Source organism: Pelecanus crispus, chromosome Z, assembly GCF_030463565.1.
Source record: "Pelecanus crispus isolate bPelCri1 chromosome Z, bPelCri1.pri, whole genome shotgun sequence".
Classification (NCBI taxonomy): domain Eukaryota; kingdom Metazoa; phylum Chordata; class Aves; order Pelecaniformes; family Pelecanidae; genus Pelecanus; species Pelecanus crispus.
This window is the reverse complement of record NC_134676.1, coordinates 76,098,099-76,170,187: the sequence shown is the minus strand read 5'-3', so window position 1 is coordinate 76,170,187 and position 72,089 is coordinate 76,098,099. Positions and strand designations below refer to the sequence as shown.

At 44.0% G+C, this 72,089-nt stretch overlaps 1 protein-coding gene across 2 annotated transcripts; it reads right to left on the bottom strand.

Annotated features, from left to right (window-relative positions):
- Positions 1-12,197: 12,197 nt before the first annotated feature.
- On the bottom strand, positions 12,198-29,739 carry HSDL2 (hydroxysteroid dehydrogenase like 2). Of its 2 annotated transcripts, none has more exons than XM_075726368.1 (11): positions 29,709-29,739; positions 24,008-24,171; positions 23,492-23,590; positions 23,251-23,365; positions 20,696-20,799; positions 19,154-19,252; positions 15,167-15,361; positions 14,638-14,709; positions 13,623-13,820; positions 12,947-13,075; positions 12,198-12,503 (listed from the first exon to the last, which is right to left on the bottom strand). In XM_075726368.1, exons 1-11 carry the CDS (start codon positions 29,723-29,725, stop codon positions 12,391-12,393), a joined length of 1,305 nt encoding a protein of 434 aa, XP_075582483.1. In that variant the 5' UTR covers positions 29,726-29,739; the 3' UTR covers positions 12,198-12,390. The 2 variants fall into 2 exon arrangements, with proteins under 2 accessions (XP_075582483.1, XP_075582484.1); XM_075726369.1 differs by having other exon boundaries at positions 13,623-13,791; positions 14,657-14,709.
- Positions 29,740-72,089: the final 42,350 nt, after the last annotated feature.

Here is a 72,089-nt window from a genome sequence, read left to right as displayed (position 1 = left end):
TTTTTTAAAAATTTAAAGAATGAGCTTCTTTCAGTATTGAAAATTACTTCTGCTTTAGGTGAATAACATAAATGTCTTACAGGCAAAAAAAGACTAACCTGGAAAATAAAAAACAGAGTCAGAGAAAGCCTTGATGAACTGCATACAAGGAGTATTGTACAGCTTCCCCGGAGCAGGCATCTGCAAGAAAGGGTTGAGACAGAAAAGGACAGGACTGGAGTTCTCCATTTCCTCTTTAACTTGGGAACAGCTCCCTGTTTGTTTTGGGAAGACCTGTAATGATAGTAGAGACACCTGGGGTTTTGCTGGAACAGGATGTATCTGTGGCAAGAGCAGGCGAATGTCAGCTGTTGCATGACAGAAATACATGGGTAAAGCAGAGCAATTTGAACAAAAGCCTGAATAATGAGTATGGTAAAAATGTATAATAACAGCTCAACAAGAAACCCACTTGAAAGAAAGCAGGGAACTTGGCAGTGTAAGTGTGCGCTAATTATAGGATGGAGATTTGGCTGACATTAGTAAGAACGTACAGTGTGTAATTTCTGTATATAGGATAAGGACAATGAGCTGTTTTCTATGTCTAAGAAACCATAACACTTTGGTCTCCAGCCTGTGGCCTCAAGTTATTCCCTAATGTACTTTGCAACACAGAGAGTGGTTTTAAAACATAACTGGGTCTCTGGCTCTTCACCCCCTTGCATTGCTAGCTGTGAGTTCCTGAGTTCAGAAAAGGGGTAGCTTTCTACAAGCAATGTACAAAGGCTGTAGCAGACCCACAGCGCATCCATTTCTGTTCCCTTCTTAACGCTGGACTGTGAGGGCAAACCTGCTTTTTTACAAGATGCATTACAGAGCTCACAGTGCAACCACAAAAACGTGGAGAATGGGGCAGAGCTTTGCAATGACAGCTGGACTGGTGCAGCGGCTGATTTTCGGTTCTGCCACAGAAATCCTGGGGCCATTTCCAGCCTTCGGTGCAGTTGCCCATCTGTAACAGACTGACAACAGTGTCTTGTATGTCATGTCTTTGGGGGCTCTCCTTTTCTTCAAAGAAAAGAAAATTACAGCAGCCAAGGTGGTAAACATGAAGATGGGGCATTATTTACTTAGGATATGTTCAGCTGTCACCATCGCAGGACCATTTATTCCTCTGACAAAGAAAATAACCAAGTGAAGCAGCTGGCCTTGTTTCCTCCCAGCTTTGGGTAAGGCAACTGCATTATTCTTTTATTCCCTCTATTTTTGGCCTGGTAAACTTAGAGATTTGAGAGACTTGAGTTTCAGTGAATAGATGTGACCTCAGGCACTCTGCTCCTACAGTAAAGTCTGGATCACAAAATTCCCCTCTTTAATTGTTCAGCAGAAATAGTAAGCTCTTAGCTTATAAAGAAATAGCTGACAACATCCTTCTAGCCAAAATATTTTTTATGGAGTATGAATTATATTTCTAGGAAAAAAATCCAGAACTCTGTACACTGGCTTTATGCTATTTATTCTCCCAATACTGTACCTCACAGGTACTCACACACACTCACACACCATTAGGACAAAGATTACAGCTGAAGATAATTATATGGTAGTTATCCCCCAACCTGCTAAAACTTTAACCATTGATAAAAAGGTGTGTTCTGAGAGTTGATGCTTGTGCCATGTGGTTCCTATCAATGGCAGAAAGTAAGAACAGGGAAACAAGCGTAAAATTACAGTTTGCATTTAAGAAATTTAACACAACCCACTTTTTCTTTCTTGCATAGAGACTGAGCTTAATCATAGAGCTTGAGCTTAACCATGCGATGGAGAGATGATGCGTGCACTTCCCTGCCTCCTTGGTTGTGAAGTTCCAGTGTGCGGGCCTCTGAGTCCAATCTTGTGATCACAACTTAATTGTATAAACCCTCTTTTAGGCCTGAACAGCAAATGCCAGACACGTCAGCTGCTGCACATACACATGCACAAGTGCCTTTGCCTTTGCAATGCCAAGGGCCTTCCGTGCGCGCTTCTGCGGCTGGCCTTTCACTTGCAGCTCTGCAGCCTTCCACCTGAGCTACTGTGTCAGTCTTTTTCTCTTTTCCTTCCTATGCTATTGCCTTTGTGCTGTTATTCTCATGGCCTTCCACCTGCAAATCTTGGTATTGTAATAGGTTCTCATGGAAAGCAATTGCCAACAGCCTGAGAATCCCCCCTGTCTTCCCCCTGTGTTTCATACCTGTTTTGTAACTTTAGTTTACATTAGGGGAAAAACAAGAGTTAGCAGATAGAAAAGTAGATAATAGTCATGTAAATATCCTGTAAGCATTACCAGCCATAAACATGCACAAAGTAGAGTGATGGGCATGTGCCACCTCTGACTGATTAAATGTGATCCTGTCAGCACTGGCACCATCATATCCAGGAACAACCAAGAGGGAGCTTGGCTGGGTCCTAATGCCGAGCACAGAGTTAACAGAGGAAAAAGCCAGACAAGAACAGTTATAATCATATTCCTCATCCTCACTGCTTGCTGACACTGGAAAGGACACTTTTCTGGGGCCCTCATTGCTTCAGTTCTTGGTTGGCCACTGGGCAGTTTCCCCCTTCCTTCTCTTCCCATTCTTTTTCCCCTGTGGTAAGTTCAAGTTGATGTGTGGACCCCACGGATAAAACTCTGTGCAGGTAAACCTGCCATGATGCCATCCCTATACAGTGGGCAACTTCCCTTCCCCTTCCTTCGGTGCCAGCCCACGGTGGGAGTGGTGGGAAGCAGAGCTACAGAGGAACAGCTGCGCCCCAGTAAAAAATACTGACTCCAACTCTTATTGCTTGAGTTAGTTATATTTAGTTAGTTATTGCTTAACTTTGCTATATAAAGCAACATCTTATTTGACGATAGAATGCTACACGGAACTAAGATTAAGCAACAGTCCATTATAAGGACTGAGATTCAGTGGTTTTAATTTTTGTGAAAGTTTTAAGCATTCAGGCTAATGTTCTTCCAAACCAAGCCTCTCCCTGACGACAAAGCATTACACTTTCAGTGATTATTTTGGTGGGACAAATAAGTATGACAAGTCCTGGTGCTCTGTCACCAAGAAGTACACCCTCACTCCTGCTCTGGAGCAGGGACTTTGTACCAGAGGTGAGGGAAAGGAGGCGAGAGGCTGCAAGGCACAGACGCAGAGTTTGCTGTTGCCGCCAACCCGCGTATCCCATCCTACCCCGCTTTTGAACCCTGCTTACGAGTAGAGAAAGGTATTGCACGTTCAGTAATTGCTAAGTTGCCCGCTAGCAGGTCTTGCCCGTTAGCAAGGCTGCCGCACGCCTGGCAGCACCACAGCGTTTTGCAGCGCCCGGGTCCCCCGCAGGGACGCGGCCCGAGCAGCCGCAGCCTGCTGTGCTGACTGCTCCCTCTGCCGGCACCGGCAGCGGGGCCGGCCCCGGCTCCACTCAAAACGGGGAGAAACACACCAGCGGAGGAGCTGAAACTACACTCAGGAGGTGGGGGAGAAGACATCGAAACAGAGCCCTTGGGCACATGAGGCATGGGCTTGCATTTCCTTCGCAGTATGATGAGCATGCGGAGAGTGTCTGTGTTTTACGTAGGTCTTGGAGCTGTTTTCTTAGTTTATTAATTGAAGCTGTTACCTAAAGAACCTGTAGCTTTTTCTCCAGTTATCCGTGGTAACACAACAGTCACAGTTTGTTTCGCTAATTCATTTTTCATGGGCCTCAAAAGCTGTGAAGTGAGCAACAGATTAAAAAGCAACACACTTATGCCCTCATGCAAAAAATCTTCTGCAGAATGCAAATATCCACAGTAATTCCTCCACTACAGCACCTGTTGCAGGTCTTGTCCTAACAGTGCACAGCAGACTGGCATGTTTTTCAGCCATGTCTGTTTCCCGCAGAAACTCCAGGAATAGCATAATATGAACACAGTACAAGGATCAAATATCCCTAATATTCAGTATCACCAGGTCCCACAGTACCCATCCCACGGCACAGCCACCACACCCCACTTACCCTAAGGACTCTGAGGGAATGCAGTGGGATACCTACCCACACGTTCATGATGCTGTCTCTGGGACACACCCTCATCCCAGGTCAAGTAGCATAGTATAAATACATTTAATTGAAAATCAGAGGTCCAAGTTTTCTGGTTTTCCCTTTTCTTGCTAATGAATTGCTTGTCCTGTTGGGTGTGAATCCATAACTGTTTATACCAATGAAAGTGCTGAATGTGGTAGTTCCTGCCTTTCTCTCCCTGGCACGAGCAATTATTCATACAACTGCATCCACGGTCAGGCGCAGCCCTGATCTGGCTGCCAGCAGCAATCAGTATCCCCCAGAGCAGCATGGCGAGTTCATCTTAATGATCTTAATTCATCTATTCTCTTCCATCACGCAAGCAACACTGCTGATGTACCAGAGAGAGAAGAAACACAGTGGCCAGCTGGAGACAGGTTGTGCTGTTCTGGATCAATCTCCAACAAAAGCATTTTTCTTCTAAAGACAACACCTTTCTCCAGGATTACAAAGGCATCACTGTCCATCACCAAATGACATTCACAGCTACCAACCATTTTGTGCAAGACCAGTATTACTGACTACACAAGAAACACAAACACCATAGACAGAGGCAGGGAAGCAAATAAGCACATTCTGCCTTCAGGTACCAGGACACAGTTAATATTGAAGTGGATGCTGCATACCCTTCCCCTCCAGCCCCACAATCCTGAAAAACAAAATGCTTTGGCAGAAAAGTTGCACAGAAGGGAAAACTGCAAAGGCATGGGGTTGATGATGAAATAGGTGTGAAATTAAACAACCTTGCTCCTGATACCCAAGTTCTGTGATCTGCTTCAGTTCTTGTAGTGTTACAGGACAGTGTTTGGAAATGTACTTTGAATACGTATGTTCACTTGAAAAACATTTTCTAGTATCTGTAGGTTTCAAAAGAAGTTTCACATTTTAAGGTGGCTCCCTAAAGAAACAAAATTTATGTGACTATATTTTGCACACAGGCACATACATTGTGTTTTCCAATAGCTTGAGATCATCAGCCTTTTTTAATAACATCTGATAGAGATGGTCAGTTCTTACAAGCTTCGTGAAATCAGTATGGGAGAGAAAAATGCTGTTTGGGTCCCAGTTAGAGGAAAAGTTAGTGCTGAGTTCAACTCCTACTGTACATTGGAAACATGTCATGCATCCCCTGATCCTGGGATCAGAACTCACATCTCATTAGACATCAGGTAATTCAAAGACAAGATAACATTATAAGAAATAAATTTCTATTAGGTCTTCATCTCACAGTAACAGAGGACACTTTACTATCAGAGGAAAAAGTGAAAATGAAAAAAATTATCCCTGAAACATCAGAAATTGGGGACATATTTTTTCTTTTAATCATTATAGCAAGTTGTTAAGAAAAACACGTTCGATGTTGGGCATTACAGTCAGACTGAGTTGTGTCGTCTCTAAAAATTACAATTTTTATTGATACTTATACTGCATCAAAGAAAAATGAGGACTGGTATTTTAAAACAGCACTGTAGTTATGTATGAAAGGCCAGTGTTCTGCTAGTAAGGCTTTCCCCTGACAGTTCAAAAATTAACCGTGGCAGCATCTTTTCCAGACTCACTGCTAGCACCATGTCACATTTAACACTTAATTTCCCTGATGTGAAAGCCATGGTTTGCTTTAGCTTACCTAAAAAGAAGAAACAAGATCATCAGAAAATGAAAAGGAACTGGATGCAGGCTGTACACGGGAAACAGTAATATCACTAGGCTGCTTTAGAAATTCCTCTTTGGTATATACTTCATATTTTTACCAACATTCTAAAAATGCTAAATCACACTCTACTATTAAATCTCATAGCCTTCAAATGTCCCAGTCTAACAAAGTATTTCCATATATTTGTACCTATGTATCTGTATATATCTCACAATATTGAAGCACTTTCCTGTAAAGAAGGAAGCTGATTAATTGAAACAGAGTTTGCTTTTCCAGTCCATTTTTAAAGGCCTTTTTTGAGGACTTCATTATCGTGACTAACTTACTTAATTGATAACTTCTTTCTTCATGATTCATCTATTCTCTTCTGACTCCATTTTGAAGTGTTGCTAAAGAAGCTTCAGAACTGTTTAGAATAGCGATAAATACAGAAGTGACACCCATAAAGCAGTGCAGCCATTTAACCTTATGAAAGTTGTCACATTGCCCAATGTCCAACAAAAACCAGTAAAAACCTTTTCTGGAGACAGAAAAAACTCAGTAAGAGGGCCATATTGCATCAGATGTTTTATGCTGTTACTTAATGAAATTATTAGATTATGACTGATTTTAACTGAGACAAGACTGTATAACTCGGGTCTCTCAGGGGAGAAGAAACAAACCAGGTTACTTTCGTACCAAGTTCTCCGCCCTCCTTATTTCCCATAAAGTCTTAAAGTTTGAGACAAATTCAGGAATCGCTTCTAGTAGCAGTGTACCTGGAAATGTTCTTAGCCATTGTTGTTTGGTAACCTAATTACTACTTAATATTCCAATCAAATACTAGTGTGTTTAAGGGGAATACTTTAAATATAATGATTCTTCTGCTGAATATTTTCTTCTTAGTATGTTGAAATAACAGCACTGTTCATTAGGGTGCACATTTGTTAACAGCAAACAAATGGAGGAAGATACCATACAGGCCATGGGACAGGAATATCAGTGATCCACACCCCTGGCATGCTGGGTGATCTTGGACAAGTGGTTTTTCTCTGCTTGCCTCACTTTCCATCTGAAAAATTGGATTATTCTACCTATTTCTATATTGAGATACATTCATTGAAAATTGTGCTTAAGACCTGAGTGACGGTAACATGCCAAATGCCACTCAAATACACAGGAGGCTGGAAGGGCAGAAGCAAGTTTGTTGGGCTTGCCTGCTGGAGGAGACACGGTGTTTTCAGAGCCGATCGCTGGCCTGAAAGATCTTCTCGCTGCCTTGAGGACGCTCGGGGCCCAGCTGACATCGCTCACCAGGACCATTCTTGCTACCTCCTCCTGAACGGCTGCGTTTCCCCATCACCTCCCGTGGGCAAACCCCGCTCAGCCACGGCTGAAGGCTGGCGAACGAGAAAGTTAGTGATAGGACGTTAGCGATAGGAAGAGAGGAAATGGGCTCAAGCTGCGCCAGGGGAGGTTTAGGTTGGAAATTAGGAAAAATTTCTTTACGGAAAGGGTGGTCAAGCGTTGGAACAGGCTGCCCAGAGAGGTGGTGGAGTCCCCATCCCTGGAAGTGTTCAAAAAACGGGTAGATGTGGCACTTCGGGACATGGTTTAGTCCAGTCTACCCTTGATTGGCTTAGAGTAGACTTGGTAGTGTGGGTTAATGGTTGGACTGGATGATCTTAAAGGTCTTTTCCAACCTAAACGATTCCATGAAAGAGTCGGCAGAGCCGGGCGCTAGCAGAGACAGCGCTCCGCAATGGCAGGCGCAATGGAGCGGTGGCAGCCAGGGAGGCGTTGCTGCAACGCCACGGCAGCGGCTGCAGCCATTCAAAGGCCAATGGGCAAAACCCCTGACCCCGCAAAGCTCAAGAGGTAGCGCTGGAAAGGGAAGGGCGTACCACGCTCTCCTGAGAGTGGCTGTGGGGGCCGGGGGCTCGCTCTGCTCCGGGCCGAATGCTGCACCGCCGGAGGGAAGGGCAGTTTGGGGGGAGCCTGCCCCACCACAGGACCACGGGGTGCTCAGCCCATGGCAAACCTGTGCTCCCCTGCTGCTCGCCTCCCGGAGCCAGGGGCTGGAGCTGCGGGGCTAACGCGTGCGCACCAGCAAAACCGCGGAAGGCCAGCGTGCCAGCCTTGCAGCTCCTGCGGCGCCTTTTCAAAAGCTCTCTGCTTCTCACGCCAAAAAACCTCCCGGGAGGTAAACTGACCCTCCCGGCGTAGAAAAAGCCGCACTGCTCCGTTTGCCCTAGTAAATACTAGAGAGAAAAAACCACTTGAGGGGAGGAAGCCTAGGGGCTTCTCCTGCAGGTCCTCCTGTGCACGGCTGAAACCAGCAGCTCTCTACGCAGGCACAGCGGCTCGCTTACACGGAGCTCGCCGCAGGCGTGAGGCTTACGATCCCGGCACGGGGCTGCCGCAGCCGAGCCCCGCGTTCCTCCTCACTGGGGCCGAGCGGCCGCAGAGAGGCCGCGGGAGAGTCGTGCCTCGGGAAGGTCTTCTCAGCAAAGCGGCTTTGCCGCCATCCGTGCAGGACGCCAGCCTTGGGAAAGCAAGCGGCACGAAAGACACCCCAGTTGCGAAGCGTTCGGACAGCCCGCGGCCCCTTCGGCTGGGTCACGCGTCCATCCTGCGGGAGCCCGCGGCCCTGTGACAGTGGGAGCTGCGGGGACGGCAGAACAACAACCGGCATTACGTCAACACGCGAGCACCGGCGCGTCTGCGCGCGGCTGAACTGGATTTCCCTCTAAGTCAGCAGAACCGCCCGTCCCAGCTCCTGCGGTGGGTGCAGACCCACCGGGTGCTCTCCCCCTCCGGCCTCAGCTCCCTGTGAAACCCGAATCCCTCTCGGGATGCTGCGCGGGGTCCCTGCGCGACAGCCGGAGGGGGAGAGGCGAGCCCGGGGCGGCGGACCGGCCAGCCGCGGCACCAGCGGGCAGCGGCGAGGGCAGGAGGGCAGAGCCTCCCCGGGCAGCAGCGGGAGCGGGAGACGCTGCGGGGAGCGCCGCCGGGGTTTGGGGGCCAGGGCCGACCGCGCGGTCACCGGGCAAGAAGAGGGGGACGAGGGGAGGAGGCGAAGGGGGGCGGGCACGGCCGGGCGAGCAGAGGACGGGCGATCCGGCCGCAGGCGCCTGGGTGGGCCGAGGAGGCCGAAGGCGAGACGGAGCCAAAGGCTCCAGTGACCTGAGCGGGAGCAGGAGGCGCGTTCCCTTCAAAGCCGAATTTCGCGCACCCTGCAGAGAACGGAAGGATGCCAGAAACCACTCGACTCCGCTCTTTTCCTGCCGTGCCGGTCCTGGTTCCTCCCAGGCTGGCTCGCATCCCCCGACCCGGCCACCCCGCTCTCCCCGCAGCCCCCCTCAGGCAGCCGGGCCGCCTCCTCCCCAGCCATACCCGCCTGCGCACGGCGCCGCCTCAGCCTGCTGTGCATCCCACTGGGAGAGCAGCAGTGTATGCATCAGTCCGTGAGTATTAACGTGAAGCGTGTTCCCCATGCTCTTAGCTGTGGGATCTGGCATCGTTGTCCCTTCTGATTGCACAGCAAAGCTTCCCAAAGGTTGTCTCTAGCAGTCTCCATTCAGTAGAATCTACCTCATATGCAGGCCAGAATAAGCCACAGCTACTAGTTGCTTTCTCCAGATCTAACACACAAAGCAGTCCTGAGGCATTATTTGCCTTTTTTCCCCTGCTGCAGGGGTTTCTGCTTTGCAGAGAGGCAGAGCATACACCCTTATTTATTGTATTGCAGCAGCCAGTAGTACGTGTGCATTATTGTGTGTCAGTTCAGACATTCGGTCTCCTCCAGAGGACTCTGGTTTCCCGTGCTGGCTCTTCTTTCCCTCCTATTCCATGCTCAGCCTTTGCCTCCGTGTCCCAGTGCATGGCAGTGCTCCTTCTCTTCTTCAGCCGGCAGGACGGTGTGGACTGACGCTGCCCTGGCATCAGCAGGCCAGCGGCCAGGGACAGAGCAGCTACCAACCCAGACACCAGGATGGGGTGGGAAGCAGACACTGCCTGGTGGAGGACTGAAACCTTTCAGCAGGGCCCCGTGGCTGGCAGCACTGGCAGCAGGGGCAAGGGAAGGCAGGCAGGGCTGCACAGTGGGCACACAGATGTGGCAGGGAGCCCCAGGCCGACAGCTGTGCCGGTGGCTCCGCCGAGCACAGCTCGCTCCCTGGCAGGGATGGGCAGAGCCCAGTGTGGGTGCTGGACCGGGAACAGGCACACAGCCCCCCAGGGACGGCCCTTACCTGCGCTGCCATGCTGCCCAATGTGGGGTAAGCCACCCCCTCCCTCCCTCCTACCCTCCCTCCCTCCACGCCCCCAGCCCCTTGTGCCTGGTGAGAAAGGAATCTATCTTCATTTTTTCCAAGATTGGTGAGACTGCAGGGCACAGAGGTGACTTTGACGTTTTCTATCTTATTATCTGAATTCAACTGTGATGGAAGCAATAAAGATGCAACCTTCACAATCCAGGTCATAAGCAATTTTAGACAAGTGCATGCTTTAAAAACTTAGAATCACAGAATCATACAATCGTTTAGGTTGGAAAAGACCTTTAAGATCATCCAGTCCAACCATTAACCTAACACTACCAAGTCCACACTAACCAATTAAGGGTAGACTAGACTAAACCATGCCCCAAAGTGCCGCATCTACCTGTTTGTTGAACGCTTCCAGGGATGGTGACTCCACCACCTCTCTGGGCAGCCTGTTCCAATGCTTGACTACCCTTTCTGTGAAGAAATTTTTCCTAATATCCAATCTAAACCTCCCCTGGCGCAGCTTGAGCCCATTTCCTCTCATCCCATCGCTAGCTACTTGGGAGAAGAGACCAACACCCACCTCACTACAACCTCCTTTCAGGTAGTTGCAGAGAGCGATAAGGTCTCCCCTCAGCCTCCTCTTCTCCAGACTAAACAACCTCAGTTCCCTCAGCCGCTCCTCATAAGGCCTGTGCTCCAGAGCCTTCACCAGCCTTGTTGCCCTTTTCTGAAAACACTCCAGCACCTCAATGTCTTTCTTGTATTGAGGGGCCCAAAACAGGACACAGTATTCCAGGTGCGGCCTCACCAGCGCCGAGTACAGGGGGACAATCACCTCCCTGCTCCTGCTGGCCACACTGTTCCCGATACAAGCCAGGATGCTGTTGGCCTTCTTGGCCACCTGGGCACACTGCTGGCTCATGTTCAGCCGGCTGTCAACCAACACCCCCAGGTCTTTTTCGGCCAGGCAGCTTTCCAGCCACTCTTCCCCAAGCCTGTAGCGTTGCATGGGGTTGTTGTGACCCAAGAGCAGGACCCGGCACTTGGCCTTGTTAAACCTCATACAGTTGGCCTCAGCCCATCGGTCCAGCCTGTCCAGGTCCCTCTGCAGGGCCATCCTCCCCTCCAGCAGATCGACACGCCCACCCAGTTTGGTGTCATCTGCAAACTTACTGAGGGTGCACTCAATCCCCTCATCTAGATCATTGATAAACATATTAAACAAGGCTGGCTCCAAAACTGAGCCCTGGGGAACACCGGTCATGACCGGCCGCCAACTGGACTTAACTCCATTCACCACTAGTCTCTGGGCTCGGCCACCCAACCAGTTTTTCACCCAGCGAAGACTACACCCGTCCAAGCCATGAGCTGCCAGCTTCCTAAGGAGAATGCTATGGGAGACTGTGTCAAAGGCTTTGCTAAAGTCCAGGTAAATGACGTCCACATTGTAAATGACGTCCAACTTGTAAACTATTGGACTGCTAAGTGAATTAAGAAATAAATCCTAAGTCTTGCAAGCTTTTCAGCTTGCTTAGGAGAGTAAAATGCTCCAAATTCTGGGCAGTTCTTTTCGGGACACTGAATAAACAGTTTAAGAGGTTGGTCTACCTGGCTTTGCAGATGCTGTCACAGAAAGTTGCAGACCACATGCGCACATGTCCACTTACAGAGTGGGGGCATGCATGCTTTTACTAGTGAGCTTCAACCTTTTCCAGCCAAAGGGAAGGAAGGGGAAGTGGCTGGCTGCAGTGATGTAGGTTAATCCTCACAATGCTACATGAAGGTGATGTGAAAGACAGCACCTTGTCTGTAGCAGTTGCGGGCAGGGTAATGTGCATGTGTGTGCATATATACCTTTGCACAAAAAGAAAACTTGTGTACCACTTGGCATGCCTGTGTGGCCTAACTCAGTGCAATAGAGAGGTATAGGAACTAGTGTAGGTCATAAACTCAGGAAAGGGGGAAGGAAAAAAGAAAAAAGAAAAAAAGAGATGTTCATTTATGAGGGGTAACTAGGACCTTCCTGAACTGACCATATTGCTTCCACTTCTAAGCCAGCTCAGGAATCTCTGCATGGCACTTCTATCACAGATCTGCAGGGTGCATTTGCTCCCCCCACCTTTTTTATGGGACATATGTGCAAGCAACTATGTGGGAAAAAACTCACTTCAGGTGTCCTGCATTGACCCAGAGGAGCAGTAGAAAAGAAAACACCTGCAAGCTAATACCTGATTCTTGAGAAGGAATTAGTTTAATTGCAGACAAACACCTTCTTGTCTGAATCAGAGTTATTTCTCCTCTAAAAAAATCTCACATTTTATCCATAGTTATTATATTGCATCAGAAAAAAATGAGGACTACCATTTTAAAACAGCATTGCAGTTATATATGAAAGGCCACTGTTCTGCTAGTAAGGCTTTCCCCTCACAGTTTAGAGTTAAGCTGTGTCAGCATCTTCTCCAGCTTTATTGCTAGCGCCATGTTACCTTTAATCCTTAATTTCCCTGACATGAAGGCCATGGTTGGCTTCAGTTTACCTAAAAAGAAGAAACAGAACCATCAGAAAATGAAAAGGAACAGGAGACAGCCTGTGCAGAGGAAAATGTAATGCCACTACAGAGAGACCTAGCAGCTGTATTGCTACCAAGTTCTGCTGTAAAAGCAGGGCACATTTGGGAAACATGGATTAGAGATGTGCAGAAGTCCAACAGATTGACTGAGTTCTTCCTGAACCTACGCTCGCGGCTAAAATTTCAATACCTAGTTCATAGAAGCGGCACAGGCTTTTGCGCTCTTCCTGTTCACAGGACAGGAGAGTTCAGAAAAATCCAAGCAGTTCTATCCCACACTTGCACTTGAGCCACAAAAAGCCAAGAGCTCCTCCACCCCCGGATCGCAGAGCTGTCTATGGGCCCATCAGCAGAAGGTTTTCCGGGCACCAGGACCTGCATCCACCCCGGCAAATGCCTTTGCCACTCACCTGTGAACATTTTCACAAAGTCGGCACTTGACATGCTCATGACCACGTCAGCTGTCACAGGAGGCTTTCCGAACCCAGTGCTCCCACCCTTGGTTTTCAGGTCAATATACCAAGTGCCTCCGTCATCACCTGAACAGACAGTGAAAAGAGGTGACAAGGCAGCAAAAAGCGCTGTGCCCTCCCCGTTCCTCTGTCCGACAGCCGCTGCCGCGTCCATCTGGAGCGCTTACGGGATACTACGTACGCCGGCGGTGCTCTGCAGGAAGTTACCACTTGCCCCACGTTGTGCGTGCAGGCAAAGCCAGCCTCTGGCAGAGGCCCCGCAGCAGCACATGTCGGGGACGCGGGCAGAAGAGCCCAAAGGCAGCTCGCTGCCGACAGAGCCGGTGGCAGCCGGCGCTGTTAACGTGGCCCTGCGAGCACCCGTCTAGCGCTGTGCGAACCCTGTGCCGCAGGGCCAGCCCTGTGACAAAGCCTGCCTGCACGCGCCAGGGGCGGCAGCAGCTTCCTGCGCGTGCCAACGCTGGTCCGGAGAAGGAGCGTCACACAGAAGGGAACAGAAGGTGGCCTGTTTTGGGATCGGCTTGAAAAGGCGAGTGTTTCTGTTTGGAAACACCGAGCGCCTTTTGCTGGGAGCGTGAGCGGCACGTGAAGGTTTTACAGGTGATGGTCTCACCAGATAATTCAAACTGGAAGACACCCTGCGTCGTTCTCACGTACTCTTCACTCATTGCCCCCTGAATGACTCTGAATGTTTCTGCAACAGGACTCAGTGGCTTGGCTGGAGCAGATCCTGTGCTGCCCCCAGCTCCACTTGGTTCTTCGTGCTGGGATCCGCTCAATTTCTTCTCCTCTTTGAATGCCTGGGAAGCACCTACAAGAGAGAGATTCCTTTTCTCTTTCAAATGCAAAACACTTTAAAACCCCACGGAGAAACCTGCTTAAAGAACTCCGGGTTCTAAGAGCTTTAAGCTTCACAGGAGGGAAAAGGAATATCTTCCCATCTCAGTATTAATACCGATAAAGGACATCTTTAGCCCGGGGGAATCTGAACAGGTGTAGAGCACTAAAGGTAACTCTGCAATCTGTTTCACTTCCTAATACGTCAAAAGGAAAGTGAAAATAAAACCACAGCAAAATTCTGACTGTTCACAGTCCACTACAAATGCTTACGCAGCACGGTGTTTTCTAACACAATCCATACACTCCTGACGGCACTCACACAAAACAAATCAATGTCTTCAATAAACACCACTTACTTCTGTCTTCCTATCCTGCTAAGAACACGAATACTTTCAGTAACTCTATGTCAAGTTCTTTTGTATGAATTTAGCAAGGCACGGGAGACACTCCTGCAAAATGTGCTGTTTGCTGTTTAATTTCTTTTTCCAGCAATATTTACCTGTCACCTTCAGTATAAAAAAGGATTCTTCAAAATAAGGCACTGATTATAAACCACAAAAGTTTCAAAGTCCTGCGGAAGGTAACATTCTTTCCCTAGCTTTACATGCAGAGGCTCCACAGCCACTTCCGCAGATCGTACTCTTCAAATGAGAAAAGTTTTTTTGGCAAATAGCTTGAATGGAGTCCAAGTTCTTGGGAGAGAAAACCAAAATCCAACCAACTTGAAATACAGAGGGCATTCATTATTGTCAGAAATTATCAACTTGTACAAACAGCGCTTCCCCTACCGTATCTTTCTTGTTTCACAGCTGTCATGTCAGTTTCAACATCCAAGAAGAAGTCAGGCATCAGGGGGTGACCTAAAAGGGAAGAAAAATGTAATAGTAAGTCCAAGTAAAGTTGGGTAGGAAAACAGGAATCCATTTCATATGAAACTACAGCCATGTTTGTAAGCAAATAAACTACAATTTGAAGGAAAGACTCAGCACGAAATAACATGTTTAGGTTTGGTTCATTTAAAATCTGACCTAGTCTCTTAAAGTTGCAATGAAAAACTAGCTGGTAAATAGTAATACATACATCTACAGTGCAGGTACATTTTCTTTTCATTAAAGTATTTTTTTAATTTAATAGACAATTCATTAGAATCTCAGTGGACTTATATGTCCTCTCCAGGAAGATATGTTCAGAAAGCTGAGGCAAAGCAACTTTTTACAGACTAATTTAAGAGCCCCTAGAAACAAAACTATATTAATATTCTCCATATGGCCTCCCCTCCTTCCTGAACTTACTTCTCATCTTGAAGTTCTGTTTTACCTGGTGCAATTGCATAGACATCAAAATCCTTAACTCCTTCTTCTCTCAGCAGAACTTCGTCAATAACAAAGTTGCCAGTGAAACTTTTTGGTTTTGTTAAAATGCAATATGCAGCATCTGCAAGGATGTCTGTTTTCCTGCACTGTTTTTCTATTCCAGATCCTCCCAGCATATCCATCGCAGCTGTATGTATGGCTAGAAAGTTTGGAGGGTAAGAAAACAAAGCTGTAACACTGACAACATGAAATTCCCATTTCTCTGGCAAGTACACAGATGTTGTTTTCCCTTCATACAAAAGGAAATTGTAGAAGACAAAGCTATGGCATACTACCAACGAACAAATAATTTTCTACAAGCACCAGTAAAACCCAGAAAACTATTAAAAGAACCAAAAAGTAGAATAATGGGCAGGACTTTTTATGACATTCACATCCCTCTTATCCCTTTATCAGTGCCCCCCACCATGGATTTCTTCCAGGTAATTCAGGACATGAAAAACTAACAGGATAACTATTTTTGTCAAAGTGAATGTATATTACCTCACTCATTAAGAGGTATTTCCTTTGGCGACTATCACACTGAAAATCTTGATGCTTAATTTTAGCCTTGTAATAACTCCATGAGATACCAAAGCATCTCCCCTACATTAATGAGAAACCAAATAGCAAAAACTCAAAAAGCTTCAATATTCCACAGAAAGGCTGTGCTAGACCCAAGAATAAAATCCAGATCTCCTAAGCTTCTGGTTATTTTATTGACCAATTCTACTAACTTCTGCACTATTCCATTAGTCTTCCTTATGCTTCCTGCAAGGGAGCTGCTAACACTGTGGCATGTTCCAGTCTAAGTCTGTAATTTGGTCTCCCAGGCTGAGGTGTCCATTCTATTTTTCTTTCACCCTGATCCACAGAGAGGCTGTTCAGTTGTAGCTTTCAGCATTTGCCATGTTACTGTTTTCCCCTCATACAGTTCTGCTTTTCCCATCTACTACTTAAGACTCAACACTCTGCCCCCAAGTTTTGGGACACATTCGCAAATCCTCTCCTACACCTGCGACCTGTAGATCCTGGAGGTGGAAAGATAAACCTGATTTTAGATCACTTTTGTCCTCCTCTCAGTGTTTTCATTCCAAAGTAACAGCAGCTTTGATGCAGAAATGATCCCAACATCCCTCAAAAAGCAAAGAACAGGCACTGTGCAGGACACATCTGTCTGAGCTGGACCATTCACCTTCCAAAGTAGAACTGGGAAAAAGGACGGCAGTCTTCAATGCTGGCCTGGGAGATCCTGTCAGTGTTTTCTAGGAAAATGCAAGAGTGGGTAGATGTCCTTGTTGATTCCTTTATCTTACTCTTCTGTGGTGAGGATTAGCCCCTAAGTTTCATTTACCTTTGACCCACCTCGGCTTCTTTTTTTCAAATCAGCTGAACTGCTATAAATACACACCTAAATAAAAAGTGGCAAATAGATACACTGTACACACACCTAGTACTCCCTAGGTGGTCTTCTCATTTTTAAGGACAGGAAATAAATTTGCCTTTCTTTAGTCCTCTGAAATTTGATCTGTCCTGCAAGAATTTTAATTTCTTTTTAAATAACTACCAACAGTTCAGAGAATATTTCTGTCAAATACTCTGATGAAATTTACCAGGTTCTGTTGACCCGAATATATTCCACTATACTGAGGATTCATTAACCTGTTCACTTTTCCTGGCTCATGCTTCTGCCACTTCTCTGTCAGTGTCAACTATTACTCTTCTGAGCACAGTAAGCCTATGTGCACAGACTGAAGCAAGAAGGTTTTAAAGAGGTACTGCCTCATAGTCTGGCTGCACATTATTCCACCTATTTCATATACAGTGCTGCTGGTTTTCCTCTAATAGACACGAAAAGTCTTCCCATTCTGTCCCAGGATACCTCTATTATTCATAGGCACTCTTAGTGATGGGATTGCCCCTCACCCTTTTGGTGGGCTTGCTCTTTCACTTTTAGGAAAATGGAGAGCTCCTGGCATCTTATTACCAGCATACTTTCACGTGTTTAAAGAGTCAGATTAATCAATAGATCCTGGCATCCATACTAGCACTGAGGCTAATCACATTTGTATGAGATTATAGTGGATTTTTTAATTAAGAACTTTGCAACTGTATTTTAGATGCCATGGAAATCTGTAATTCTCTCTCTGGTGACCACATGAAAGTAGTTAACTTTCTTGCTTTTGGAAGATAAACCATTTGAAAGAACACTTTTTGTACCGAATATCTGCATATTATTATCCTTTTTTATACTTGAGGGCACATCAGTTTTCATGGAGGCATCACTGATTTATACAAGCTTTCAGAGCTCATCTGATGTTTCCACCAGTCTTAAACTGAATGACCAAGAATGGATTCAGCACATACAAAGCCCCGTCTGCATACCTTTGACTTTATAGAAAGCTTAATTACTTTTTAAATTACTTTGCAGCATGTCACAGAGAGAAATCTTTATTAAAAAAAGCATTTATTAGACTATACTGTTGTCATTTGTAAACTGAATCTTCCTGCACTTCCAGTCCCCATGTTCTGCAAGTTCCTGATATTAGCTGCACTCTATAACAAGTGCCAGCTTCTGCAGTGTTATCCTCTTACTTATTTTAGCAGCTACAAATATGTTACCAAGGACACAGTGGCACTCTAATGCACAAGAAAAAGATACTACTTTCTTTCATTTGGGTTACCCCTGCAATAAGGATTCCAGATTTTGTAGAAGTTTAATTAATACCATCACAGACATCCTTTAATACCAGACCGTATCTGGGACACTGGTACTATTACTCATATTTGGAGTGCTACAGCATATGCATACAATGGAAAGAAAGAATGTATTCAACTATGTGACATAAGACTTAATGTAACTTCTGCCTATAAAGTTAGCATCCCTCTGAAAAATTTTTCATTGTGAGTAGGTGGACAAATTCTCCTAGGTTCTGTTTTCCCTTGCCACGAAAAACAGGAGGCTGAATAATTCAGATGGGTGGGGGAAAACACCTACACTGCAAAATAAAGACCTAGTATAACCAGCAGGAAGAATTCTTTAGCTTTCCACAGTACGTTGGGACCCATAAAACCACCGACTCATTTCCACAACAGCAGTGGATGTTTTCTCCAGCGTATCCAGAATCATAGAAAGAAGGTGTTGAAGAATCAGAAAGCTGTGGAGGCTGCATGTAATGTGCCTATGCAGCATGTAAATACCTGCATTTACAAGACATGGGTTATCTTGTAACACCTTTTGCATGAGAAAATAAGTCAAATTAGTAATGTTTTCTGCAGCTTGATACCACATCTCTGTCTGAGTAAGATACTCTGCATTAATTCCTTCACTGTCCCTAACTCTCAAATACAATTTACATTGCTTAATCAGTCAGTGACCAAAACCCACAAAACAGTAGATAAAAGATCACCTCTACTGATGGAAAACGAAATTACTCCTTCATACAGGATTCTGAGGAGATATAAAACCCATTCAGCAGTGGCATTTTAGGGACAAGCCAGGCAGGATGGTCATGAGGTCTAGGGAGCTAAAGGCTTTAAGAACCAAGTTTCATGGCTCTAAATTCTAAATAGTACTATATACACAGACATTTAATACCTACTAATGAAAGCATGCTGTCCAAACCAAAACTCTGGGTGCACAAGAAAGAGCACAGACAAGCCAAACACTACACAGATGCTTCAGCCAACTGAAAACATTGAATGGGTTGTAAACTAGCTGAAGATGAGTTTGCATCAAAGTGGTAATGGTCTAGTGAGAACCAGGAATGAAAACCAGCACTCATGCAGGACAAACAAAGAATATGCAAAAGAACTGCTTGGTCTCCTGAATCAACTCCACAAGAAGTCTGAAGTATAATCAAAGTCAAAAAAAACCAAGCTGTAGAAGACAAAATACAGAAAGTCATTATCCTAGTAACGTTTAGAAAAAAAAAAAAAAAAAAAGAATCACCTGTTTTAGGCCATAAAGCATTGACAGCAACTTCTCCTCTGAATTCTTCTGCCATTCCCAAGACACACATGGACATCCCATATTTAGAAATGGTATAAGCTAAGACAAGAGGTATAAAAAAGATAAAAATTTACACTCTGTCAACAGAACTGTAATTATGAAGGAAAGAAAAAACTAATTACTTGTTCGTAAAGAAAATTAAGTTTTGGGGGACAAAACAGTATCTTTCTAGAGTCAAAATCTCTCCTTCTCCCCACCGCCCCCAGCACACACAACCGTAGTGTGCCATCTTTTCACTACAAGTAAAATGAGAGCTACACATGTTTTGCCAAAAGAAACAACTGAATCTTAGCTGTACGGCGGTTTTGTTGTGCTTTTTATACACAGCACACTGACAAGAGCGTTCAATTTTTTCAAGAGGCCTAAGGCATATTAGCTGCTAACGACCAAACTAGTCTTCTATAGGGAAAAAAACCCCACCTAAACAAAAAGGAAATTCTAAACCCTTTGTCCTGGTTTCAGCTGGGATAGAGTTAACTTTCTTCCTAGTAGCAGGCATAGTGCTGTGTTTTGGATTTAGTATAAGAATAATGTTAATAACACAGATTTATGTGCACAAGAAGCTGGGAGGGGGCACAGCCAGCACAGCTGACCCAAACTGCCCAAAGGCCTATTCCATACCATGTGACGTCATGCTCAGTATAGAAACTGGGGTGAGTTGGCTGGGGGCAGTGATTGCTGCTTGGGAACTGGCTGGGTATCGGTTGGTGGGTGGTGAGCAATTGCATTGTGCATCACTTGCTTTGTATATTATTATTACATTGTTATTATTATCATTACTATTTTACTTTATTTCAATTATTAAACTGTTCTTATCTCAACCCAGGAGTTTTCTGACTCTTGCCCCTCCGATCCTCCCCCATCCCATTGGGGTATGGGGAGTGAGCGAGCGGCTGCGTGGTGCTGAGTTGCTGGCTGGGGCTAAACCATGACATCCTTGTCATCTATCCATTTTGAGAAGGGAAACTTTTGGGAGGAAAGAACTGGGACTTGCTGGAGGACTGTAACATGACAAGTATCCAAAATTGAAAGGTTTTTTTTACACTTTTAAAATGAGCGACATTAACCTCAAGACAAAACGGGGTCCCTTTCCCACTGCAAAATTAATTTCCATTTTAAAAGACAACATTGAACTTTATTAAATCAAACGTGAAGCTGAATCAGTAAGAAAACAGATTTTGGGTTTCAATCTCTATTTGGAACAGAAAATATTTTGTAGTCTTAAGAATTCCCGTGAAAAACCACAGACTCTTACCTTGAAAACATAAAGAATGTATGAGGCCATGAAACCTACACTATGTTTTCTCATAAAACAATTTCTTTTAGGTTAGGTACAAAACACTCTGGAGAACCATTAGTGCCAGTCTTTATATAGTGCTAAAGATACAAGATCTAGCATTCTGGGCTGGCACTCCTGCACATTTCACCAGGTATTTATGTGGTTCTCAAAAAATAACAACAAAGGCACTGAATGCTACTCACCACAATGGTTTTTGAACCACATGGGATTCAGGTTCATAGGTGGGCTGAGGTTCAGGATATGGGCGTTCCTACTCTTTCTCAAGTGGGGAAGGCATGTTTTAGACCTGAAAGATAGATTCAGACAAACCAATCACCTCTCATTTTATGGAACACCTATAATTACAGGAAAAACCATGCTAGCAGACCAGTATTTCATATTCATGAAAGTCCAACACTAAGCTGAGACCCTGCCCCTGCATTAGTTATTTAACTGATAGGAAGAACAACAAAAAAAAATCTGTCCCAGCTCACTTAACTCAGGCCTAGCATTCATTCCTGCTGACTGGAACACATTCTCCAAATACTGCAGCAACATCTACTAAAGCTGATTTTCCAGATGCTCAGAAGCCACAATCTTCTTGTAGTAGTTCTGGTAGGGGCAGACCTACCAGACGCAACAAGCGAAATTAACAGTGCAGAGCATCATTTATTCATAAATATATTCTCTTCTGATCACATACCTATCTCTTCTTTAAAACTACATTAAAGAAATAATATTGTATAGTGAAAAGCTATTACAAATATTCCAAGCAAAACTGAAAACTTATTCTCTGCTGACTGCAAGAGTCACTATTTCATTCAACTTAGAATTTACACATATCTGCAGATCATAGCTTTTACTTTATAGAAACCGTCATGTGACTTCACTTCTCGCGCTAAGGTACATGGTTGCATTTGATGTCTGCTGGAGAGCTTTTAATCAAGCTTCATAGGGAGAACAGCACTGCAGTGGACTACACTACTGACCTACTATTCACACGTTTCAACAGGACCACACATGCTGTCAGCCACAGAAGGGACATCTTCAACTGCAAAATCATTAAAGTAATAAAGGAAATAATTTACCACCTGTTTAAATGTCCTGGGGTCTGAACCCTTTTCAGTGGCAGTGTGTGAGGTTCACTACAGATACCTCAATTTCTTAATGCACAGGAACCAAGAATATGTCAACAGGTACGGTCCATAAGATGGGACATCCTCCCCACCTCCTCCACACAGACAAAAAATCCACACCTTTTCTTTTTCTTAGCTATTTAACTTTCTCAACATTAAATGGACAGATCTCTATAAATTACAAGCAGAAGCAACATAAAAAGCAAGGGGAAGAAAAGGCTGAAATGCTTGACTAGGTCTTCCCAATTGACAGCTATAAAAGCAATGACAAAGATTGTTTGTAACTTCCCCTAAATGGCATTAATCTTTCATATACTCTTCCATTCACAGCAACACAGAACCTGCTTTTTAATCTTTTTAAGGCAGAGTAGCACCCAAAGGAAAGATGACTTTAAGAATTCTCCATTAATTTGGAACAGCTGGATGTACGATCAAGAAAGAGATTGTCACTGTTGGGTGGTGAGAGGTAAACTGAGCTTGCCACTGGCATGGAACCCTTTCAGAGATTTAGCAATAGATATCCACAGAGCATTTTCTGGAATGCCAAGCTCCAAAGCCAATTCTCCTTTCTGAGTGCAGAACCGCTTACACTTACAGCCTTTCAAAAGCAGACATCATGGGTGGAAGCACAGAAATCCCACTCTGCAAGCAGTCTTTCTTCCACCCTCGTTCTCTCTCCATGCTATGTGCCATGCACCTGTGTCCCTCATTCAGAAAGCTGCTACTCATGTTTGTTTTTACACTGTTCTAATGGCAAATCCCTTCACTGATTCTTAGCAGAAGAACATTAGGGAATGTAATTGTAGTATCTGATAACCAGATTCATCTGCACAAATGAGAATGACAGACACTATTCTAGATAAAACTTTTGATACAAAAGCTCCTGATCACATCAAGCAACAACGAATTAGAGAACCTGCATCATCCTAAGCATTTTTTTAAATACAAGCCTGTCAAAATCTAAGTTTTCATTTTAAAACAGAGCAACTTTAAATGACATCCTGTAAATCTAAAGATGATCCCATCTACTGAATACATTTCCAAAAAACAAGCAAAATAAGGACCAGAGGAATTGTGAAAACAAATCGTGGTATGGTAATTGATATAAATGATAGAATTGATAAGCTGAAAGTAGGCAGCGAACACTTTAGATCGTGAAGTTACACCTTTAACATTTCTCTTTTAACTATGGTAAGTTATATAAGATCTCTAAAGATGAGAAAGAAGCTTATGAGAAGGAAGCTGACAAGCAAGGTATTGCACTTGATGTATGCAAAGAGTTAAGTTATTTTGCCTGAAACAAAAGAGCAGACAGCATTTAGCAAAGCCACGCTGGAGGTCTATTTGAAATAAACTAGTTACTGTTTCCTACCTGCATGGAGGAGCTTGTGAACACTTAATGACTACAGTAATAAGATTCCTGTTTACTCCAACTTGCAATTAATTCTTGCAAATATTAATTTCAAAACAGTTGGTGAATAGCCAAGCAATTTCCTGTGAGCACATGTAGAATACCTGCACTCCAACTCTAGGGCAGCAAGACAGCTACACAATTTCTCAGAAAAAATGAGGTAGCATCACACATTTTGTTACAATTACTTTGCTTCCCCCTCGTCACTTACGTAAGGTAGGTTCCTCGTACATTGACATCCATCATAAGATTGACCTTCTTCGTTTCTGTTTCCAAAGTGCCAGTCAAAGAGATGGCGCTTGCATTGTTCACCAAAATATCAATCCCTGGTTTTAAAATAAGCCATTTCACATTAACATTTAAACACAAAAAGCATGAGTAAGGCAGGCTGTTCTTTTCTCTTTTTGTTTGAACAATCTGCCTGTTAACATCTCCTCCACACCTTAGCATACCTCCAAAAGTCTTCACAGCTTTCTCCACGGCATGAATAATTTGCTGTTCTTCCCTCACATTAACAATGCATGGCAAAGCCTTTCCTCCAGCTGCTTCAACTGCACAATTAAAAAATTAAATATTTAAAAATCTGCTCTCAGATGGAACAAATAGCATGAGCTTACTAAGAATCTCTCATTCAATGACATGCTTCATAAAGGCACTGAAAATCACACTCGCAAATTGCAACCTTTTTATATGTTGGGTAAAGAACAGGGAAGCCAAATCCAAATACGGTACACACATATATCTTAACTAACACAGCATTTTCACATCTACACGCACACATCTTCATTACCGTAATATCTGGATGCCTCCCAGCATTCCTGGGAGGCAAGAGAAGCACTAAGCTTATTTTATTAAAGGTGAACTGGAGCTAAGAGAGCCTATGCAGTTTTCTGCTCAGGTATGACAACTAAGCTAGGGCATACACCCAGCCCAGCACCTGAAGCCCACCCTCATTTATTACAACTTACTCTCTGCTGCAGCAGTGTAGATCGTCCCTGGAAGAGTAGGATGGGGCTCAGCTGTCTTAGCAGCTATCACGATGTTCGCACCATCCTTGGCAGCTTTCAAAGCAATGGCTTTGCCAATGCCCCGGCTTGCGCCTGTGATGAAGAGAGTGCATCCTGCCAGTTTCCTGAAGGTGAAGGGGGAAGTGGAGGGTAAAGAAGAGGGACAACAAAGCAAAACCTGTAAATCATTGACTTTTAGCACTCTTTAAGGGCAAAAGTAACTAGAGCAGTATTCCAACCAGACAAAAACCTTCATCATTTTACTAAGAAAGGAGTCCCTAAATACAAAAGAAATGACTACAGCGAAGTACAGTAGCACTGAAGGTCAAGTTTGCAAATACTATAAAGTGAGAAGGTTACACAGGTCACCCAATTACATTTCTCCCTTTTTGTAAAATGACCCAACACTGTTTACAACAGACCTGCTACATTCTCCAACAACGGGAAAGGAGTAAGTTGTAAAAACAAAATGCCAGTTTCTGAGACAACACACCCATGCAGCTCTCCAATTCACTAGTCACAGACCTCTAAACACAAAAACCTGGTGTCTCAGTGTGGTATAAAGTTCAAGTCCAGAACCACAATGCCAATGAAGGGTGCCATGTGCAAGTGCCAAAAACTTGATTTTCAGAAATGGCAATTATTTCTCTTAAAGGTTTTACACTAAACTCAGCAGTTTCCCATTTAATCCAATGGGTCCCCCCGAAAGATGAGTCCAATCAAAACCTCTGGAGACGCTAACACATTTTAGGGTGTCAGAAAGATTTCTGACTTACACAAACAATGTCACTGAACTTCTGAAAAGCAAAAGATCAACTCCAGTTTAACGCATATTTGACAACAAAGCCTCTTAGATCACAGGTTTTCCACATGAAGGAATGTGCATTTCAGTGTTCTGCGTAAAGCTTGTGTGGCTTTCCGTAACTCAGTGGAAAAAAGCAAGAGGTCCAAGTTTTCCACCCCAGTTAGAGAATGCATATAAAACTATGTGCTACAGCAACTTCACTTTTCACTCGTATCACAAATGTTATACACCAGCCTGCAAGCCTGCATCTTTTCAGTCTGGGCCAAACTTGTCCTACTACTGTTTCAGAGAATCATAGAATCCTAGAATGCTTTGGGTTGGAAGGGACCTTTAGAGGTCATCTAGCCCAACCCCCCTGCAGTGAGCAGGGTGTCATCTATGCATTCCAGGAATCTCCTGGATTGCCTACAGCTCGCCGTGTTGCTTTTCCAGCAAATGCTGGGGTGGTTGAAGTCCCCCAGCAGGACAAGAGTCTGCAAGCACGAAGCCTCCCAGAGCTGGAGGAAGAAGGCTTCGTCAGCAGGCTCCCCTTGGTCAGGCGGCCTGTAGTAGGCACCAAGCACAAGGTTCCCTTTGTTGCCTCTGTCTCTGATTCTTACCCATAAGCTTTCGACCTGCTCATGGCTATTCTTCAGGGACAGCTCTTCACACTGTGTTGATTTCTTCATGTAGAGGGCAACACCTCTGCCCCTCCTTCCTCGCCTGTCCCTTCTGAACAGCCTGTAGCCATCGATAGCCACATTCCAGTCGTGGGATTCATCCCACCAGGTTTTGGTTATGGCAATCAGGTCGTAGCTGTCTAGCAGCACAGCAGCTTCCAGCTCCTCCTGTTTGTTCCCCATGCTGTGCGCGTTCGTGTAGAGGCATTTCATCTGGGCTGCTGGCCGTGTCACCCTCTTAGTGGAACATCCCTTGTTTCCCTTGGGGTGTTTCATGAGGCTTTCCTTGTGAGCTCTAATCATCTCAGAAGCCCCCGGCTCATCTCTGCCAGACTTCAACTGTGCTGCAGCGTCCCCATCATGCCTCTGGGCAACAGGTTGAGGGCTCACAGTAGCACCCTGTTGCGTACCATCCCACAGCTTGTCACAGGCAAGCCTGATGTGTTCCCCCTCCCCCTTCACATCTAATTTAAAGCCCTGTCAAGGAGCCCCGCAGGCTCCTGTGCAAAGACCCTCTTTCCCCTTTGAGAAAGGTGGCTCCCATTGTCGCCAGCAAGCCTGGTGCCATGTAGGCCGTCCGACTGTCGAAACACCCAAAGTTGTGATGGTGGCACCAGCCTTGGAGCCATGTGTTAAGAGATTGGATCTGCCTGTTCCTACCAATGTCACCTCCCACAACTGGAAGGAGGGAGGAAAAGATGACCTGTGCCCCCAATTCCCTCACTAAGCGTCCCAAGGCCCTGAAGTCTCTTTCTCCAGGTCTGTTTTTTTCCCTCCAATCCAAAAGCATCCTCCTCTAAAAAACTCTCTAGGAGGGCAAGTGTTTGCTTTCAGAAGGCAAGAAAACTGGGATGGGACAGGGAGGGGGAGGGAGATTCCCCTGCAGTGGCACAGTTAGGCATCTGCATGAATGTCAGGAAGTCAACGAAGCCCTGCAGGTGCCATTTCAAACAGCTTTCCTCTGCAAAATTGGGTCTTAAGAGAGGCACAGGAAGAAAAATCTCAAAACAGCACAGCGTATCACCAAAAACTGGTGCTGAGAGTCGAGTTGCATGCACAGTGAGGAAAGTGCATCCCTGCAATACATAGTCAAGACTGCAAAACTCAGTCAAATAAGGCCAGAATCTGGCTTCTACCTTCAACCAACCGATATACGAGGTCAGCAGAATCCACCTTAGCCTGGGAATAGGTAAATGGTGAGTGAGAGGCAGCTCTGAAGGAGAAGGAAGCTGAGGAAAGCTGGTGGGGCTTCCAGCCCCTCCAAGTATAAGAGTGGCCCATTCAGGAAGGCAAGTAGATAGTACCAGGAGACCAGCATGGCTACGCAGGGAACTTGTGACTCGGCTCCCATGTGCAAAGGTGTCATACAGGGAGCGGGAGCAATGGCAGGCCACAAAGGACTAATCAGAAATATCACCTGGGCATGTCGGGGTGGTGTCAGGAAAACAAGTTCACCTGCAGCTGAGGCTTGTGCAGGACATCAAGGGCACAAGGGCTTCTGCTGCTACACTGGTAGTAAAGGCAGGCCTTTTGCTCAGTGGGGTGGGTGAAAGCAAGGCTTTCAACGCCATCTCTCACAGTATTTTTGCGTGCAATTTAACATGTTACAGTCTGGATGGGTGCACAACCTTATGGGTAAAAAACTATTTGGTTGGTCAGGCTCAGAGGGTGGTGGTTATTAAGTCATATTCTGCCCAGAGACCGGTAACAAGTGGGGTACCACCTCTACTCCTGGACCAGTACTTTTAACATCTTTATCAACAACCTGAAGGAGGTGACAAAATGCTCTGGGGGTGGACAACAACCAGTTCACAAGCTCGAGGGCAGGGCTGCTATCCAGAGGGTCCCTGACAGGCTAGATGAACAGGAGCCTCGTGAAATTCAAAAAGGACAGATGCACAGTCCTGCACCTGGGAAAAAAGAGTCCCTGCAAGGACACAGGCTGGGAGCTGAATGGCCAGGGAGCATTCTCCCAAAAAGGCCTTGGGGCACTTGGCAGAGAGCAAGCTGAGCATAAGCCAGCAGTGTGCCTGGCAACAGAGGCAGCACCCTGGCCTACAAGAACACCATAACCAGAAGATCAAGGGAAGAGATTATGCCCCTCCAATTGGCACTCATAAAACCAGACTTACATCCTGTGACAAGTTTTGGGTCCCTCAATACAATGTATGTGTTGACAAATGGGAGCAAGTTCCACGAAGGGAGACAGAGATGGCTGGAGGCTCAGCACTTGTGTGAGAGGGCCATTTCAGCCTGGAGAACAGCTCTGGGGGGAACCTAGCAGCAGACCCCAATACCTATACAGTGACTGATGAGATGGAGCCAGGAGGATGAGACACAACAGGCCGTTTCAAGCTGAAAGAAGAAAGGTTCGAACTGGAGAGGTTCAGACTGTCCTCCCCATGATGACAGTCAGGCAACAGAGCAGGGGACTGAGCTGTTTCCAGCCTTGGAGGTTTTCAAGACCCAAATGGACAAAGCCCTGAGCAACCCTGTCTAATCTCCCAACTGACCTGGCTTTCAGCAAGAGGTTGGACTGAAGGCCTCTCAAGGTCCCTTCCGACCTAAATTATCCGACCTGGAAGAGTCCAGCCACAGCTTCAACTCCCTTCCTCAAATTTTCATTCTATTAAAAAATTTCAGGGAACATATTCTATTTATTCCAGTTACACTCTCTCTAGTTTTTGCCTCCAACCTTTCCCACACTGGCCATCACCCTCAAGTCTTCTACTTATCAGCACAATTGCATCTCCAGCCTACATAAACCTCCTTCTTCTCCCTAGGCTTACAATCACCACTGACTACATTCACCCTCTGGAGCTCCCTTCCTTCAATTCTAGCTCCACAATCTCCAATTCTGTCCCTACAGCCCACAGAAACAGTGTTCACGGAAATAAGCAAAGGCCTACCAACAGGAAAAATTCATTTTCACTCCATCCCCTCTGAAACATTGAGCTGACTTGATACCATCTCTCGCACTCCTTTTGTTTTTTTAAATATTCTTGCCTCTTCCTTAATTTTACTTCTAATCGTGTCTCACTCAATAAGTTTCATTTCACCTTTGCCAGCTGGCGTGACAGCATCCACAAAGCCAGATGCACTGACCTCTTAAAATATTTATTCAGTGTCCCCAAAAGAACTGCCCAGAATTTGGAGCATTTTACTCTCCTAGGCAAGCTGAAAAACTTGCAAGACTTAGGATTTATTTCTTAATTCACTTAGCAGTCCCATAGTTTACAAGTTTTTAAAGCATGTGCTTGTCTAAAATTGCTTATGACCTGGGTTGTGAAGGTTGAGTCTTTATTGCTTCCATCACAGTTGAATTCTGGTAATAAGATAGAAAACATCAAATCCACCTCTGTACCCTGCAGTTTCAGGGACCTTGAAAAAAATGATACAGGTTCCTTTCTCACCAGGTACAACTGCTAATACAAAAACCTGCAGCCCACATCAGGGACACTTTTTAAGCTTGCTTACACATACGTTAGGAATTTAATGAATAATCCTGTTTATAACATACAGGAACAATACCAACTTATCTTCCCAACTGTTAGCAGTGCTGGCTCTGAAGAACAGCAGAATGCTTCTACATTAAGATCCTATACTGGAAGAAAATCTGATTGCCAGGTAAGGAGGCCCTGTCTTGGAGTAAGAGAGAAAAATAGGTATGAAATTACAGACGTATTACCCAACTTAGATGACAGTCTTCCGACAACCATTTCCATTGCAAAACGCTCCGCTCAAGGACATTGCCCAATGATCCTCACGAAGGTTTCCAGGACCTCTGCCAGTCCCCACCTGCTCCCTTATCTCCCGGCCTTGCTGCCAGCCCCTGCGCCCCGGAGGCACCCCCGACCCGCACCCCTCGCCAGCGCTGCGCCCCCCGGAGCAGCCCACCACTGCAGCCGCAGCCCTACCCCCCGCACAGCACTTCACCTTCTCACGCTTATTATACCGCTGTCCTGCCCGACCCGCTCGGAGGGGAAAACAAACCAGCGCCGAGCTGGGTGCCCAGCGAACCACGGCGGGCGGCAGGCCGCGGCCCAGCCCGCCTCGCCCCCCGCCCCGAGAGGCCTTCGCCGGCTGAAAGGCCGCGGCTTTTACCTCAGCCTCGCCCCGCGGCTCTGCCCGCCGCCGCCTGAGGGGCGGGCGGCGGCGGCCTGGGCCGAGGGGAGCGGGAGGGGGGAGCGCGGCTTACCCCGTGTTGGGCAGCATGGCGCCGCGGCTTCGGGCCTCCCCGCGGAGGGGGGAGGGCCGGGGCGGGCCGGCGGGACCGCCCCGCTTCGCGCAGCCGCCGCGGCGGCGAAGGGCGGAGCGGCCGGGCGGAGCTGGAGGGCGGCGGCGGGGCCCGCGGTGTTCCCGGCCCGCCCGGGCGTGTGGGGGGGGAGCGGGGCCGGCGGGGCCGGGGCGCGGCTGCCGGGGCGGTGAGGGGCGGCCGCGGCGCCGTGCGCAGGCGGGTATGGCTGGGGAGGAGGCGGCCCGGCTGCCTGAGGGGGGCTGCGGGGAGAGCGGGGTGGCCGGGTCGGGGGATGCGAGCCAGCCTGGGAGGAACCAGGACCGGCACGGCAGGAAAAGAGCGGAGTCGAGTGGTTTCTGGCATCCTTCCGTTCTCTGCAGGGTGCGCGAAATTCGGCTTTGAAGGGAACGCGCCTCCTGCTCCCGCTCAGGTCACTGGAGCCTTTGGCTCCGTCTCGCCTTCGGCCTCCTCGGCCCACCCAGGCGCCTGCGGCCGGATCGCCCGTCCTCTGCTCGCCCGGCCGTGCCCGCCCCCCTTCGCCTCCTCCCCTCGTCCCCCTCTTCTTGCCCGGTGACCGCGCGGTCGGCCCTGGCCCCCAAACCCCGGCGGCGCTCCCCGCAGCGTCTCCCGCTCCCGCTGCTGCCCGGGGAGGCTCTGCCCTCCTGCCCTCGCCGCTGCCCGCTGGTGCCGCGGCTGGCCGGTCCGCCGCCCCGGGCTCGCCTCTCCCCCTCCGGCTGTCGCGCAGGGACCCCGCGCAGCATCCCGAGAGGGATTCGGGTTTCACAGGGAGCTGAGGCCGGAGGGGGAGAGCACCCGGTGGGTCTGCACCCACCGCAGGAGCTGGGACGGGCGGTTCTGCTGACTTAGAGGGAAATCCAGTTCAGCCGCGCGCAGACGCGCCGGTGCTCGCGTGTTGACGTAATGCCGGTTGTTGTTCTGCCGTCCCCGCAGCTCCCACTGTCACAGGGCCGCGGGCTCCCGCAGGATGGACGCGTGACCCAGCCGAAGGGGCCGCGGGCTGTCCGAACGCTTCGCAACTGGGGTGTCTTTCGTGCCGCTTGCTTTCCCAAGGCTGGCGTCCTGCACGGATGGCGGCAAAGCCGCTTTGCTGAGAAGACCTTCCCGAGGCACGACTCTCCCGCGGCCTCTCTGCGGCCGCTCGGCCCCAGTGAGGAGGAACGCGGGGCTCGGCTGCGGCAGCCCCGTGCCGGGATCGTAAGCCTCACGCCTGCGGCGAGCTCCGTGTAAGCGAGCCGCTGTGCCTGCGTAGAGAGCTGCTGGTTTCAGCCGTGCACAGGAGGACCTGCAGGAGAAGCCCCTAGGCTTCCTCCCCTCAAGTGGTTTTTTCTCTCTAGTATTTACTAGGGCAAACGGAGCAGTGCGGCTTTTTCTACGCCGGGAGGGTCAGTTTACCTCCCGGGAGGTTTTTTGGCGTGAGAAGCAGAGAGCTTTTGAAAAGGCGCCGCAGGAGCTGCAAGGCTGGCACGCTGGCCTTCCGCGGTTTTGCTGGTGCGCACGCGTTAGCCCCGCAGCTCCAGCCCCTGGCTCCGGGAGGCGAGCAGCAGGGGAGCACAGGTTTGCCATGGGCTGAGCACCCCGTGGTCCTGTGGTGGGGCAGGCTCCCCCCAAACTGCCCTTCCCTCCGGCGGTGCAGCATTCGGCCCGGAGCAGAGCGAGCCCCCGGCCCCCACAGCCACTCTCAGGAGAGCGTGGTACGCCCTTCCCTTTCCAGCGCTACCTCTTGAGCTTTGCGGGGTCAGGGGTTTTGCCCATTGGCCTTTGAATGGCTGCAGCCGCTGCCGTGGCGTTGCAGCAACGCCTCCCTGGCTGCCACCGCTCCATTGCGCCTGCCATTGCGGAGCGCTGTCTCTGCTAGCGCCCGGCTCTGCCGACTCTTTCATGGAATCGTTTAGGTTGGAAAAGACCTTTAAGATCATCCAGTCCAACCATTAACCCACACTACCAAGTCTACTCTAAGCCAATCAAGGGTAGACTGGACTAAACCATGTCCCGAAGTGCCACATCTACCCGTTTTTTGAACACTTCCAGGGATGGGGACTCCACCACCTCTCTGGGCAGCCTGTTCCAACGCTTGACCACCCTTTCCGTAAAGAAATTTTTCCTAATTTCCAACCTAAACCTCCCCTGGCGCAGCTTGAGCCCATTTCCTCTCTTCCTATCGCTAACGTCCTATCACTAACTTTCTCGTTCGCCAGCCTTCAGCCGTGGCTGAGCGGGGTTTGCCCACGGGAGGTGATGGGGAAACGCAGCCGTTCAGGAGGAGGTAGCAAGAATGGTCCTGGTGAGCGATGTCAGCTGGGCCCCGAGCGTCCTCAAGGCAGCGAGAAGATCTTTCAGGCCAGCGATCGGCTCTGAAAACACCGTGTCTCCTCCAGCAGGCAAGCCCAACAAACTTGCTTCTGCCCTTCCAGCCTCCTGTGTATTTGAGTGGCATTTGGCATGTTACCGTCACTCAGGTCTTAAGCACAATTTTCAATGAATGTATCTCAATATAGAAATAGGTAGAATAATCCAATTTTTCAGATGGAAAGTGAGGCAAGCAGAGAAAAACCACTTGTCCAAGATCACCCAGCATGCCAGGGGTGTGGATCACTGATATTCCTGTCCCATGGCCTGTATGGTATCTTCCTCCATTTGTTTGCTGTTAACAAATGTGCACCCTAATGAACAGTGCTGTTATTTCAACATACTAAGAAGAAAATATTCTGTCCTGTGTATTTGAGTGGCGTGTTTCATTAAGTCCCTGCATGCTTCTCCTGCCTCAGTTCCATTAATTCTTACCGGAAAAAATTCTTCACTATCTGTCTTGCATTGTTTAGGAATGTGTCTTTGTGAAATAGTAGGTTTTGGCTGTATTTTGGACACGGTTGCTCCCACAGAAATCTTCCTCCATCCTTGCCCTTGAACTGACTCTGGAGTGTACTTGTTTTCAGGAAGGAAGAATTATTTCAATTACTTCATTTCTTTTCTATGTAAAAGATTTTTTTTTTTTTTTCCTCATGGTGTTATATAAGCTTATTTAATTGGAAATGTTTCTGCTCTGTTTAAGAGACATTACACCAACCACAGTGAGTGTATGGTACAGGCTTCCAGCTACCCTGGAGGATGTCGAAGTGTATTCAGTCCCTTCAGCACTACAACAGCCACTCCAGAGGTGGTACACCTGCTTGTCAGCGAGCCCCACCAGCCCCTCCACAGCGGCTCTGGCAGAGACGATTCAGCGGCAGGCAATGAAGAGCTCAAGCGACCGGCACAACTCTTGTTAGTTCAGTCTTGGGACTTTTAACCGAATTATATAAGATTGCAGGTGTTTTTTAGAACTGGAATTTGCAAAAGGCAATACCTTTCTTCCATCAGTGTTTTAAAAAGCCAAGCAGCTACCCCTGGAGCATCTTCTGTGGAACAGCTATTTCTATAGCCAGCATTATTTGCTACCATCACCTGACAAACACAGTCTGTTTAACACACCAAGATTGCATTTTCAGCTCATAATGACTAATATGGTAAAGACTTGTACTGCCTATTGTAAAGTTTTATGTCTGTTACCAAAAGGGAAAAAGGTGATTTCAGGAGTAAGTTACAGTAAGTTATCTACCAGCACATTTAATTTATTACCAAAGAGTTTATTGGGATTCATTTTAGTATTTGTTTTTAGGATTTCTTTTGGGCAGTGATGTAAGTACAAGCAGGAAGTTAGTTACCATATCAAGCATTTGCATCTTTTCCAACTGTTTTACCTAAACTCCTAAAGAAGGTCCTATTTAACCACAATTACATTTATTTAAAAAAGAATATTTGAAATGTTGCTCTACTGATGATTCAAATAACTGATCTCTATTCCCTTGCTTGTGGCCCTATATTTTTTTCACATCTTGCACCAGCATTAGTCAACTGTGTGTGCTCTAAGCTTCTTCTTTCTCTCTGTTTTGCCTATATACCATACTCCAACATTTCCTGGAAAAGCCCAGTATATTTGAATATCCTTGACTGATCCAAGTGTTTTTTCAGAATAGAGGAGGAAGGAAAAATCTGTCAGCTTAAGTATGTTTTAAGCTCCCTTGTATGAGGAGCCTCCTTTACACTCACCAATGAGATTTAATCCAATGCATATTAATATCAGCTCTCCTCTTACAGTTTAGCTGTTCTTTTGGAAACATTAATTGTGAGTATTGTGTGAGGTATACTTCATGCAATTAGATTTGCTGGAAAACATAATGACTCTCAGCTTCTTTGGAGCAGAGGGAAGAGCACTGTATGATGCATTTTTATGTCAAATAAAACAAAGAACTCTTACAATGCAGATAATAAATAACATAGACCAGATCCATGGTAAGACAGCTGTTAATACATATCTCCACGAACACTTCAGGTTAAACTGGTTTACTGAAGTTGACTTTTATCAGGTGTCTCAAATAAGATCACCCACCCTTCCTCAGTGAAAAATCTGGATTAGTTGTTTCTTCATTTAATGCAGCTTCAGTTTTGGCTTTTCAAAATAAACATTTCTGTGTAGAAGGGAACCGTTGAATATTTTGCATAGAGCTACAATGTCTCTCCAGCCCCTAAATTAGCTTAGGTCTGGTTAAGCATGTCAAAGCATATCCAAACTAGTCCCAGTTTATATCATTATTAGCTACTCCTCACCCTCTGTGACCACCATGGTGCCGTGTGCACATCAACAACACAACAGTTTAATGCTCTCACAAAGGGGAATAACCTACTTTACGCACAGGCAAACACAGCCTTTGGCAGCCCTTAGTGGTGCATCACATTGGGTAGAGGCAAAAATACGAGGAGGCTTAGAGAAGGCGGCACAAAGCACCACTGTCAGGTGCTCTTGTGGTCTTACTCAGGGCACCGTGAGGGTGTTTCCATCATGGAAAGTATTTATGGGCTCAGAGAGCACTGTGGAGTTCTGAAGATCCTCCAGAAGAACACGATCGGGATGCTCTGATCTACACAGAGCAAGTGAAACAAAAGACTGGGGCACTTAGAGATAGGGTTGATGCTCTCATGTGCCAGGGCTGCACTCCGTAATTTTGTTAGCTAACCTCCCCCCTCCTCCATGTTTAAGGTGAACAGGCAAATTACAAACAGAAAAAATCCTCCATTGCCAGCTGAAGCAGTTCCAGCCCCTCCCATATTTTCTTCCCTGTCCTGCAGGGTGCCTGTGGCTCAGCTGTGCTGGTATGAAACTGTGTGGTCCTGTTATGAGCCAGAATGGGAAATCCAACCAGCAAAATGGTCTCCTTTCTCTTCAAAGTTAAGCCATATCAATTTCTGCAACTTTGTTCACAGTAAAAAAACCCACACAACAAAACCTAAACAAATAAACAAAGCCAAAACAGCAGAGAAACACAGTTAAATTTTCTTCTATAACAGCAGGAAATAAACAGTGGATGGTGGATATGTAAAGCTCATCATATATGGATCCTTGTGCAGAACGGGGACAATACTGTGAATTCACACCCCTTCAACACTGCTACATTATTTTAAAGTTATTCCTTCACTTTGTGGTTCTGATTTATCTGAAGTCAGCAAAGAAGTTCTTTTTCCTAGTTGTGCAAGATTTGACTCCAAAGGACAAATGAAACTATTTGGGTAAAACATTTCGCTCTAGGATCTCTGGTGTCCTTCCAGAACATGCTTACCACTTACTGCCCTTGAGTGTCTCCCTCTGAGTAACAGTTCAGCTGAGTATATTTTTCCTGAAGACTAACTTACAGCACTGCCCATGACGCCTCACTTAACTACGCAGACAACTCATATATTCTGTTACACTGGGATGATTAGTGTCAGGGTCAGTTATTTTTTCCTCAGAAACAGTTGGCTTAATATTACATGTCCTCTGATTATTACTGTGCAAACAAAAATGTGGAATAGCAAATATCCTGAGTTAGGATAAGTACAGCTGAAATACAGAATTCTGTCAGAATTCATTATCTAGTTAGGGACCACGTTTTCTGCTGCAAGATACTTCACTCCCAATTATAAAAAAATTTTAAATCTTTAAAAAAGGACTGCAATAATTTTCTTGCAATGGAAACTTCTTTCTACACATTGCATACTCTAAAGTCTGTCAAAAGAAATTGATGATTGAGAGAAATTAAGTTTCATAGTGATGTATGAAAGCTTCAGAAACTGATACAAGACTGAAGAGCTGTAAAATGGGAACTGCAGCAAACCTCATTACAGCTTTTGCTATCATTCCAGCATTTTTCTCCTTAATGGCGTGAACAAAGAATATATGGTATGGTATGGTGTGGTGTGGTGTGGTACAGTATGGTACATGAAGACCATCATGCTCACAAGTAAAATGCACAAGCCTGATCCAACATGAAATAGTTTCCCTCCCCAGATGAGACTGTGTGTTAGTAACACACCTTTGCAAATAATTTTCTCTCTTTTCTCAGGAATTTTGAAATCAGTGTCTCTGTAAGGCCTACTGCTCTGATTTTCCTGTTTAAAGCATGACTGCAGTGTTTACAGGCAAGACCCTTTTTCTCATATTCCTCTATCTAATTCGGTCATGCTGTGCAAGTCAAGATAATTACACGGACTTATAAAACCTTTGAATCTCAGCACCAGCCTGGAGAAATGAAGGACGTGTACTGAGAGATTCACACTAAGTGTTTTTCTTCTGTGTCAAAGATCTTCTCCATGTTTTAGAGGATGCCACGGTGGGACAGCAAGACGCTCTTCTGTTCTCGGTGATTTACTCCAGAAAACCGGGAGGAGGAGGAGGGAACGATGCAGAATTTGCCCACGCGGGGGTGCGTGTGAGTAGCGAGGATGAGGCATCGCCGAAGTATTTCGGGGAGCAAGACACTCGCAGATAAACGCCACTGTGATCTGCGCAGGTTTTCCCACTGACTTCACCGAGCATTCAGTGGAAATAAACACCATACTGTATTTCTCTATATGTATTCTAAACAGCACGGACATAATAACTTAATGCTCAAAAAGTAGTCACTCACAGTACTCTGTCGGACCAAAAGGATTTTTATCTACGACAGGAAGATGAAAGATCATTTGGATAAAATAGTAAAAATATTTTTTTTAAAAAAGAGGACAGCGCAAAAGGAACAGTGCACAGCCTGATTTCATTAGGAGCTAGCTTAGGGATGCCGGTCCATGATACACAGAAAGATACCCCAAAGGCCTTACTTTGACATGTGTACCGCTGCAAGAAGGACACGTTCCCTTAACAGCTAGTATAAGAACAATGCAGTGGCAGAGAATTAATCTGCAAAAGATATTCTCCTTGATTTCTTAAGGAAAACAGAAAGTGTATCTTGCAAATAGCTCACTGGGCATGGAAATCTGAAACAATTTGTAACAGGCAGAGAAAGCTTCTCTGGAGCAATAGCATCCTGCGAAAATATTAGTTGTTAAAACTCATCAAAGAAAGAAGTGAAAGATGTTTGAAAGAGCTTGAAAATCAGGTAAGATCTATCAGCTTTAAAGCTGCTGGAGGCTGTTAGTGCTGTTTTCTTCTGAGCCTAAGCACATTGCTTATATTAAGAAGAAATAAATAAACTTTTTTATGTGGGAGAACACTACAAGGTCGTCTTGAGCTATCTCACAGACAGAGGATATTTCTAATCCGTTGATGTTTTTACCTGACCTTGGAGATAAGAGAAGAATCTTAAAAGGAGCTAGCAGAAGAGAACTGTTTTTCAGTTATGAGAAAATTTTAATCCTTCTTAACTTGAACCCTTACAAATCAGGTCACGAGGCTTACGCTAAAATATTACAACAATTCCAAGGGGAGGACATCAAAGCCCTTGTTTCTTACTAATCAGTAGATAAAGAAAAGCCTTCCATTATTTCAAAATTAGTGGGAGAGTTAATTATTATTAATTTGAAGCCAGGAGATGAGTATTACATTCAAGAACTACAGGGTATGACTGATACTGAAGCAGTGGTGAATATGTAAGATACATATTCTTTTTGGTTACATCTTGTTATATTCATTCAGCATGTATTAGAGATCGGTTTGAAGCCAAGAGAAAGTTTTAAGTAATATATACTGATAAGTGTTTTAGTTTTGCCTCTTGTTTTAATAGACTAAAACCATGAAACCTGTAGGGAAAGAATCATACATGACTATTTCAGATTAGAAGATTTAAATAAATATTTTCTATTTTGACATAGTAAATAAGGAAAGTCTGAAGATTACATCCATGGTGTCTAATCCTGCATGCACTTAAGTACATCTTTGCTTTTAATGTTTTCAAACATCTCACAGACACTGGAAGGATTCAGAAAGTTAAGTGTTTAGCTTTTGAATAATGGGAGTAAAGAAACACTTCACAAATATGACAAAACTGTTTGGTTCTTAGGAATTGTACTGGGATAAACTGCCATCAGACTTAAAACTTAGAAACTTGGTAACTACAGGTTTTATGAATTCATATGTATGATATTCTTTGGTTACATTTTGAAAAAGCTTTAACAGTTGCCATTTGCTATGCAACTCCATCAGCCTATTTCATAACAGTATTGCAGTTCCATCAGGCAAATGGATTGTAAAAAATGTGCTGCATAGCAGAACGGTTTTAATTTAAATGTGTAGTAAGAAATTTCTGTGAAACAAGAACTGCATTAACAAAGCTGGCACTTGGCCACAACTGACTTTGTCCTGGTTGCTGCAACCTGTATCACCTGCAAGGCCGTTCACTCACGAAAACAGGCAGAGTACAACTTGTCCCACTGCTGTCCTCAGGAGCCTCTGGTACAGGTACAGAATACACAGCCCGATCTCAGGCTCATGCTGCAGATCTTTTCTGTCATTCATACTTGCTATAAAAAGGTGAATCTTACAAGTGTAGTGCTGCAGCAAATTGCTCTGATACTTGCACACAACAGTTCCAGTTTCCTACTTTACCTTGTCTGTTCGTTGGCTTTCATACAAAAGCATAGCTGTCAGCTAAGTCAGAGAGAAAATCCAAGTGATGGAGTGAAAGGGTGAGGGAAGGCTACTTTCTCTCTTCAAAACACTCCACTAACACTTTTAAATTAGAGTCTATTAAAAAAAAAACTCTGTTGTTGACATCTTTGAATGAACTGTCAGCATAACACTATCAAGGTTGCTGCGACCTTGGCCTTCAGGCAGGTATGCAGGGAGGAGGGTACAATGCTTTCCTCCCTCATTCCTTGGCAAAAGGATTAAGACTATCTGACCTCTGTGTGAAAATTTAGAGAGGCAAGTTATAACGGACTGTTACTATGCACCCTAATCACAGGCAGGAAATGAGTATTTGATTCATTAATGGTTCTGTGTGTGGTTTTCTCTTTGATAACTCCAAAATCAAAGCTTCTCATTTCTTAGGAATTAACAACAACAAAAATTCAACAGTGTACATTTCACAGCAGTAGAGAAGATAGGTATCAGAGTACAGAATTAATTAGCCATTATATGGGGCTAAGACGGCCAAAGTATGAACCACAGTTAGAACACACATTATGAGGCACAAAGGTTTCAAAAGGAAGATATTTGGATTCATTTACTTAAAATAAGACAAGTGAAAAGCTAGAACTGAGGAGAAACTTTATACGTTAACTACTGTTTCTTTTGATAGCAGGTGGTTTATTTCTGCAGTGATGCTGTGGCAAGTTACAAGCTATTAAGCAGGGATACTGAAAGCAAAGTCCTGTCTGTGCAGGCTTTCAAGCATCAAAACCAGAGATACCTACCTAATTTCTGCCTTAAAGCTTTAGCTCATCTCCTTGAGAAAACCAGTTCAGATTTTACAGTTAGCAGACAGTTTTAGTTATGGGCTAGAAAAGAAGGAGCAATGCAAATAATCTGTAAAATGCCATGTACAAGAAATATTGCTGGATTTACCAATTGCTTTTAAAACTATCTAACTTTCATTAATGCTACTATTTATGGCATTTTCTGACTGTATTCGGTATTTGTCTCACTAATATCGTATGTTACACTGTCTTTGAAAGTTCACTGAGAATTACATTCTGGTTTCACTCACTACAGCCCTGAAATGAAACTATAAGTAACATTATATGAAGAGCCAGAAATTAAGCTAATGCTTCAGCTAAGAGCTGAGCTATGGCACAGAAACTTGTAGCTCAGCCCCAGCTAGCCCTTCTATCAGCATCTTTGGCCCCAATGGAGAAGATGAAACTGTAGTATCTTTGCCATCCATGATAGAGTGCACCGTTTCTTCTTAATTATGGAATTCTACTTCTATAGGGTTTATTCAACCTTGATAAGCATGGTAATGGAAACACATGAGGATGAATTAGTCTATTTGCACTTGGCTAAAGGGTGAGGGTGAGAAAAGGTCATTCAGAGGTTAATGGGTTTTCAGTGCAGGAAAGGGTTAATAAATGCTGAGTGGTTTTCAGTGAGGGAGGGACTTTGAAAGAGAGCACAGCAAAGGCACTTTGCAGGCTGTTATTCTTTTGGCAATTACTACCACGAAGTATGTTCCTAAAAGCCAAAGGAAAGATTTTTTAAAGACAGGCAACTAACAAACAGGAAAATGTGCCATGCCATGGTCTGCCAGGACACTGCCCTTCTGGGGAAAAAAATATTGATGATACTGGGAGAGATTTATTGCCACACAGACCATGCATTGAATCAAAGCATTACCCCGTCACACTTTTTTAAAAACCCACAGATAAGCTCACTGCTGTGTTTCAGAAAAGAAGGGAGCCCCTAAAGAGGCCTTTTAAGATGCCTACAGACAGGAGAGCTGCTTCTCCAGCCTCTCCAAGTATGCCTGCCATTGGGGTCACCATCCATGACTGGCTAGGTGTCTCCTCTGTAGCAGATTTGTTACTGCAGGTCTTTGCAAAAGACAACAATGGAGCTGAAGGTTTCTCATAATTGGTCCATTTCACCCGATTTGAAACCAGAGGCCTCCCGAACTCAGACAGGCGCCCTCTCATCAACTTTGCTCTCAGCGTAGGAAGAGCTCTCTCCCTTTGCTGCCACATTGGCACGGGTTTGTGGCTGGAGACACGGGCACCTCGGCATGTTCAGATGGCGGCAGAGTCTAGGATCTCTGCCATGAACACCCTCACTCTTCTGGCAAGCAAGAAAGGCCACAAATTGCCTTACGGGGCAGGACAGAACAAAGAATAGGCACTACTACCAGAGGTGTACAAAGGGGTTGTTTCCACTGAAATACCAAAAAAGGTCATAAGAACTTATGTAAAGAGAAACTACGCACATTCTGCTGAGGGTATAGGCAGCCATCACCTCAAGGAGGATGCTTCCAAGAGCTGTGCTCAGTTACCTGCACTTGAACAGTGATGATTTATTTAAAAAATCTTCCTTGTAATCACTTCTCTGACAGGAAAGAACTTAAACAATCTCAACTTTCAAATGTATTCAAATATTTGCTAACAACCTGTAAGTTCTGCTTCCTAAGCCCGGATGGCTGAGAGGGGTCCCACTCCAAGTTACCTGCCCCACCCTTTCTGCAAAGGGATCAGGGACTTTAGTTTTGCTGCTTGCACAGCAGCTGCTGAACCCACCCAGCTTACCTTCAATATGCTGGGCTCCGTACTGCAGCAGTTGCACGTTAGCTGACACAACTTCCTTCCAACACAGATGCAAATTGACAGCACGCAATGTTCCGGCTGAACGACAGCTCCCTTATTTGGGAGCTGCCCACAGCCCATGTTCCATTTCACTTTCTGAATGTCACTGGGATTTTTGTCCCTTACACCATTGCGAATGTAAAGCCATAGTGAGTCTTTTGTTCAGGCAGGCGACCTGCAGGCTGAACTGCTCTATCACTTACTTCTCCATGTTTCCTAATGACAGACACAGCCTTTCAAAAACAGCCTCTACAATTAACTGGGAAAATACCATACAGGAATCATCTCAGTGTAGGGCATCTCTGTGAACTGTGAAATACGGTCTCATACACTGAAGCAATACACAGAGATAAATACAGCGTCATTCAGCAACTTTGTGATCTGGCTACTCCTACCTGTCTCTGGCTGTGTGCCAGTCACTTTTAATACCCAGTGAAAACAGACACGTAAGAATTATGCTTCAGTCTGTGACTGAACAAGTTGCCACAGGCATCAAGTGGGCTGGAAGTTTCTCATGTAGCTCTTAAATGCTTTAGCAGCACAGCAAAGACCAATCTTCTCCAATTTACTGCTAGACACTGAGTTACTCTCTAAACACAAATGTTCATGGTAGCTCAGAGCAACCTTAAGTCAGTTGTCCATGAATGAGAACACTTGTTGCGAGAGGCTTAGCTTCTATAGTAACCCAGTCTTTATAGTTTTGGCCTTTCTCGAGTCTCCTTGTACTTCTGCAGATTTACACTGACAATACCAGACTCACTGTACAAATAGCAAAATGCATGTTCTTTTTTCCATTTCCCTCAGCATGCTGTTGCAAAGGCTTTCATTCTGCATGTCTTTGTTCAGCTGATATATCTTTCAAAGCCTTATCACTCCAGCATACAAGAGCAGAGATCAGGTAACCATTACATTAATGGAGTTTCGGTGTTGCTTATACTGCTTCAAATGGAACATTGCAAAAGGAAAGCTCCTCTTTGCTAGCTACCAAACCATTCAGCCCTGTTCAGATCCAGTCTTGGAAGCTGTTGAGAATCCCGCATTGAAAGTGAAATTCAAAATTTTGCAGGACAAAGTCCACCACAAACTTCAACAATTCATCAAACTCAGTGAGGAAAAAAGTACTTTGGCTTGGTGCTGTGCGTGCTCTCACTCCCTCCCCCCCCCCGCCCCGTTAATCTTAGTCTTCCAAATCATAAGAATGAGAATAAAAACAAAGGCACAAGTAGAGGCTGTAGGACCAGTAAACTAGTCAATCTTTAACATAATTCTCCTTTTTTTTTTTTTCAAATGGTAGCACTCCTTTGTAGCACTCCTGCAGATTCTGAATATCAGATCTTTCTTATTTTGATGTATCACGAAATGTTTTGTTCCTAGTGACTCTGTAAAAATTTCAGGCAATACTCCATGCCAAAAAGGCATCCTAGGTAGCCCTATCGTTGCGTAAATCAACCAGTGACTCCATTAGTAACTGCATTCAACAAAGTACAGGTCAGTATAGGATTTATCCTGACATCTGTCATTGAAATAACTTGCCTAATTTCATTCTGAGCATGCAAAGCTGAAGCAAATACAGCTAATCATCTTAGCACAGTAAGGCATCTGGCAGAGAAGTGGAAGCAGTGGCTGTACCAGTTCCATTTTTTCCTGGAAGTGAGTGAGAACAAGCAACTGCAAAGGAAAACACCACCCTCCACACACACAGAGGCACACTGCTGTATGTGAAGTGCCCACAGCCATTAAAGGACCATACAGCACTCAAGCTGAACCACGGCTCACCAGAAGTGGGGGTTTCCAAACTAAGAGATGCATCTCGTTAATAGCAGACAAACTTCTCCAAACTGATAGGCAAAACACTGCTTGATCAGCCAGATGTTTCCTGCTGCTATACATCCACACAGCTGTCACCTCTTCCAACCACAGTTCCAGAGAAAACTCAGACTGGGAACACTTCCACTAGGCGAGGCCAACAGCTTCAGCCTTCTGGTCCATGCAGGAACCTCTCTGGGGAAAGGCACATTTTATTTGCAAGAAATTGCCTGAGAGGTCAGCTTACAGAGCAGTTATTTTATAGATCAAAGAGAAAAGAAAGGAAATGGGCCAGCAATCAGAATTACTATCTTCTGAGTTATGTGGTATTCCAATAAACAGGTCAAAAAAAAAAATTGTGAGTATAGGTCCTAAGCTTACTGCAACAGTTATCTGAACATTAGTTTTAAAAAAACAAACAAACCAACAACAAACAAACAAAAAAAAACAAACAAAAAACAAAATAAAGCTTTCCAAAACAAGAGTATAAGCCGAGCAAGTTGAAAGAAGATCTGATTAGAAATTCAGGATAAAATTCAAGGGAGAGTAAGAAACCTTGTTTGTTAGAATAAACATAAGGGCAGCCGTAGCACAATGAAATAATATCAAGTATCAGCAGGACTGTGTCAAATATAAAACAAAAGAATTTATTTTTGGAAAAGGGAGTCAGTTAACAATAAGTCACAATGAAACACAGCAAAAGAAGAAAGCTGTGATGCTAATGCTTGGAGCAATGACTTAAGTCTATGAATATTCTTTATGGAGAAATATTTATTGGAGCACAAGAAATAAATTTAAAAGACAAGCATTGTCAGATGCACAGGATCAGAACTGAGCAGGAAAACTTTACACAAATATTAGTAATTACCCTCATTAAAATAAAACCCAAAACCTTATATATAAGGATGCTACAAAACTGATGCTTTGAAATACTAGCATGGGGTTTCTGTGCATGATTGGACTGAAAAAAATCAGTCTGCAAACAGAGGTAGTAAAACGGGTGTTAAAACTCATCTAAAACAAGGGAAAAAATACAACAAACCCAAAAACCCAGGAACTGGTAAAAGAGTTTTCTTTGTTACCTAGCCGACACTACAGGATTATAAAATATTACTTCTCATTAAGCCAAAGGGAGCCTGTATCCACTGGCTCCAGTGGCTATTATTATAACAAAAAGCTGCCTCAGGCTATGCAATGATTTCAATCAGACACTGTGCAGGCACAAAGGTCTGCCCACAGGGATCTAGACGTGAGCTGGGACTTGACAAGTACAGCCTGCGATAGCACCTGGCAGCACCCCCAATGAGCCATTCACCACTTTGCTGGTAAGGCACTACACTCCCGAACTCCCAGCCAGTATCACCTTCCAGGCTCTAATCTGGGACCTCTGGGACTTCAGGTTTCTGTACATCCTCCCTCGGTTACTGTTTAGTTTTCTACAGAGTCTCTTCTTGAGATTTGGATTCTGAACTTCAGCTGTCTGTCCACTGAGTTTGGCTCTGCCCATCCAAGCTCCTCCAGTTCCCACTGCTGGTGGAAACAAGCCGTTTCCAAGAACCCCAGGAAACTGAAACCCTCAGGTTCACATCTAAACCCTTCAGAACACCTCAGGCCCACACAGGCAAACAAGCTGATGGTCAGTTTGCTTAGTGTTTCTAGACACATCGTTACTTTCACTTCAAGAAGGAAAGCCAAAACTATTAAAATAACCCTAAACTTCTTTTTAGTGCAGTATCCTTCCTTCCAGCTCACCAGAGGCTCAATTTCTTTCTTCTAAGCAGCAGAACTCCCTTCCCTCCACCCAGCCAGAGATGCTAAAAATTGTCAAAGCAAGCAAATAGTTTGGCTCCTTTCTATTCATAACCCTGCATTTCCCTTCTCCTCAGGTGATTGATACAGGGTGCTTACAGAACTCTTCCACAATTTTCTGCAAGCAAACAAGCTTTCTTCAGAAGCAGTTGACTTGTTTTCTTCCAGCTCGTATTTTGTGATAGAGAACCGGAGTCTGCAGGTCTTTACTGCTAGTCTCACGCCAACAACTCCATGGAGTTTTACAGTAAAATCACAGTGAGCAGGCAAAGCAGCTGAAATGGGACCAGCAATCTGACAGCTACTTCTGGAGTTCCGAGCAGAGTCAGAATCCATACGGTCTGCAGACAGACTTCCAGACTGCCTTAGGCCTTCTCCTGAATTACTGACCTGTGGAATTACTTCTGGACAGGAAGCTCCCCTTAAACAAATATACAAAGTGTAAACCTGTACCCCATCCTCTGCTTTATTTTTACAACTGCAGATAAGAAGTAACTGGTACTTTATAAAGTATGCTGTGGTTCTCTTTGTAAAAGCAATGCACTGATGCAGCTAAAAGCAAGCCTCCTCTCCTGCTTGCAAGCAAGACATGTCAATGATAATCCTTTTATTAGTCTCAGTTAGCTAGTTTTGTATACTGGCAAAAGGATTTATTTTTTTGCCAGTATAGCTACGTTTAACTGGGCTATGTTCAGCTATGGCGGTAAGCAATCCTTCCAGGCTCCTTCTTAATCTACATCATTCATGTCAGCAAAATTTCCTCAGTGTTGGTCTCACCCAAATAACAGGCAGCCTCATTATAGGGCTATTTCTATTTCAATTACATTTCCATGTTGAAGCAATGGTGAGGACTATGTGTTGTATTCAGTTTGTGGATTCTGCATACTTTAGCATATGTATGTATCATACAGAAAACCAAGGAAAAAAGGTAAAAGCCAATAGCTAGCCTATAGTCTTCATAGTACCATATCTCAAAGTAAGTTAATAAATGGAGAACACTGATTGTAACAGCACACCTAAATGCAGATGGCTAGAAAAATGTGTGACTAAGCCAAGTGTCCAAGTGTAATTTCTTATTTCTGTTTGGTATCTCACTGATGCATATCTTAGTTTTTGTTTTTAAGAAAGCCAACAAGCCCACAGCAAACCAAAACAAAAAGCTGCAATAAAGCCATTACGTTCTTCAAAGAGAAGCTTTTTAATAAGTCTGTAATAAATTACCAGTGAGTACAACTATCATAAAAACTAAGCTGACAAAAAAGCAAAATCTCACTGCATAACACAGTAACTACAGTGCAACCTCCCCTTTTTACATTCACATACACAGGCACACAAAGAACTGAAAGGCCAATGCATACATGAAGATTAATTAAAAAGACTCCTTCTGCTACATTCTTCCTTCATTTGATATGCTGAGGCTAACTCCAAACAGGAACAAATTATACATTCTTTAAACACCTTGTGATGAATCCTAGTGTGGCTTTCCTTGTCATTTTCTTCAGAAAGCTCCATTTAGCTGGTGGTGTTGCAAGTACAGATATTGACAACAGGATGGGCAAAGAATAAGACAGAAGAAACATTCAGATAGGATGAAAAACAGCACAGAAAAAGGGACCAGATTTCAGCATTTGTCATGCTGTTAGCAGTGGGGAGAAGTACGATTGTGATATAACCATGCATTTCTTGATTAAGAATATATCAAAAAAGCCATTTCAAAGCAGGTACAAATGGGTAACTCCATTTCAGTGAGACTAAGCAAAGCTGGCATGCAAGACAGCCTATGAGGTGGAGAGGACACAGTCAGGTTTCAGTTCAGCTCAGCTGTGTGACCTTGGGCATTTCTATGCATATTCCTCTACCGTATTTTATCTATTTATATTGTGAACTCTTCAGGACAGACCTCTTTCCCCACTGGTTTTAGGACAAGTATCTGTGAAAATGGGCCATATTTCTAGCAAGGATAGGAAGATTCCAAAGGAGTAATGATCATCTGTCACACCAGCTTCAATATGTCCAGGAGAAGGACCTAAATCTTGGAACGTTCAACACTAAAGGTTGAGAAATAGTGTCTGTTTGAAAAAAGTAAGTTTAAACAAAAAATCAAGGTACTACATATTACAAACCCAAGTTTTCCAAAGCTTTAAAAGAAGGCCTGCACCTTCAAATAACATGTACAGCCAAGGAAACATGCTTAATAATAACAGCCAGCAGGGCTGCCACTGCTGTCTTGTTTCTGCTGCACCACACAACTGATTACAGAAATAAGCTGCAGCAGGGTATGCATTAGGCAGTTATTGGTGCCCACATCCAGTGCACTGCTGGGAGCATGCTAGAGGTTGAATATGTCTCCAACTACTTAAGAAATACTTCAGGAACCTAAAAATGCGCACACTCCTGTGTTTTGCTGTAACCAGGATAAGGCTCTTCCATTTCACAACTTACTTTCTGTAACTTTTATCTTGTAATTCTGACATCTAGGAAGGAGGGAGTGTCATGCAGCGTATCCGTCCATGGTTTAGTGTTTTGCAGGGCTTTGAAGATGGAATACCTTTCACCTGAGTAGGTGAAATACACTACAGACCCTTACCAAATTTGTATTTTGCATGCTTAGGTTGTATTTTAACATGTCGAGGTTTAGTAAGGCTCCTCCCTCAGTTGCAGCGATACCCTCAACAACTTCTGCCCCCCAGTGTTACGATGTTTAAAACCTCTGCCCTGGAGCCCAGCTTAGGCTTTGAGCTCACAGAGAGGTCTACCATCCAAATAAGACCACAGTTTCTCTCTACTTTCATTATCTCTTTGTTCATGCAGCTTTGTATTGAAAGGAAAGGAAGAGGGATGCCTGAACGGCAGTTGAGCAGCAGAAGTTCCCTCCCTTCCATCCTTCAACCTATGTGACTTTTATAGGGATAACAATGTCTGACCATGCCTTCAATGTCATGCTGGAGGATCAACGCAGAGCCCCACTGCTAAAAGCAGCAGCACATTTGCACGTCCTATCACTATTCATACAGATAACTGAGCTCCAAGAGTTTCAGTCACAGTGTTCTTACAACCTCTGTAAAAGAACTCCAAAACTGTACCAGCATTGGGAATACCCTGAATGGTTTCTTTGTACACACCTCTTGCAAAGGCAGACACGCCTGTCTAGGGTGCTCTGCCTCGAGGCACCATTGAGACTGGTCCAGTTCCCTTCTGAGAACTTGGCAAGAGTTAGACAAAACAGGACAAGTAACAATTTGTGATGGTACACTCCTGGTTTTGTTTCCACTCCAGGTTCTATTAGCAGGAATTAACACGGGTGCTCACCACACATAAGGCCTGACTTTGCTCAGAAGTCTTCTGGGGGGAGATGAAGTGCAGACTATTGTGACACTCCCATCTTCCTGAAATGAGTCAATTTCACAAATAAAAAACCAGGCCAGCTCCGTGTTCAGTCCTGTTCATGTAACACGTGCTGGAGGTCCCACTGAGTTCAGTAACACTGCTTGAATATATGGAAAACTGGATTTGACCCTAATAGTGTGAAAATACTAACTTTTTAAAACAGGTATTTTTGTGAGCATGTGTGCACATTGCTATTCTGGGGTTTTAAATGAGTGGGTGTGTAGTAAGAAGTAACTGACTTTGGATGAACAGTGAATCTGCTCTAGGCTTGTAGGATTTGCCCTGACCGTATCTATGACTCTTCTTTCATGCATAAAGCTCCTGCTTCTGAATATGTGGACTTACTGGATTTAAATTTTAGAATACTCACAAATATGAGCTGAGTGAATGACAGCAGTAAGGATTCTCTCAAAAAAATGTAAATTAGTATTTAATATTCTTCAAAATAGTATTTCTGTTAGAAAAGCTTTTAATAGTTTCATTCATCCTGTGACCTCTGGCTGGAGTTTTTCAAGAGGCATTTTCTCTTACATGATTCCCTTGAAAAGTGGCATTTCTGTGTAGATTTAGAATGATTAGAACAGTCACTAATTGGTTTTTTTTCCCCAATGTGGTTAGATTTAGACAAATATTATTATCCTGTGCAGCAACCGGAATGGTGAAATTTGAAGATATGCTTCCATGCAATTTGTGAAGGCAGTTTTGCAGGGCGTGGTTGAGGGAACTAGCACAGTTGAGTAAAATGGACAAAATGCTTTAAAAAAATTATTAGTAGTAGCATCCGTAGCTTAATTCCTTTTCATTTATGTTTTCAACATATACTTTTCATTTCAACAGCAATGAACATGTCTAATAAATCACAGAGGCACTGTTGTTCTTGACAGCAACAAATCAAAGACATAAGTAACCAGCTGAAATAATACTGCATGGCTGCCAGGTGTTCCCGCCTGAAAATGAGAAATTAAGGTAGACCATTTGTCCCTGTCTCTCTTAGTTTACAACTGTAGGCTACCTTTAGCTTTAGCCTCCTCCCCCCCTCCCCCACCCCAACACAGCAAGTATTTCTTGGCCGCTTTTACAACAATAATAAGAGGAGAACTTAAGGTTAATTAACTTGGTTCTGACACAATGCTCCTTTAAAGCCTTCTCAAAACCAGGGAAATTCATCACTGCTACAACCGACCATATCTTATATCAGTGCTGAAAACACAGTTTGAAACCAGAAGCAGGTACATAATAAACACATTTGAGGATCTAGCCCAGTGCCCCAGCTCAGAAATGAACTCTTTGTAACTTTGACCCAGTATCTCATAGAGCCTGAATTAAATCCTTGGGTCTCTGTGCAAAAGTCTTGCAGAATTGGACTCTGATGTTGAAAGCACTACCCTTACAAGAAGTCAGACTAAAATGACTACCATCCAGTGCATTATATGAATTCAAGCTCTATCTATAGCAGAATACAGTAAGCCACGGTTTTATACTACATATCTTCTTCCTTCAGACTGTAAAGGGCTCGTGGTATTCCACCATGTATTATAACTGAAACAAGGTACATATCACCCTCCTAATCAGAAGTCTTCATACCATGGTCAAATGATATCTATACAAAAACAATGGGGAATACATACTCACCAGATATTCCTACCCTGAGCTGTCAGGAAGAAAGAACACCAAGAAATGATACAAAAAACATATAAAGAAGAGACTGCTTACTGCAACTGCTTGACAAATTTTCTCAGTCTTCATACAGTTCTCTGGAAGAAGCAGAAATACAAGTCTTCAAGGAGAATGGCAGATTGTTTCACTAGCCTATCTTATGAGTAGTTGGCATCCAGTGATAGGATGCATGGGAATGGTTCAAAGTTACACCAGGGAAGGTTTAGACTGGACATTAGGAAACATTTATTTACCGAAAGGGTGGTCAAACACTGGAACAGGCTTCCTAGAGAGGTGGTTGATGCCCCATGCCTGTTAGTGTTCAAGAGGCATTTGGACATGCCCTTAGTAACATGCTTTAACTTTTGGTCAGCCCTGAAGTGGTCAGGCAGTTAGACTAGATGGTCATTGTAGGTTCCTTTCAACACAAATTATTCTATCCTATTCTATACTATACTATTCTATTCTATTCACTCTTGTTGCTTATCTGTAATATGCTAAAGGCTGAGTTCCGCTGGGCCAGTTGCTGAGCAAACACAGAGTGCATGACTAGCCCTGACCTGAAGAACGGGCATCCCAAAGAGAAGGCAAGCAAGAGGGTGGGTACATGAAAGAGCAGAGCAACAATGCAGTCATTAACAACAGGGCTGCTAAATGGTAACTGTTTGTTTACAGATTACGATTTTGACAAATGGTGATCACCTTTTGACAGCATTCTCAGAGATACATAACTTCCCTCAGTGAGCACCTTCTCCCACCTTTGTTGAAGCACAGTCAAACACAGAGTTGCTTTGTCATTCCTCACAACTATGGGGGGAAAAAGGAGTGATTAAGGAAGAAAAAAGAGTGGAAAGGCATTCTCCTTAAAGCTGTGCCAAATTTTTATTGGACTGTTCCTATTCCCCACATTCACTTATCCTCTGCCAAACTGTCACCTTCTTTTTAGCTCTGCTAGGTCAAGTGTTTGTAAGACTGGACTTCATCTGAGCTGGCAGAAGCAATCTTCTTAAATAAAACTGGGGACACCTTTTGCATGTTATTTTCTAATTGGTCCTAGTTAGGCAACAGGACTCCACTTCTCATGTTTTTGTAATTTTCTTGTTCACCTGTCAGTTACTAAAAAAAAGCAGACGAGAACTATGAATGGAAATACATCTTCATGTATGCAGATGTAGCCTGGTAAATCTGCCAGGAAAATGGATGGTTTGCTGAGTAGAGGGGACAGGGCTTACAAAAAGGTCATTTAGGAGAGCCTATGAACAATTTGGTGTATAGAAGAAAGCCTAGGTTTAACTCTAGGGTACAAACTGTTACCAGCAGCAATTAAAAGCTCTTCCAATGAAAGAGGCATAAGGCTGAGCACAAAATTACCAGTTGTGGTCTCAGTGCTTGAGCACTTTTCTAGGCATTTAGACTGTGACCTGATAAAAGACGCAAACAGCCAAAAGTTGCACTATGCAGCAGTTTTGGGGTAGATGGCTTAGGCTAGAATCTGAAGACTATTTAGACCCACAGAAGTGCAAGTAGAAAGCTGGGTGTTCACGACAGCAACCTTAGAAACACCATATGCTAACGGGGAAGATGTTTGTGGCCGCATACGATCAAAATACATGAGTAAATGTCAGTGCGAACTCTGCAACTCTGCAAACTCTTTGGTTCCAGGTAATTCCAAAAAGTTGTGGAACAGACTTGCTAACTGTAGTCAAGCAATGCAGATAGATAGTGCATTAACAAGCAACACTGTGCAGTTACAAATGATCCTTATTCCAGATGTCCAGAAATGAAACATACAGATGTTTCCCTGCTAAGACTCCTCACCCAGTAACGTGTATGTTGGTACACATAGCTACTTACAAAGTTCATGTGAGATAGTGTTTCTGCATCAGTTGTGAAACAAATCCTGTGGAGCTGGGAATAGTAATTTGTAAAGTATAATGTGGGACTGAACTCTAAAATCACACTAGAGCATCCTAAAGGACAAGTAACTAATAAAAAATGCGTAAAAGAAACAAGTCATAAACATGATGCTATGCAAGATTAATCAAAGTCTGTAAGGGAACAACATGGATATAAAAGCATCTTGTACTAAGAAAAGTGAAAGTCGCAGTTACCTACCAAAAATAGGCTCTTTGAATATTTGGAAAGAAAAAAGGGAACATGAGTAAGTATGCTAGAGCGGTAAAATAAAGATGTGTTTCAATTTACTAGAGAGATGTACCGATCGGAAATTTGGTCCGCTAATGAGACTTACTACCATAAACTCATCTACAACACTGGAAGAATGTCAAGGAAATTTTTCATGGAGAAAAAAGGTGTTGTGTGATAATGATATTCCACTATAATAGTTATCAGCTAATTGGCCATCTTGGAAGTTCTGATGTTTCCTTGACACTTCCAAATATGCTATAAATAAATAAAGTTTACCACTAGAGGGTACTGTTATGTCAAGCTGTAACAGAAAGGCACCTGATGTGCTAACAAATCCATTATACACGTCTTGACATATCAAGCTGTAACAGGAAAGCACCTGGAGGAGGTAACAAATCTATTATACCCATGCAGTGCTGTTGCCACATTGAAGTACGAAGGCCTCTCCATGGAAAAGATGAGATCATTTCTCCCTTATTAGGCGCAGCAGTGGCCTCAGTTGAAGAAAAATTGAGAAAACTTATACGTCATGATTTTGAGAAAAAGAGCACTCAAAAAAGAGAGGGCAGCTCTCTCTGAACACTGAATGACAAATCTTCATACAATTTGTTTGCAACTGTATTGAACTGAATATATGCTGAACCAGAAATCCGGGTCACCGAACGTCAAGATGTAAGTACAATAAATTAGTCTCTGTCCTGAAAAGTAGATGGTTAAAATAGGCAAAACAGGGAAAAAAAAAAAAGTTACTCTTCAGTCAACAACCAAATCAACTAAGAAATCCTAGGCAAAAAGACCTCCAACATTCAGAGTTTCATTGATTAGTATTACCAGAATTATTGCAGCATCAATATATTCTCATCAGTTACATCATGACAGTAAGTACTGTTCAAATACAAGGCAAATCATGAAGTCAAACCACTTCCATCTGGGTAAAAAAACGGACCACAGGAGCCGGGAGTGTTTTGGTGTTATCCAGGGGGCTTCAGGGGATACATAGACAGTGGGATCGAGTGCACCCTCAGCAAGTTCGCAGATGACACCAAGCTGAGTGGTGCGGTTGACACGCCAGAAGGACGAGATGTCATCCAGAGGGACCTGGACAAGCTGGAGAGGTTAGCCTGTGTGAACCTCATGAGGTTCAACAAGGCCAAGTGCAAGGTCCTGCACCTGGGACGGGGCAACCCCCAACACCAATACAGGCTGGGGGATGAAGGGATTGAGAGCAGCCGCTGCGGGGAAGGACTTGGGGGTACTGGTGGGTGAAAAGCTGGACATGAGCCGGCAATGTGCACTTGCAGCCCAGAACGCCAACCGAATCCTGGGCTGCATCCAAAGAAGCGTGGCCATCAGGTCGAGGGAGGTGATTCTGCCCCTCTACTCTGCTCTGGTGAGACCTCACCTGGAGTGCTGCGTCCAGCTCTGGAGCCCTCAGCACAAGAAGGACATGGAGCTGTTGGAGCGGGTCCAGAGGAGGGCCACAAAAATGATGCAAGGGCTGGAGCACCTCTCCTGTGAGGCCAGGCTGAGAGAGTTGGGGTTGTTCAGCCTGGAGAAGAGAAGGCTGCAGGGAGACCTTCTTGTGGCCTTCCAGTACTTAAAGGGGGCTTCTAAGAAAGATGGGGAGAATCTTTTTAGCAAGGCCTGTTGTGACAGCAGAAGGAATAATGGTTTTAAACTAAAGGAGGGTAGATTTAGACTGGATATAAGGAAGACATTTTTTACAATGAGGGTAGTGAAGCACTGGAATGGGTTGCCCAGAGAGGTAGTGGAGGCCCCATCCCTGGAAACATTCCAGGTCAGGTTGGACGGGGCTCTGAGCAACCTGATCTGGTTAAAGCTGTCCCTGCTCAGTGCACGGGGTTGGGCTAGGTGACCTCTAAAGGCCCCTTCCAACCCAAAGCATTGTATGAGTCTATGATACTTTTGAATAAAAGATGCTCACACCACTCTGTATCCCAATGGGGGGGGAACCCTAGGAATTTTTCTTCATCCAAAAGCAATGTCTGCTTTTCCAACAGACATTCTGCTCAGAAGCAGCTCTGACAATGAGCTTCCTTCCATAGAGCCATTCGTCACTTCTTCATCTTTCTGCTGGCTTTTCTTCATCTTGATATCCCATCAGTTTTGGTCCCCTCAATACAAGAAGGACATTGAGGTACTGGAGCATTTCCAGAGAAGGGCAACAAGGCTGGTGAAGGCTCTGGAGCACAGGTCTTATGAGGAGCGGCTGAGGGAACTGGGGTTGTTTAGCCTGGAGAAGAGGAGGCTGAGGGGAGACCTTATTGCTCTCTACAACTACCTGAAAGCAGGTTGTAGTGAGGTGGGTGTTGGTCTCTTCTCCCAAGTAGCTAGCGATAGGACGAGAGCAAATGGGCTCAAACTGTGCCAGGGGAGGTTTAGATTGGATATTAGGAAAAATTTCTTCACAGAAAGGGTAGTCAAGCATTGGAACAGGCTGCCCAGAGAGGTGGTGGAGTCACCATCCCTGGAAGCTATCAAAAAATGGGTAGACATGGCACTTTGGGACACAGTTTAGTCTACCCTTAATTGGTTTAATTGGTTTAGTGTGGACTTGGTAACGTTAGGTTAATGGTTGGACTGGATGATCTTAAAGGACTTTTCCAACCTAAACGATTCTATGATTGTATGATTCTTTCTGCCTCTGACCTACACAGAGTCATCGGGAAAGCCCACACCCAGTCAGTCCCTGTCAGGAACCCAGGTGACAAATAGACCTTGGTTGCCCTGACAAGTGTCTCCCAGAGCCTCCACCTACACCCTCTGACTGAGGTCTCCATTTAACCTCGTGCCTGGGCCTTCAGTCCCTGCCTGAGCTACATCTCGGGTACATTTGCCCCTAGCTCCGTACCTGAATTGTTGTTTGGATCTCCTGGATTCACCTTGGCCCTGGCACGTTACCTCCTCGTTGCCTGATGATCACCAGACTGTCAATAGGACCTGCTGCAGCCACCACTCTGCTCTGCTCACCTGCCTCTGGTGCCGTGGGTCTGTGCCCTGCCGCCGAGGCCACCGCCTGCCCTGCCTCGTGGCTGCTCTCCTCTCACCTTCCTTTGGGGAGCGGCCTCCTCCTGCTGCTACCTGACCACCCCATGGAAAAATGAGACTTGGCTGCCTAAGAGAGTCCCACTTGTCCTCACAACTTGAGCAGTAGCTTCTGCCCCTGGAAACCCTCCTTAATAAAAGTCCTTGAATGCTTCTCCCCTCTGCCACATCCAGTAACTTTAAGTAGGTTTGTAAATGGTGGCAGTGAGTAACTCACTTCAGCATAATAAAAATGCAATGAGAAACAATGCATAATATTCACTGACCATTTCCAGGCATGTATCATGAATTAGATTGAGAACATGCCACAATCTTACATGCATCCTCAAAACAGCCACCAGATTAGTGATGTATTACATACACACCCAAGATTCATACTGACTGGATCCTGGAAGAAGGGCAATGAAAAGGACTAAGAATTAGATCTTTGCTGCCACACTCACTGGACTGATCCTAGTAATTTTTTTTTTTTCTCACAGGACAAAGAGTGTCTCAGAACAGACACAACAGTAAGTGTTTGGTACTGTCTTATCAGCGATAAGAAATGGTTACCTAGGGAGGTGAAACAGCCAAGTCCTGCTCTTACTCTGTGCCTGTCTTTTGTCTCCTGACCCTCTGCTCTGTGATTCAAATGGCTGCCTCTGAGCTTAAACCTGGATTTGGGGTGACATTCTGAGTTTCCTCTGAACTGTCCAATGCCCAATATTTATTTTAAAACCAGGATTTTCTTACCTCACTGGGGGGTGGTATGTTCACAGTTTTACACATTCTGGCAGTTCTATTTACATGCACAAATACTGATTTCAAAGCATAATTTTATATCCCAAGTTTGCTAGATCTTGCTTCAAAGTTTACTTTAAGCTCTGGTTACAAATTAAACTTTGGTATCAACAGGCACAAATAAAATACCTTTCAATTTCTGCCATTCCTAAATATCACACCAGTCCCTAACACTCTTTACATCCAAACTCTGCCAAAGCCTTTTACTGTCCTCACCTGCTCTTTTACCACCTTCCGTGACTTGGACGTCTGCAAAGGATCCATACACCGTGGCAGCCCTAGACTAAACAGGTACAATGCACTCCACTTAGGGCTATAGTTAACAGGTTAGCTACGTCATTTCCATCACTGATGATTTAGTTAGTTCATTCTCTTAGCAATTCCATAAGCTAGACAAATATTAATTTGTTGCCATTTGTCAACAAATCCTGTTTAGGTTTATTGAGGTCTTAGAATGATTCTGCATTGAAATCAGGAGACGAACCATAACCTTGAATGGTAGCTGAGTCCTAACTAAAAGAACATTTTCCCCATGTGAGGATATTTCAGATTTTACAGTGAAGCGCTGTAACTCAATTCCTTAGTAGTAACCTAATGTACGACTATTGCAATAGCACATATATTTTAACACATTCTCACACTTACCAGCTGAACAGAAATTTGTCAAGTTTATCTCTCGGGGGGGGGGGGGGGGGGAGCTCCTCTTGAACCATGGCCACAGTGATTTCAGTCTGGCATTAGTATTTTGATAAACACAGCTTTTAGTAGCCTAGCAAAACAATTTCTCCCTTTTCTTCACTGTCAGTAAAATTTCTCTAAGATTCTGCACCCAGTTTCTGCAATGCATCAGGCCCCTTTATGAAAGACACAGAAGAGTAAATCACAGTACCTAACTGTCACTCTGAACTGGTTTGCTCAGAGAAAGCATCTTGTCCAGTTTCTCTCCAGAAGCTACCAGTAGAGTCAAAGATGCAACCTGTATTGCTGAGCCACAGTGCAGTGGGCAGTCTAGCATAGAGGCCATACCCTACAGGAGCTGCCAGCTGTACCAGTGCAAGGTAAGTCAGATTAAGGGTTGGCCTATGGAAGTCCATGGCTGCTCTCTCCAGACGTCTGCTCTGCCCCACTACTGGAAATCGCTATCCCCACTTTGGCCAACTGGACTGACCCCAACGAAAAGGTGGAGGAGGAGGTTCCTTTTTTTAATCTAGTTTGTGGAATAACCTTACAACAAGCTGGGTCAGAACAGCTGAGGAGCTGGCAAGTTGCAGTGAATTGTCAGGTTTAATTAGGACTGTTAGCTGCTAGTGAAGGCCTTGTGTTGTCAAGTAAGAGCAAAGCTGAATGTCCCAGTCAATGACTATCCTGGTAAGAAATCCCTTGGGTTTTCTCCAGGAAAGTAAACAAAGAAGTTCCTACTAGAAGTTGCGTTGTATTGTATTCCCAGAAACACAGCACATCTGACTATGTACATGTAACATTTTACAAAGAACTGAGAAGTTTTAATAGGAGAATTACATGAAAGACAACAATATATCAAATCAGTCTGAGTAAATAGGAGCTAAATAAAATGGAGAATGGGATATTTTGCCATTAATAAAAAGCAGTTTAGAAGACCTTTTAGCTGCCAACTACTAAATAATGTAAAAAAAAAACCTTTTAAAACCATATGGTAATGAGTTTGTTCCAATGAGTTAGCAGTCATACAGCCATTACTTGATAAATCTGGATGGCAAAAAGAAGCAGCAAATGTAACAAAGATGTCTAAACTATTGATTTATTATGATGACTGTACAATTTGGAAAATAATCATGAAAGCTGACAATTCACAGTAATTACATGTATTGTTTAAAATGACTTAACAGTAGATGTTGGGAAAAAGATAGAAAGTAATTTTTTTATTTTACTTGTTAACCTGGCAAGAAAAGAGCAAAGGTGGTGCTGAATTGCTCACTGAAAAACTTGAACATACTCTTTCTCAGAAGAATTCATTTCCCTGAGTTTCATAATAAGTACAATTTCTGTCTTATGGATGTGTAAACTAAAAGACAGAATGGTAGGTAGTCATGCCAGGTCAGACCCAGTGAAGAAACGGAGAGGTCTGGAACTGAGGGTTCTACATCTCCTTTCGGTACTGAATCAGTGTACAAAGAATGTTGCATTCCTGGGTACAGCACATGGGAAAAATATGACTTGAAGATTACATATTGATTTTGTGGCAAGAATTAAAAACTGACTGAATCAGAAAAGAGAAACTGTTTTCAGTGTTGAGAATCTACAAAAAGTTTTCTTCTGTGATAAACAGATGGCATAAATTCCAAAATGGATTTGTGCAGTAAGCTTGGCAGAACAAAAGTACAAAACAGAATAACAGGCCCATTATTTTTTTTCCACGGTGTGAGAAAGTATTAGTAATATGGACAACAGGAATATCAGTAAGATATGAATGAGAAAAATACGGACAATGTTAGTTTCTTTAGACCTGATATGAATAACCTCAAAGACAAGTCATTTTCAATAAAACACTGTGCTGCTGAAAAACAGATAAACATAGTTTTAGAATAGACCACACTCACTGATTGTGTCTGTCTAATCATATTTGTATGCTGAGTAGACTAATTATTGTGCACACAGGCCCTGATGCTATAATTGGATCTGTGCATACAGACCTCTGTTCCTGCTTGAAGTTCTATTTAATTAAATTACACCATATACCTCTTTAAAGTAAACAAGACCATCATTCAGTTTATATGTCCTTATAAAAGAGGCAGCTGAAACACAACACATCCATTCAACACAATCACTCACACCTCGTTTATAGACAGCACAACTCCACCAAATTCCCTAAAGTTGCAAGAAACATGAATCTGACATGGATTGGGAAGAATGCAATTTACAGAAATTGGAAAGGGAGAAAAAGGAACAGCCACAACCAACCAGGGAAGCAAGCAGAGAAGAAAAGAGTTAATAAAATAAGTGGACCAATTGAAAAAAAAAAAAAAACAAACCACAAATACTAAAAGCGTCACAGGGAAACTAGGAATATAAGTCCCAAATCCCAAGTTTGCTTCCTAGAAGTGTTTTACCTCACATTATCTTTATCTCTCCCCTTCGCTCCTTCCCCCCCCAGGAAGTGAATTTTTAACTTTTTCTTCCCTTCTGTTGTTCCCTGCATGTGTTAACAACCAGCTCACAGGCTCTATCACAAAGGATTTATTTTCTTTTTCTACCATAATAATCTATCAAAATTTCTGTCGGCTTTGTGAATTGCAGTTGGAAATGGATTTAAAAGCATCCTTCAACAGCAGCACAGTCTAGATTATTGGCAAAACACACTAATTTCTATTTTTATAGTATGCAGGCCAATTACAGGAGAACCCTCAAAGTATTTTTAAATTACATTGTATATTTAACTGGTAACAAGAAACATGTGTGCCAAGGGATGAAACTGTAATGTATTTTTCATAATCTGACCTCTAAAGAAAAGATCTTTCAAAGGATTCAAAAATTCATAATTTTATATTTACATAAAATATATAATTACTAACATATATATTCTAATATATTGAAAATATTGAATATATTAGTATATTCTTCTATGTGTTTATACATATTCTAATATTAGAATATATGTATTAGCCTATATATTATATATTCATTTTTATATATTTTCCCCTCCTTTTCTCATCATAACTGATATCATATCATCAATTTTGAGTCTGGTGTCATGACTAAAATTCATTTTTTCAAATGAATACTCAATGAAGTACTTCTAATCTTACTTCAGCTGTCAATATGCTGGGTGGGGTTTTTTGATCATTGCGATTTGTCTTGCTCCTGAATTTCATATGGGAACAGAAAAGCACACTTTTAAACATATTCTTAACAAAATCTACTGTTTTAAAGAACTACTCTTGGAAATTGACCAATTAAACCAAACAACACACTCATAACCTCATTTCTTTAGCAAGTGATGATAAACTTTAAACCAAAACCCGGTCTAAGGTGGAAACCACATGAAACCACAGCTTTCTCACAATTTCCAACTTTTCCCAGATTAGAGAATGCAGGCTGAGTTTAAAGGATGTATGAGGTTGCACTATCAAACCACAAAAACTTGGGAGGTATTCAGGGGAAATGAGATTTCCCTCTCTCTGCAAGATGCTTTGCTTCCCTCCTGCCCTAACAGTCCCAAACCAGAAACACAGCATACAGTCACTCTTTTTGCCTTGCATTAGGGGACCAACCTGGCTGACAAAGTGCCTAGTTTTAAAAAAACTACTTTTTTAAGGTCAGGTTAATTCCCCAATACAGTGTATGGGCTGGCCACACTGGCACCTGTGATAGCAAAGATGGACTGGTATGCTACCATGTTTGGGGGAAAAAAAGGAGGAAAAGGATGAGAGACAGCAGTGTCTTGCCCCTACAGACTTCATAACCTTAGCTGAAAATTTTAATTCTGTTTTTAGATAATAGACTCTCAACCTACAGCCTTTGATCAAACTCAGTCCCCCATTATGGTGTGTATATTCCATGAACTCCAAAGCACTCATTTTCCTAGGCACTCCTTGATGCAGACAGGGATTGGGCTAAGCACTTGGTGAACTTGCTACCTACCAGCTTCTTCTCCACTCTTTCCACTTGCTCTCACCATAGCAGGACTCAAAAGATGTCCTGACACATTCAATGCAAATACCCTCCGGCAGGTGACAGGACACAGATTATAGGTATCATCTGTCAGGAAGTGCTTGCAGTTCACTTGCCAAATATATTCTCACTACCTGAAGGGAGAGAGGATTGGGAATTGTAATCATCAAAACGTCTGTGTGTCAGGCTAAGTCTTGCACCGAGAGAACTCCAGAAAATGCAAGTATATAACAAATCCCATTGTTCCCTGTAAAGGATGCTGTCACGTACTGTCATTGTGTCAGGCACTTAATAAATACAAATGCAAGCCCCTTCCCACTTCTTGTCAAAGGATTCACATTATAAGGGCACCGACCTGCAAGTGGCTTGTGAAAGCACGTGGATCTGTCCCTCTTCTAATATTATCTTGCCTTCACTACCTTTTAGCTTTTACTTTCAGGTAATTCTGTGCATCAGTCAAATAAGCAACCATCACAATCTGCCATGCTTAAAACGAAGACACCTCTTGTACACATTAATCCTTCCTGTTCCAGGCAGGGGTTTAGCGGAGAGACCAACGGGGCCTCTCTCTATCCACTGCCCCCCTCTAACCCTCACAGGTACGCACTTCCCGTCATTATCACGCTTGTAATTTCCACATCATGTGAAGCACTGACATCTCACACAGAATTTTCAACCCATTTGCACTGAAGCTGCCTCTTCTCCCATCTTCTTAGATGACTTGTGTCAAGAGCGATACGAGAAACCGCCACACCTCCTATTTCTACAGAGACACAATACAAAAAGAGCTTTATCCCAAACACTGTGGCAGGTCTCTATTTCCCACCGAAGTCTATCAGAGTCACGGGACTTTGATAATGCCAAGAACCGTCTTGTGACTCTCACCCATCTGATTGAGGCTACGCATTTCTTTAAAGCCATAGCCCAGAAAAGGAATTAGCTCAGAGAAGTCCTCCAAGTCCACTCTACGCAGGACACAAACCAGAGGAACAGAGTCTTCCTTCCAAGTCTCATGACATGCAGATGCCCCACCTGCCAGCTGCCGGGTGCCGCCACAGCACATCCCACCCGGTGGGCTCCCGCCTCTAGGAAACAGGGCGGAGCAGCAGCCCACCGACCCTGCAGGCAGCCACCTCAGACACACCCAAGTTACCAAACAGGGCTGTGCGTGACTCGACCGTTCCCCACCCTGCTCCACAGGCCTCGCACGTTTTCCAGGCCTCGGCCCGCTGTCCCACCCGTCGCCCAGTGAATTTACAACGCACGCAGCCAGCTCGAGCATGCAGGAGCGCTGACCGCCTTTCAGAAATGCCACAGCCGGCACTGAAGCTGCGGAACGCACGGCACACGAAGGGCAGCACCCGCCAGCGCCCGCCGCGCAGCCGGCCCACCCGAAATCCCTCTTCCCCGGCAGCGGCCCCCGGCGACCGGCCGGCTCTCCCCGCCCCCCCGGGCTCCCCCAGGGCAGGAGGGCAGCGGGGCACCTGAGGGCGGCGGGGGCCGCTTCCCCCGAGCCACCGCCCCGGGGGGGGGGGGGGGGGGGGGTTCGCCGCGGGGCGCACGCGCCGCGGGGGCGGGGGGCGGCGAGGGGACCGGAAGGCCCGGGCGCGAGCGCGCGCCACCCGAGCCGGGGGCTTGGGGGCGGGGGGGGGGGGGGTGGGGGTGGGGGGGGGAAGCCAGGCCGGGCGCGCGCCCGCCTCCGCCGCGCAGGCGCGCTGGCCACAGCTCCCTCCGCCGGGCGCCGCGCCTCGGTGCGCCTGCGCGGCGGCTCGCGGAGGGGCGGGGCGGAGCGGGGCGGGGCGGGGGCGGTGGCCACTCCCTCTCATCCGCGCCCGGCGCCGGCCTCCCCGCCCCCGCCCCCGCCCCCGGCCCCGGCCCCGGCCCCGGGACGCCGCTGCCCCGGCGGGCCATGGATGCGCTAGTACCGGCCGCCGCTGCCCTGCCCCCGGGGCCGGGGCCGGGGCCGCACTGAGGGGCAGGCGGCGGCCGGCGGTCCCCTGAGGGTTTCACCTGGCGCCGCCTGGGGCGGGGCGGGGCGGGGCGGGGCGGGGCGCGGCCTCCGGGGGCGGGGGGCCGGACCGGGCCGGGCCGGCTCCTTCCTCCTGGGAGCAGCGGGCTGCCGCGCCGGGGGTGGGGAGAGGGGGGCCGAGGGAAGTACCCCCCGCCCCCGGCGGAGGGAGCGGAGCGAGAGGAAAGGTGGGTGTCGGGGAGGGGCCGGGTCTCGGAGGGGCCGGGCTCGCGGTGGGGATATTGCCGCGGGCTGCCCCGCCAGGTACCCGTGGAAGGAGGAAGCCGGCAGCCGTCGCGGGCCTGGAGCTGAGGGACCGGGCGCTTTCGCGGGGACCTTCGGGGTATCCGGAGCGTGCGGGTTTCTCCTCTTTTCGCTTTCTTTTTCTTTCTTTCCTTTTTTTTTTTTTTTTTTTTTTTTTTTTTTTCCCCTCTCCCAGCGCGTTAGAGGCGCGTTTTTCGCGGCTGACTGTTCTCTGGCGGCGGGGTGGCCGCGGAGGGCGGGCGGCGGCCCCGGGCCGGAGCGGCGGGCGCTGCCCCGCGGCATGGGCTGCCCGCCCTGCCGCCGCGCCGCCCGGGCAGGGGTGGCATTCGCCTCTCGGGTGCTGCTTCTTGGCGGGTTTCTAGTCTTCTTATAGAGTTCTACCCCTTTTAAGGTGTTAAAAAGTCCTTCGGCGCCCTGCTTTCTGCACGGTGAGTGAGGGTCGCGACGGCTTTTTGGAGACCGCGGTTTCATGTGGTAACTTAAGTTTTGAACCTCAGGTCTGGTGGGGGGTTGTCTGTATGTAGCAGGACAAAACGCGGGGGTGCTGCTGCCGTCTCGCTGGTGCCTGAGAGAAGTGCATATGTGGAAGTGAACTGATTGACATCTATCCTGCGAGGTTAATCAATAATCAGAATGATTATTCATGTAGTCCTAAATGCATTTTTATAGACCGCACTGAAGGCCTTAAGTACACAGTAAGTTGTCAGAGTGCTAAAGTTTATACAGTATGTGGTCCTCAGAAGATAAAATCATTTCTAGCAAGTTTGAAGTATTGTGCTCCCGTTGCTGGGCGGGGTTGATAGGCACTGACTGCTGTTGTGTGTCTTGACAAAGTTTCTTAACTTGAAACTAAGTGATAAAACCAAGTTCATTATGTGTACTGCTAAATTCCCTTGCTACTTTTTAAGTGTGAATGTGATTGCTGGTGTTTTTTCCTTTGCCTATTGGTATTTCAGAATCCAAAGCCTGGGAAGTTTGCCCATGGTGGGAAATTGAACTCAATTCTATTTTATAAATAAAGTTGTATTTATTTATGCCCAATATCAGTAAAGTACTTTACTGTTTCTTTTATTTCTTTCATCTTAACAATACACAGACATGAAAATGGAAGTGATCACTAAAGACAGTGCTTCTAACTTTTGTGCAAAGACATAGGTATTATCAAGTTCAAGTGCATCCTGTACCTCATTGACCTGTAAAATCTAAGCTGTTGTTGAAATCTAGGAATTCTGAAACAGGAAGGCTTTTTCTTTTTTTTTCTCTCTGATGACTCAGAGCAGTGCAGCCCAAACTTCTCTGACATCTTTTAACACTGTTGCAGTGGAATCCTTGGTTGGGAGGCCGGTTGACAAGAACACTCTTGTATAAATGTGGATTAATCAAAAACTAAATTGTGTTAGGAAATATCTTTTTGGGGAACTTTATTCAAAAATGTAATGAGTAGTTTTGCTATGATCAGCATTTTTTCACATTTGTTTTGAAACTACGTTTTGGAAAATTCAAAAGAAAATTAAGAAAGTTCTTACTGGACTGAGAATCTCCTCTTTTAATCTGTCAAATGTGCTTTTGAGGAACAAGTAATTTTATTTTTCCTTTAATCAATTTGAGAATACATTTTTTTTTTCCTCTCAGGTTGTGGAATTGCTGTCTAAGCTGAATGTGTGTTTCCTATGGTCTCCCTATTCTCTTTCAAGTAGTAGGATGGGTTTCTTTTGCAAAGTGTTTTTTAATTGTCATTAAGGTTTTGTTATTTTAGTTGAGAGTGGAGGGAAAAACGGTATACATTGGTTGGTGTACTGCCCTGAAATGCTAGTATTAAGGATAACTTAAGATTGACGTTCATTCTGTTTTGAGTACAAATAGTATAAGCAAAAGGTATGTAGTTCTTAAACTATATAAAACTAACATCACAAAGCTGAACCTTTCTACTAAACTTGCTTGTCAGAGAGTAAGGCAAAGAGTAAGGGCACATTAAATGTGAATCGTGTGGGTTTTAAGACATTTTCTTAAGTAGGGATTTTCAGGTGTTTCAGTAATGACACAGGTGGTTCATGATAACTGCAAGTTTGAGTATGCTCTGAGTTGTTAGATGCTGCCTGTGACAGGAAAGCCTGTTTTTTGGGGGTGATTTGGGGGTGTTCTTTTTTTGTTAGAAGGCACTATGTACTGTCTGATAATTGGGCTTGACTGGAGGATCTCCAAACTGTTAGTTGAAAATGCAAGCTGTTAAGACCGTGATTGGTTAAAACTGCCCTAGCATGAAGAATTTAAAGTAAAACAAGATAAAACTTTTCATAAACCAGCTTGTGACTTTTTTGTTAAATGCTTTTCAAAATAGGAAGAGTAAAAGAAATAAAATTACACTTCATTGGCACTAATACGGAAATTAAATACAAGGATTAATTTATTTCTGTGCAATACTGAGGCTAATTTAGATCCAAAACTTATATTTAGTGAGAGTAAGAATGCATAAAGGTAAACACGGTGAAACCATTTTTATTTGGATCAGGAAGATTCTCTAGAAAGCTGTAAAAATTTCACTGTTTTGTGGCAAAGAAATTGGCTCTTTATTTAAGGTTATTGCAGTTGGAGAAAAACATGACTCAAGTTAAACTGATTAAATTCAAAGAAGTTAGTAATGGTCTGAACTGTAATTTTTTGTTGACTATTGAAGGCAGCCCAAATATGTGTATAGATGTATATTTTTCTTTAACTAAGGTTAGTGACTTCCTTGTTGAGTTAGTAAGAGGAAAAAATCAGGAACAACAGTAAACATGGCAGCTGAATTTATATTTGCAAGTTAAATTCAGCCACTCCAGTACAAGATTAAATCTTCAGGTTTAACAAGGCTTCTGAGTTCTGCAAGACGATATTCAAGCTCTTAAAAGAGACATCAGGTGCTTGCACGTTACTATCCTTAGGTTTCTGGCTCACAAGTTTTTTGCCGGATTCATATTCTGCATAGACTACAATTACATAACTTACATTCTCCTGCATGTAGTTCCTTCATCTATATCTGTTTCAAACCCACTTTGAGTTATGTGCTTGTGAAAAATATCTAATACAGGCCTAGTATGAATGGAATTATCTCTCCTTATGAGCTTGCTGTTCACTGAACAAACTTGTTTATTATTAATATCTGACATAACCAGAAATGGGAATCACCTGACACAGAGACATGAAAATAGCAAAATATAAATCAATCCCGTTGTGTCCTTACCAATTGTGAAATGACCATTTATTTGATTTGGTCTGTTGTCAAGAAAATTAATCTGCTTAGGTACCCAGGCAGGGCTGGGGGGAGATCAGCAGTTAAGTATGCTGGGTCCTACCAGGGAGTATTTATCAAGTTTTCTGCTGAACTAATCCTGTGCTAGCTGAAGCACCTCTGGAGGTATTAAGCGATAAACACAAGTGTGTTTAGGTTGACTTTCTTTTAAAGGATATCCTGTTTAAACATAATATTGTGTCAAAACATGAGGATGAGAGTTAGTTATGTACTAAAAGTATGCCTTGAGCCGCTGTTTCAAGGTACACTTCTTAATTCTTTTGCACTTACTAACTGTTGTACGGAATTGCACTCTTGCTTTTGTTTTTTCTGCTTTTGACGATGGTATGTCATTTATACTTTTAATTTCATTTTGTGCTGCATAATCTTTATGGAAGACTACATTTGAGAGACTTTTTTGTTCTCATTTCAGCATGTGAAAATAGATCCTATCTTTTCAGGTCTGTGGATGTGTCTTTTACATTGGAGTAGGAGGCAGCGTTTTTGACAACTGTGTTGCAGGCCAGCTAGCTGAAAAGGAAAAAGTATTTTGACTGTTCCTGTTGGTGCCACTCTTCCCTGCTCTTGCTGTTTCATGGTTAGCTGAAGTTGCTCAAATTCAGGACTGTTGCCAAAAGTGCAGCAGCATCCTTGGCAGCACATTTATGCACCTCTCTTGTGGTGTAGCAATTGTCGTGTGTGAACCACATAGCAAATTATTCTGGTACCGTGCTGCCTTGCAGTTGTTAGTCACCGCAGGGGGAGCTGTCAAAACACAAGGATGGGGAATGACATGACTACCTCAGTTCACTGCAGCTTTAGATCGGCTTAAACTGATCAGGAAACCGCACCCTAAATTCTGTCAAAGCCAATGGAATGAATGTTCATATGATTCAATAATCTAACTGTTATCTTTGCAATTAACTTTCTTAATCACACTGTACTACAAGTAATTTAACTTGCTGCCGCTCTTATTCATTAGAAGACATGGTGTATTGTAGTGGCATTTAAAGTCAAGGAGAAGACAGATCATTCTTTCTCAATAGCGAATACCACAAACAAAGGAATTGAAATGTTTGCACACTTACACACTGTGCAAGTGTGCCTACTTCATACAAGTGCACAAGTGTATGGTGGGGTCAGTACTCCCTACCAGGATCTTACCATTTAAAAAAAAACATTGCTATCTCTTGGGAGGTGGGTTGCATTAATCATGGGAATAAGAATGATCCAAAACCAGTTTGGGTATAGGCAGAAATCAAATCTTACCATGTCTTCTGGTTTGGCATCAGACCTTGTGGAGAAATCAGGGACTGGTAACCCTTCTTCCTGTCTTTAGGTGGCATGGTAGCTACATGTGCAGTGGCACATGAGAAGGACATGAAATAACTCCCCTTCGTAATGAAGAGCGGGCCACTGCAGATCTGTTCTACTGCACCTTGCAGTGATTTAGTTAAGAGTATCAATCTAACTTTTGATTCTTCCTTATTAGGTAATTCCTAGACTGCAATACTTTGGAAAAGGCCATAGACTTTTTTAAAGGGAGTATTCAAAGCACACTTGTGCACTTGTTCAGACTGACAACATACTTCAAGGCCTGCATTTTGAGTATTATACTTCAACCCTTTATGAGATACAGACTCACATGTCTTAAAGGTCTTTTCCAACGTAAATGATTCTGTGATTCTGTATGCTTTCAGCCTTTTAACCATAACATTTGCTAGGCCACAAACACTTAAAATATTGTTTGGCAGTCAGCATGAAATGCATGTTGCCACAGTGATCCCAAAGACCACTGCAAATTAAATTGATATAGTATCTGAGTATTTTACTGGCTTGTAATATTGCCAGGTTTAATTCATAATTAGTTTAATTTGTAAATTACACATAATCCCTCCTGGTTTTCTTAGGCCTTCTTTTCCTACCTAGCTTTGCTCAGCTTGATTAGGATTTTCTTGGCAGTTCCATTTTTGTGGGTTTTCTGGTTTTTCATTGTCTCATTTTACTACTGACTGTAGTGATTTCATTTTCTTACTCTTTTCTTTGTCAGTTCACCTGTTTCTATTTTCTAGTCTCTAATTTCTCTTTCTTGCTCCATATATACAGACAAGCTATTTGTTCTGATCTTGTCTTACCAGAAAGATTACTCTAGCTTCACATTGTTCCTTCCCCTTTGTTTTGGTTACCTGTCCTTTCCCAAAATGCAGTCAGTTTGAAATCCGTAATGATGTTTTGTAGAGTTATTCAGTGCACAGTATAAGAACTTGGATGTGGTGGCAGCTGTAGTGCAAAACTTAGTTTCTGTGGAGGAAACTTCTTGAACTCAAAAGTAGGTGATCTGTTCATTTTTCATTTAGTTTCTGTCAGTGCTAGCAAACTTGTTTCTGTGTAATAAAACTTGGTAGAGGTATAGAAAAGCTTGCTCTCCTTATAAAACTGGTCAGTTTCAGAAGATGAGTACAAACTGCAGACATCCACAGTCTCTTGAGCTGTTTGGGTTTTTTAATTTATAAATTCCTTTTTTTCCCCTTGGTCTTTCTCCTCCAGACAACCAAGTATGTATAGGGATGGGGTACCACAGTGTGAGTGAAGGTATGGGTGGCAAAACTACATATATTGCCCAGACTTAGAGGCCAACTTAATGCATCAGCTAAAGTAAGTGTTTAAAGAAAAGGTCAATGAGTACAGGTGTCATTTCTTGATCAACAAAATAAATTAGTGTCTGTTCTACATAGTTCTAGATCTTTTTTTTCCAGATTAAAAGCAGCTATCTGTTGCTTCAGAAACTGAGTTGTCTTAATTGTCATGAGCTTGGAAGTGTTACATAAGTCTGTCACTGAAGAAGACTGTGTTTATATATAATTTCCTTCTATTCTGTGCAACCCTACTTTATCCACTAATACATGATTTTCAGTTTATTGAAATAGAGCTTGTGTGTATGCAGTGGCTTTGTTTTCTAAAATAGAAAAGAAATGTATGGAAGTAAAATTAAGTGCTTTAAAAATGTAAAAGTAACTTGAAAATAACTCTTCACTGCTAAGTCTTATCTGCAGGATCCAATAACATACTTTTTATAGGGGAATTGGTTTGCTAATGACAATTTTTGTCTTACCATCATGTAAAAGAAGTCTCAGGTGTATGTGTGCATATCTATATGTATATACACTAATGGGACATCTACATAAATGCAAAGATCATTCAGTCTATGCTGTGTTCTCCTATTGCCTCTGCTCTCTGTTGCTTGTTTTTGCTGTGTAAGGGTTGCTCTCTGTAGGGTTGAGGACTGGACAGTAATAACATAAATACTGTCTTTGATGTAGAATCCTCAAGAAACAAGATTATGATTAATTGGGAATGTTTTATTTTTCTGAGCTTTATTTAAGAGCCATGGGGTTCATCTGTTTTGCGTAAAAATCAACATTTTTAGTGCATGCTTGTGACAAGTGTAGCCTAGCATGTTGTGAACAATGTTCTCTTGGAGGAGCTCTTTATCATGGTACTAGTTGCTGTTTCAGTGTATACCTTAGAAGATAGGGAGAGGGACTCATAACACACCACAAGAAGAGCCAGGTCTCAGCAGGATCCGGAGTTCTCAAAACATGCAATCCAAAGCCTAGATTAAAACTGTGTTATAGACTAATGAGTGTTAATAACTTGATGTTTAACCAAAGCAATCTAATTTAAAACTGTAGACCACCCAGAAGTGGTAACTCATTTAGTTACCAGTATTTTATAAAACACAGAGAATATTAACAGGATGCATGGATTTAAATATTAATAAAATTCAGGAGTTGTATTTGCTTCATAGGTTTTCTTCTCAGAATCATGTTTCTGCCATAGTTTGTTGTATGTTTGTAAGCGAAAGGATAGGGTTAAAAATAAAGAAGTCATGCTTAACAGTAAAATGATTTTAGTGTTGCTGTTAAATCACAGTATGCTTTGATCAGGGAAAATTATTATTTCATCAACTGACTTGTACATTCTATTGAGAGTTGGAAGAAATGAAGACTGTTAGAGGATGTATTATTGTGAAGTAAAGCTGAAGGGAAAAGTTCATTTTGTGTGACTGGTGATATTTAGGAGAGAGAAAAAAAGAGAAGATGAGCTTGTACATATATACTGAAAAGATGGAGCGTTAATTTAAACAAAAGATGCAGGCTTTCAGGATACAGGGGAGAATGTAAACAAAAATAGGGGTATATTGATGCTGTGCTGTCTCCTGAGTCTCCAGACAGTCTGAGATTATGACTTTGTCCTGATTTATATAATTAGTGTATTATTACCAAAGCTTTAATCTAAAGGATAATTCTTACAGTGGCTAGCTTATTACTGATTGTTCCAACAGATGAAGCGGAGCTGGGCTGAGGAACTGAGACCATTGCATGAGAAAATGCTGTGCAGTGAGAAACTGATAAGAAACATTGCTAGGGAAGTGGGGAGGAAACAAAACACAGATGATACCCACAGATCTTGGCCTTTTTGTATCATAGGTGTGACCATGTTTTTCCTGCATAAACCACTACTCTCCTAGAAAATATTAAGTAGTAATTGAAAATTCAGCTTGTGAATAGAAGTATTATACTCTGTTGATCTTGATGTAAATCTTTCATCTATTAGGACAAGAGCTTATTCAAGTAATACTTAATTTATGTGATGCACATCATCATGCAGACTTTTACTACTTTCCAACCACTTGATTTCAAGTGGGCAATTCTTAGACCTCTTAGTCCTAGAGTTAAGTGATTGTTTGAGAACATGAATCTTCCTTTTAAAAAATAAGAATTTTCTGGCTTTTGTTGTTATAGAGAAAAACTTCAAATATGAAGCTGAAAATTAAATACTCAAAAGGCAAACAACCAAAAACATGTGTCTTTAGAGTGTCATGGTTAAGTTGAGAATGGGGATTATTTTTTTTTTAAAGACAATTTGTAAGGCTCTGAAAATTTGGAAGTTTCGAAAAAGTGGTTCCATGCTTTTAAATTAAATGATTAGTTAAGAGGCAAATCTTTTTGGTAGCTTCCTATGAATCCATGGTGGCTTTTGCATGCATGGGAAGTGACAATTTTTTTCCCCAAATACTATTTCCTTAAACTAAGTTATGTATATTTAGTTCTGCAGAACAATTGAAATTAAAGAAACAGAAGTAGACGTCGTTCATGCTACTAGGCAGAGCTGCTCATAAACACTACCCTGGAATCCTGTTTATGCATTTTTCTGCTTTCAGAAGAAAGTAGGGTTAAAAATGAAGGGTAAAAAGGTTGTGTTTCATACAGAAATTTTGTTGATTGCTATTGTGATCCTGCCAGTCATTTTCTTTTTCTCTTCATGCTGTGCATTGTTAAACGGTTTCCTTTGCAAGAGAAAAAAAAGTCCACAGCTCATCACACTTTTACTTTTATAATAACATTTTTCTTTCTTTCTTTAACCTATTTACTATTACCTTTGCAACAATTTGCTAACATCTTCCATTTTCTCGCTTCATTTTTCTCATACAGTGTTGCTAGAGATCTTTTAGCAGCCAGTTTAAAGGCAGGGATCTTTTTATAGCTTATATGGATTCTTGTCCTTTAGGACGAGTTTAAAGTCTTCATACTAAGTGGAGGTATTTCATTCTTTAAGAATGAAAATGCATGTTTTATGGTCATTTAAAAAATTGTCACAGTAATTTTACAGCTCTTAATAATCACATGCCTAATGTTGCTTTTGTTGATGGTAGTTTATGTTACTACTCTGCTCTCCTTGCTCCACTGCAGCCTCTCCCAGTGACCCAATTTAGTTGAGCAGTCTGGACATCATATCTTAGAGGGGAGAACCTAGTAGAGGAGAAAAGCGTCTGTGATAGTGAATCTTCAGAAAGGCATGATTGGTATAGGAAGTCTGTAATTTCTCTCATAAGCTAATAATTTAC

What these genes read in the sequence shown, in the direction of transcription:
- HSDL2 (XM_075726368.1), bottom strand. An exon ending in GTGGTTCAAAAACCATTGTG is followed by an intron (nt 19,253 to 20,695) that starts GTGAGTAGCATT and finishes CTCTTGTCTTAG; the next exon opens with CTTATACCATTTCTAAATAT. An exon ending in TGCTTTATGGCCTAAAACAG is followed by an intron (nt 15,362 to 19,153) that starts GTGATTCTTTTT and finishes CAAACTTTCTAG; the next exon opens with CCATACATACAGCTGCGATG.